Source organism: Anopheles arabiensis, chromosome 2, assembly GCF_016920715.1.
Source record: "Anopheles arabiensis isolate DONGOLA chromosome 2, AaraD3, whole genome shotgun sequence".
NCBI classification, from domain to species: Eukaryota; Metazoa; Arthropoda; class Insecta; order Diptera; family Culicidae; genus Anopheles; species Anopheles arabiensis.
In genome coordinates this window covers 29,869,364-29,941,452 of record NC_053517.1, presented here as the reverse complement: position 1 = coordinate 29,941,452, position 72,089 = coordinate 29,869,364, and the positions used below count along the sequence as shown (strand labels likewise).

Below are 72,089 nucleotides of genomic sequence, written 5' to 3'. Positions count from 1 at the left end.
CCACTAAAACAGTGACCCGACCAGTGAGTGAGGTTCTATTGTAACTGTAACCGCAAAATAACCCATGGTCAAACATTGTTATTAATCGTTACTTTTATGTTGATGGGCATAATGTAAAGCGAAAACTCATCTCGGATAGCTTTCCGTTGCAGCAGTGCAGCTAATTGACCCGCCCGGTATATCCTCCCAGCGGGACGGGAAATTAAATCTGCGTCAACTGCAATTCCCAGCAAACCCACTTGGTCGCGTGTTTATCGCGTGTCACACGTCAAATTAGCATTAACGCAACCGGGTATGCTCGCCGGTTTACTAGGAACGCTATTACTTACTGTCACCGTGAGATTATTGCCGTCAGTTCATTCTTTTCCGGCGTGTCGCAAGCGATGAATAAAAGTGCAATGTTTTTTTTAATCAAATTACTCACGAGCACCGTGACCTAACAGCTCGTGGGGTAGCTGATTGGAGGGGAGAGTATGGAAAAAGAGTAAACTGTAAGCAGCATAGCACGTAAATATATTGGCAGACACGTAATCAATATTAACATTAACGCTTGTGAGAGAGACTATGAGAAAGAAAAAAACTCATACTCTGACAAAGAGACACACTTAATCTGTTCAAGCTAAAAATGGAGCTGCTGTACAGTAATGTTTGCTCTCAATCTTCCTCGTGTTACGATGAAATACAAATTTCCCCTGAGAAACATACAATTCTCAACTGCACACACATGCTTCCTTTCCACATAAATATGAAAGACAAACTATTTTGTCCAAGCACGGTAGCTTCACCTGTAATCCCCTAAAGAACCACTAGCTTTGTAGGCTTTTGCCACCCCGTAGTGTCCCCCGGAAGTGTACGGTAGTGGCGACAGAAACAAATGAGTTTTGTAAAACACAAACACCTGCAAGAGGAGCGGTAAAGGAATCCCGCTGTACCTTGGTAACATTATGCAGCTGCTATCCCAATACATAACAGTTTCCACCTCTCTAGTTTCGTTTTTTCGAAGGGTGCAAATCTCCATCCGCCCACCGAAAGTGTCTCACATCACCGAAAGATCCACCCCGGAAGCCCGTACGCAGGACACTCTGGTCGCTCGTGAAGCAATTGCTGTAATTCATGCCCTTTTTTCCCCACCCCATAACTACGTACGACCGACCATTTGCACCGCAGGTCCCGGTCTCATTGCACCCAACGGGGAAAGCTGTCCCTAACGCTGGTTGCTATATCCCATGCAGCACCACGATGGATCAAAACCTCTCCCCCTACCTCCGAAATCCCCTTGGAGCGCGTAACCCGTTGGCCCTGTTAGCAGTTATGAAATATTCACGGAATGTTTCCCTTTTTGAGAGGCAGCAACATGCAGGAAAGAAAGCAAGAAATGAAAAGAAAGCAAAAAAACACACACACACACACAACTCCCGCTCAAAAATGCTCCGACATCGGGAGCACAACAACTGCCGTAACGCAAAAGCCAAGATACACTAGAACACGAGCGGATGAAACGCACTCGCCCCGGCTCGTGAGGGAAGCAAGGAATGCACATGGCGAAACGGTGAAAGCGTGCGATGGAACGCTAAGGATCTGTTCCTCGTCTGGCCTCGGTTTCCGGTTTTGTCTTTTGCGCTTCCTCATAGCTCCAGCCAGGCTCCAGGCACGCTTTCGGGTGGTAACGTTCAAGAAACCAGCATAAGTCGCGAACAAGGTCGCTCATCCCTCGACGGTCGTCGCTTATATCTCGCTCAGCCCGGCTATAGATCATCGGAAAACCCTACTGGGTCCTCGAGTAGTGGTGGATGGTTGCAAAATAGGGGGAAAAAACAAGAAGCCCACAAACGTTAGAACCTTCAGCTGGTACTATTTTATGCTGCCCAAAAAGTGTTCCCCTTTTTTGCACACACACACACACACAGCCATAGTCGCAGCTTTAGCCCACTTGCCTGTCTGGTAGTAAACTGAGCTTTAGCGACTGCAACAAGGGAAGATGGAGAGTAGGGAAGATGGAGCAAAAAAAACTGCAGGAAGAGAGAGAAAGAGAGAGAGAGAGGGAGAGAGAGAGAGAAAGAGAAAGAAAGAGAAAAGGAGCTACAAAGAAGCTGGCGCTGGGAAGCGGAGAGCTTTATTTCATTTTCCTGCATTCTGTTTTTTTTTTGTTCACTTTTCCCCCTATTTTTCCCGACATCATTTTTTGGCTCGTGAACTTTCCCAGTCGTTCAGTTTGACGCAATTCGGGATGCAAATATATTTTCCGGCGACCAACTAAACGGGTGAACTAAAATTTCATCGCTCCGAAACGACATTTCCGAACCGAAACTTCCGCCTGCCGGAACCGAACGGAAAAGGGTGTGAAGAAGGATAAGGGAGAGAAAGTGTGCGTGTGTGTGTGTGAGAGAGAGAGAGAGAGAGAAAATCCCCTCCCCCGTCCATACTTCTTGTGTATGAATTATGATCGTATAGGGTCGTTTCGCAGCGGGTTTTTCTTTTGTGGTTACGGGTATTTTATTAAACTTTTCGTATTTTTCGTACAACTTTTTTTTTCGTGTTGTTAGTATCACCATCACGAAACAAGAATTTATCGGCGTGCTGGTATGGTCAGCGCAGTGCATTCGTTCGGCTTCGCCACGGTTGAGAGGGATGTGAGGTGAGGAGTTTTGCATTTTTGGCTCAGAGAAACAGTCGCTGCCGCTGCATAGCCGCTGTTGTGGTCATCGGAATATTTTGATCCACTTTCACCGGACGACAGTGTCTTGCCGCGCGAAAGGCAGAGCCTGAGCTCGTTCGGAGAGGGTATAAAGTTACAGTATTCGCTAGAACCGCAAAGAATGTTGGCAATACAAAATGGTACAAACGATGGAGAAGAGGGTTCGGTGACTGTGACTGGCTACTAACATGTTGTATAATGTGTAGATTGGAAATTAGCAAAAACAAAAAAAAACAAAAATAAACGTATGAAGGTTGTTTAAACCAAGGTGGATAGATAAAACAGGCTACAGATTGGATTATGGCTATGATATAGGATGTGGATTTGTATGGAGCTTGAATATCTAGTGTGATCATGACCTACACATACTAAGGCAAACTGACTTCTTTGATGATGTGTGTGTTCCGACAGAAAACGATCAATTTGTGCAGTTATTCTTCCCTTCAAAATTCTTAAACAAGTTGTCAAATTATGTGGGACGGTTCCATCAGGAACAAGGTGGATTCAAAATATCAGGTGGTGGATTAGGGCCTTTGGGGAGTCGCCATAGTTGAGGGACTATACGTCATTTTAAAACCGTTAACCATTGGTTTCCTTAAAGCTTAAAGCTTAGTAAATAGAATAGATTTTTTTTGTAACTTTTAACTTTTACATTTTTGCATTTTTGTGTGTCTATTGATTTTATCGAAAAAATGATATATATTATCAAAATATTTGATGATTTGTATATGCACGAAATTTAAAATCATGTGAGTAAGAGTTCTAGTCTCACGTAAATTGTCCATGCGGCTCGTAGATAATGAGGAATTAATGTGAAAATTGAAAAAAAATGGTTTCTTAGTTTTTATCATCAAAAATGTCAACAATACAGTGAATTATATAATAAATTCACGGAATAACACAAAAAAACACACTTTCATCCATGTTTTATTGCTAAATAAGAACTCGAAAAGTCCAAAATATATTTTTAAAGAATATTTAATCGAAAAAATGGGGTAAATAAATTATATGAACAAATTTAACAAATGGTAAACAAAGTTTGAATCCTGGAGACCTTACGTCAAGTGACGAATTGTCAAAATACACTAGAGTCCACCACCTGATATTTTTAAATCCACCTTGATCAAGACTCCATACCCTTTTACCCTTTGACAGTAAGTAACATCCCTTGACAGTCTTTTGTTGTCTAATCGAAGCCTCCTTCCGTTGACATTTCGTTGAAATTCGGTTTTAAAATTGCACGTTAAAGTCTTTAATGTATAATGTTGCCTTTGAGTTAGGATAAATTCTTCAACTTGAAAATGAAAAAAAAAAGCATTTTATCAGTGTTTGTAGCAACATGTTGTAGAACAAATATTTATAATAGCTCTTTCATTCTCATAACTTATGATAAGTAAGAAAGTCATATAAACAATCAAATCGAAAGTACTTTTCGAAATTTACATTCCCATATACGCTAGCTCATTTTGAATCCCACATAAACGACTGTGCTTACATTGCCAAACATATCAGTGCACCTTCGTTTAAGGCATTCCCTGGTACAATTAACGTTCAGCTGCATTACAAGCCCACCCCATCTGAGGTGTAGCCATGCTATTGAAGCTTTCGTCAATATTTGCTTTCACTTCCCTAGTAGCAGTACGGTTAGTGCGTCTATCAACCAACCACACGCTGCTGCGCTAGGCAGGAGCGAATGAAAATCGAAGAAATCATACTGCTCGATTCATATGTCATCCCCGGTACCGACCACACAAGACTACACGTTTCCTTCCCATCGATCAGCCATGATAGATGCGCACACGGTATAAACTGTGCCCCAGGCAAACGCTCACTCATCGGTTCACCCTGCTCAACTAATCGGCCAACCGGCCAACCCACCAGACACTTGAGCCTTCGCAAGTCCCATGTGAGGATTCGATAGAGGGGGATATTAAAACCACTGGCAAACATGCCCGAGCCGGTTCGGGAATGTCCTGCAATCGATTCACCTTCCCCGGCCGGATGGTTCCATTCCACTTCTTGCCCCGAAAACCTGGACCAGTTCAAGTGTCTACCCCTCGAGGCCTGAACCGACTGCACGGACCGGGTAGCTAAATCGGATCTGCCAGCTGAACGGTGGGGCTGTGCAAAATGTGGTTATCAATGTCGAGCTAGTGTTTGCTTTGGTATGTCATAACGTCGACCCCGAACCGGCTCCGAGATTATTTGTGTGTAACTGGGCAGAGAGGCTTTTTGTGTGTGGTGAATTTGGAACTACCTGGCAAGTTGATCTGTTGGGAGCATTCTGCAAGTCTGTTTTGAACATTGTGGTTATATTGAAAGTATTGTCTTTTGCTTCGTTTCGTTTAATTTCAATGATTGAAAAATGAAACCCTTAAAGAAAAAAGGCACAAGATACTAAAAAAACACATAAAAGATTCCCATCCTAGCAGAACAAACAGCACCAAACCGTACGGCTTTCAAATATAGTGCCTTTCTAACCGAAAATAAGCAGTATAATGGATTTTTTTGTGCCTTTTGCCACTTTTCCATTCATTAAAACAACTGACTTTTGTGGCTAAATGAGAAATAAAAAGGAATGAAAAGGAATAAAACTAAAAACACACACACACTTTCGCTTCCAATCGCGAACAAACGGCTCGTTAGAACGTGTTCTTTTAATTTCCAAATTAAACACCCAGCTTTTCTCGTGCCGAGGTCTTTTGTCTCCGACCAACCTTTTGAGGCCCCTGATGGGAAAATTATTTTCAAGCGATGCAACTGAACGGAGAGAGAGAGAGAGAGAGAGAGAGCAGAAGAGCAACAAAAATGCTTTAAAAACTATGAAAAGAGTTAAGAGCGACAGCACTAGCGACAGCCCGGCGTGCAGCTTGTGCTGCAGTGGCAACCATTTTTTCCCATCCATTTCCATCCATCCAGCGGCTGCGGAGTTTCGGTCGAGCGCGAAATAAGCGCGCCACCCGGGCCAAGAAACTGTGGACAATAAAACAAACTTTCTGCCTCGAAACAATGAACCGGTAGAGAGGGAGAGAGAGAGCACATCACGCGGGGACACGGGCGTCAGGGGTGCGTCAAAAGTTCACCTGTTCTGCCCCCTTTCTTTTATATTCCCCCATTCATTGGGAGACTCGTATGGACGAATGTAAACCCAAACGAAGGTGAATAAAACCAACGGCAAAAAACTAATACAGAAACAAGAACACACTTAAACCTCATCTGATCCCCGAGGCCTGAAGGTCTGATAAGGCTCCACGAGTTTCGCACTGCAGATGGCCCACCCGCAAAAGGGCGATGGGTGGGTTGCAGGCGTTAGTGAAAGTCCACAACCAGATGGCTGCGTCACGGCTGTCCTTAAGGTCCCGTGAGACAAAACTGGCTCGACGAAAACAGCAACAACACGCACGCAGAATGTGTAAGGTGGCGGAACGGGGATGAAAGGGAAACGGCCAATTTCAAGTAAGTCACCAAATTTACCTTCCGTTTTGCAGGGGGTTGATCTACACCTTGGCTTGAAGCAACGTACAACGAACAACAGCATAAAATGATGCTCAAAAACGGTTTCCTGCTCGAGACAATCTGTGGAAAGCTCTGCTTAAAACCTTCCTTCATGAGCCTGTCTCAAAATGAACACATTTAGGCACCGCGGGTCCGGGGAACGTTCGGGAAAAAAAGAAGAAGAACAGACACAGCAAAACACAGTAAAAAGTGCAACAAGAAGATGGAAGATAAACCCAAACCCCTAAATACAACCGCGGTTACGGAGACGTTCACCGGGGGACATATAAAACGGGAGGTTACGTTACGAGAAGCTCCATTTCATTACGCGCTGTACCGGGGATACGATGCCCCCCCCCTCACTCATACATCCCCCAGGTTGGTTCCCTCGGTGTGTGCAATGTGTGCGCAAACATACAGCACACGCTTATCCGGGCTTTACGGTAAGACGAGTGCATTTATTTTACTTTTTTTCTTCCTTACCCTCAAACTTTCAGCTCGCTCCCAAGAACTGATGTCCTTTTCCATTAACAAATTGTATACACGCGCAGTAGTTTTTGGCATGTCATCAAATTCCGGCAAGTTTTTGCTTTACCCCTAGCACTGGGAGAAAACTTTTTGTCGGGGAAAAGTGCCAGTTCGATGAGTTCAAATTTACATGCAGAGCAGAGGGCAGAGTAATCCCATCGTTGCCCATCACCATCCCAAGCTCTAGCCTGTAGCTGCTAAGGCAGGGAGGGAAAGTTTATAAAGCAGTTGTGTCTTACTTTGAACTTTGAAAAGCGCCTAAACTTATGAAAAATATTATCAACTATCATGCAACTGGATATGTTCGGAATGGTTTTACACGGCGCAAAGTTGCGCAATGCAATGCCCTTCCACACTAGCAATCCCGCCGTTGCTGAACCGAACACATCGGACCATTCCCATACGCAAAGAGCACAAGGTACAGGCGACAACGGAACGGGGAAAAAGCGTTTGCATCCCACTGCATTCCATTCAGTGCGCGCTGCAGCAATGCTTTTCTCCGGTGCTTCTTAGCCCAAGCCCGTTTGCTTTTCGGATTTGCTGCCTTTCACGGTCATGTCCTTCGGAGCGTGTTTCTTCCACGTGTACCACGCACCGTCCCTCAACCTGTTTCAGGCAACAAACAAAAAAAGAAGCAAAGTTTCAAGTTTTATCTCTGCATTATTTACGCCTACCGGGGCAACGGGAAAGGAATGTGGTCCGACCAAGAGCCGCACTCCATAGTTGCCAAAGGTGTAGTAAGGCTTCCGGGAAGAATCCGTTACCACAAACCAGCCCTAGCTGAGAGCCAGAGAGTTTGTTTCACCGTACGCGGGACAAGTTTTGGATTTCATGGGGATGGGGAGGGACAATTTTCCCACGTAAGCTTGCCGAACGACAGTGCCGCTGCCGGTAGGCGACACGGAACCAAACTTTTACAATTGGATTAGCTTTTAATCTGCGGAATCGTAAATCAGTGGTCCGGACATTCGATGGAGTATGTTGTGCCTTCGCTGTGCAAGACGGGGTCGACCCATTACTTCCGTGCTAAAGCTGAGAGAGAGGGAGAGAGAGAGAGAGAGAGAGAGCTGTGTGGGTGGGTGAGCAGCCACCCGCAGCCACATTCGGTGGGAATGTTGTACCTTTTTGTATGCTTTTCTGATTTTCCTTGTTTTAGCACATGTTTCCCATTTTGCTTTCCTGCTGGAGTCGGGGTTTGATAATTGGTTCACCCAATTGAATGATTGCTGACGGTTCCTCAGCATGTGCCAATCGCTCCCAGCTCCAGGGTACGGGGTTGGGTCTTACCAAGAAACCGTCCCCATGTTTGGTTTCCACCATCTGCTCCATTGCTCCACCTTCAGCTAATTAATAAAAGTGAGCCACTGCCACAGCCGCCGCATTGATGTGTGAGCGCCACCGGGAGCGAACGAAGCCAGTGCGATTAATTTTCCCAAATCCCATTAAATCACATCAGACATCCACGGTCAGACAAAAGACAGGATGTGTTGTGCTCGGTCGGGCACGCGTGCTCCTTCACGGCAGGGCGTTTTTGGGACGGGTCGGGTGTTGGGGGTGGGATGAAATTCCCTTTGCCAGAGTGGCCCCGTTCCGACTGACAGTCAAGTCAAGAACGAGACAGTGACGTAAGTGAGTGGCGCTGACGGGTTGGCCAAAACAACAACAACAACAACAAAAAACACCCTCCCCCGAAAAACTGGTGTTGCTTACACTTTCCTGCCCTGGCGGAAAACCTGCTAGGAGAGAGAGAGAGAGAGCGAGAGAAAAGAAACAACCCCGAGACGCTAATGCTAGAGCTTAGTTGTAGCCGGTACGAACATCGGGCTGGCAGTTGGGCAATATTCGGTATGCAAAATGTACTGTCGACTGGTGCGTGATCAGCATGTACGAATCGAAGCAATAACCAGTCAGCCAGGCCAGCCAGGGTGCGACAGTGCTGCTGTGTATATCTGCCGCGCAAGGTGTCAAAAAGCCGACCGTTCGAGACCGGTCCGTGCTGTACGGAATCCTTTTTTCGGCACACCGGCACTCCGAGTCTCTTTGGCGTTTCCCGTTGCCGTGTGTGTGTGGTGTACCGGGGCAGAAAACGGGCCACACGAAAACGGGGAAACTCATTTTACTCCTCGCTCCTAGGGGGAGGGGGAAGCGAGAAACGCGCCAGAAATGGAACACTTCTTGCCGCAAAATGGCCATCAACGACCGTGAGTGTGGTGTTGCATGGTTATGCGCTTGGCTCTTGCTTTTGGTTCGGGGTGTACTGTACACCACCCAGGCTGCCACGAGGGACGCAACTGATGAAAGTTAATTTGGGAGGTAAATTTAACAAAGAGCTTGCGTGCCGCAAATCAACAAGCAGCTATGTTTCCTCCCCATTTCCCCGCGGAAAAGTGAAGGGATGGGGGAAACTCATCGGACGTGAAAGTCTTTCGATCGATTTGTGTTTTGCAAAGGCTTTACGATTCGAGCCTATCATCCTACGGTGTCTGTGAGTGCTGAAATACTTGCCATTTACTACCATTTACAGTGAGTCGTACGAGTGTGCTCAGAGGTTGGTCGTTTTCTACAGGAAGGATATGCAATAAGAATAACCTTTCAATTGATACATATTCTTACGGGAAACAACCAAATATTTAATTACTTTAAATTATGTTTCCACCTTCAAACAAGTGTTATTATTGTTGTATAATTTTTTTCAAAATTGGTTTAAATCCATATTTTAATTACTAATACAGACACGTAAAATGCAGGCATAGCAACATAGCAAAGATCAACTAAGGCAATTTGGCTCTCGACATCGATCGACATGTGCCCTATGCCTGTTAAACAAACAACCCTACAAGGGACCATACATTTTCTCTACCCCGCTTCCCCTTAGTCTCCCCATCACTACCCTTTGTCCACGCCCACTCCACACTTACGAGCAACCCTAGAAAACCCCCTTAACAAAAATCCAAACCATATACATGCCGCACATAACTGTCACATAATCAAATAGCAAAATTTTCTTGCTGATTGTAAACCTTACGCTGCTACCCGTTGCTGCATGGGACCTTGCTGGGGCGAACGTATTGACATTTGTGTTTGGTTTAGCTATTTTGTTTTGCTTTCTCTGCCCCCACCCAGCATGAAAATACACAAATATACAGGTTTTCGGATCGCCTGTTTTTGTTCTTCTTGTTTTGCAAAACAATTCGTTTCATCTTTTAAATAAAAACCAACGACAGCAACAGTGAAACTGGTTATTTTTTGGATTTTTTTTGTTCTCTATCTATTTTTTGTTCTACCAATATAGAAATGTTTCCACAACAAGGCTTGTGCCTTTCAACGGCCCGAGATGTTTGGGCCCGTTTGCTGTATCTGGGCACAATACAACAAGCTCTACAGTGTATTTAACATGCCTGCGCGTCTAAGTATGCTTTGCCCGACTGCCCGTCAGAATGTATTTGCACTGGTTTCATAAGCTCACACACACGGGCGCTCTCAATAAATGCTGAAAGCTCTTGGGAGCCTTTTCACAGAGTTGTTCCCTGCTTGTTGCACGTACGTAGCAAGCTGTCTGTTTTTAACCGCGGTGCGTACATCGCATTTTTTCGCGCATGTGTTTCCTCGCATCTAACCGGATCGCTAATGCGATGCCATTTTTATCGCTCCAGCGGGTCTGACAAAGCCTACTCGAAAAGAGACATACTACGTGCAACTGCAACATGCAACGGGTAGCACTGTACCAAACTGTCCCTGTATTGTAAGTGCATAAAGAGTGTTTGTGTGTGTATCTGTTTGTTTTCTGTTTGTTTGTGGAATATTTTCTACAAACTCTATTCTATTTCATTCTCCTCTTCCCAACAACGCGGGTGCACACGGACGAAGGTTGAAATATGTTCCCAAACTAAAAACTTTCATCTCAAAAACTTTGCAATCTTGAGACGAACGACAAATATGATGCACTTATCAGTCTGTTCGATATCGAGCCATTAAAAGGGGGAGGGAGGAGGATGTGGAAGCGTTTTTCTCTTTCAACTTTATTTGTGCATCGAACACTTCGCTTCGAAAAGCGGACGTACATTAGAAGTTTTTCTTCGCGAGGTGGTGCTATAGTTTCGGGGCGTCAAGTAACTCGCGCTCCTGCATTCGAAAGCGCGCGCACGTGTGTTTGTGTGTGTGTGTGTGCTGCGTGTTTGACACAATTATTGCCCCCCGAATCGCATCCGGACGCTTTTAACGTCTTTATCAAACGCACGGGGTGAGCACCACTTCCCACCACTCGCTCTGTTCGGCCCAGGCCCGGCCCTGTGGGAAACAACTGTAGGCACGTTTTCATCATTATCTTTGGATGTTTCCGGCAAATTTCATTTTCGAGCCTCATTCATTTTCCAGCGCCACCTAAGTGCTGCAGATAGTGGTTGCTACCGTTCGTGCACGTTTGGTTGCTATTGGTGGTGTTCTTTTTTTTATTTTCCTTTGGTTCCCTTTGAGACCGCTCATATAGAATGCTTTGAATGGAGAGGAAAAAACTTCCGAAAAAAAACCAAGAATTCCACCGGTTCGATCACTTTCCCGCCCGAGATCTGCTGGACCCCTGTTGGGTGCCCGATCGCGGTACAGTGTACCGCACCGCAGGATGTTCGCGTTTTATTTTCGCTAAGGTTATCGCTTCCAGCGACAATATCCCTGAATGGCAAACGAGTTTGTTGCCTTTCATTTTGTTGGGGGCACATTTGGCGCCCGTCACATTTAAACATCATCTCATCGTCAATGTGCATTTTGGGAGCGAGAGAGAGAGAGAGGGTTTCACCTAAAGCCCCGTGCAAAAAGGGCCCGCCATAGTAAGCAAAAAGAAGAGGTAGAAGAAGAAGAACAACAAAAAACACTCCCCTCCCCCGCCGCTCCCCCCATACCGCTTTTGGTGTCGATTGAAAGGTTCGAGGTTTGGTCGAATGCGCTTCGCTTTATGGCGGCGATAGTGCCGCAGGAAACGCCAAACACATTATATACAGATTTTAAGCGAAACATCCCATTTACGGTAAGAACCGTTCGGTTTCGCATTTGATACGTGCTGTGAATGAATGTGTTTTTTTTTTTTTGTTGTCCGAGTTGGAAAATGGAAAACGATACTTGAAGCTTTAATTCGTTTCGCACGCTGCACACGGGGTTGGATTGGTTTGAAAAAAGAAAGGGAACAAACAGAGCTCCACTTTAAAATTCAACAGGGCGAACGCATGAAACGAGCACTCGGCTTATCTAGAAACGCGTCCAATGGAGCTGAAAAATAGTGCAAATAGTTTTTTTGCTTTTTTTCAACATTACATTAAACACTTATCAGACCATTGTAACTGCCCAATCGGTTTGCTTTCGTGTACAGTGTGCATGTGTGAGCGTGTGGCAATTAGAGCATGATAAATACGCATTCAATTCACTACGTTTGCGAATAATTCCATTAATATCTAAATTTAATTTTACACAATTTGTTCCCCGCTGATTTACCTTCCAATAGCTTCATACCTTCTCGGACGAAATTAGATAAAACGCACGAACAAAAATACTAACACAGGCCCGATTATAATTGATAGCGTATGCCCACTTCCGGTTCCTTCTGTTATACAGCGGTTTCTGTTAAAAACGCACACGACCACCAACAAAAAAGAAAAAAAAAACACCATTTCCTCGCACCGACTAAATAAACAAAAAGAAAACAAGAAAAAACGCTCACTTCACATCCTTCGACGTGGCGCACAAGTGAAGAAGACGTTCATTCCGATTGAGGGGATGAGGAAATTATTTTTAATTAAATCCACGTCCTCCGCACTGCCCACGGCCATTCGCGATTCATTGCGCTGCGCAAGGAATGTGCCCTGGCCACGCGCCTCCTCCCTTTCTCTACATCTCCATCTCCGGTGTTACCGTGCATTTGCATTAGCAAACGAGTCGATCGTGCGCAAGAAAGCATGCGGATCGATGCGAATCAAAAATGATTTTTTGATGCATCAACACAACTCCATACATATTTTTCACTCGGAAACCAACATCAAAAATTAATTCCTTTACATCAGCACTCCGTCAATAGTTGTTTCATTTCCCGTGTTTGTCTTCGATGGGATTGATATGGGCTGTAACAAAACCGAAAAGCCACAGCAATTACCAATCACAATCCGCAATTCCATCAACCGCGCGGCATCAGCAGCAGCCAGCACACTATTACACTGGACAGGCAAAGTGCAAAGAACGCTCAAACCTCGAATCAATATTCGCCAAAACGCCATCTTTCTGCGTGCTCCCGCCTGCGGTTCTGCCCGATCGTGGAGTAGTGACGCGTATCATTCGCCTGATTACACACTCTTTTTATTATTGTACAGCTCCGGCTGCCAATATTTGTAGAGCGTGACTGAATATCCAATGATGCTATACATCCGGTGCTGGTTTTTGTTTTGCCAGCCTCTGCGCTGCTAGCAAGCGAAATGCTATGCAAATGTTTAAGTTTACGGGCAAAATCAATTTTCATTTATCAGCGGAGCGGATGAGTGAAGCCCCAGGGCGGGAGGTGGGGCAGTCAGAGACAAGTCGCTCTACTGCACGTTTAGTGTCGCCCGAGCCGGGTATAAAGTTTACCGATCGTATAACGAGCCCAATCAAAATGGGCGTTACAATTTTAAGCTCTCGCAGCGTTGACGTGCGGTTTGATTGTTACCCACTCGGTGTATGTGTTTGCGTGCGTTTGTGTGTGGTCGGTATTATTTTTCTTTCTCTTCCCCACACGAACTCCATAATTTGATTCCCAATCGCCACGATAACCGGCCGCGGTCACAGATTTGTAATGATGCAACCTAATATGCTGTTTATGGGCGGGATTTACAAGCGATTTTATTATGCGATGTGGTATCCACCCGCCTTCCAGTTTGCAATTTGATTGCGGCCGGTCATTTCGAGGGGGGGGGGGTGGGGGCGTTTGAATATGATATGGTAAGGATCGCATTACACGTATATTTCCAGCAATGCACAACGTTCGACATTCTCCACATTCCCGTGACCGTGAATATTAAGCGAAACCTCATTTAGTAGCGACCACAAATCCAATCCACGTAGGATGTGTATGTGTGTGTTTGTGTGTGTGTGTGTGTGTGGTGGGCCATGGCTGCATTTGGGCGTAAAATACATCAGCACAGAAATATTATTTCTCGATACATTCCAGTTTTGTCATTTAACGTACCATTTAACGACAGCTAAAATATGAAAGCTCTTTTATACGCCGGAGCAACCGATTGGTGAACTGAAAAGTTCACCATCTCAGGCATTCTTTGCTGTTTCGCTAAAAACCGACCGTATTTGTGTCTATTATTCTTAATAATCGTGTGCACGTGCATTGAAGTACATCGGAATGCATCGTCGAAGTAGTTATCTACGTGATAACAGCAGTGTTTTAACATATTGTGCTCTAAATTTCATTAAAATACGTATTTCATACTGTCCGGAATTCAAAATATTTTTTTTATCCCAGACAACCGACGTAAATTGTGATTAGTTGCATAAAAATATATCTTTAGACTGCGATATTAACAAGAACAAAGATAATAGTAAAGTAATAAACCAACGACATATGAAGATTGACATAACAAATGCGTTAATGGCCGTACGGGGAAGATCGTCGATTTGTACAACAGTACTGCAGTTCAATTCATCTACGAGTACAAGAGAAAAACCGCACTTAACATCCGTTGTCAATAAGACCATCGTCCTGTCGTTCCAGGAGGCCGCTGACCCTCAGATTTGGGTATTTGGACCTTAAATTAAGTTAAAATAAAAATATATGTAGTGTGCGTGTGTAAAAGTCAAGATGATTGACGAAATTTGGCTATTCGGAATTTGAATCAAAACGTCCGTAATATGAAACATGAAGACGTAACTTTTCGGAATATGAATTAAAATATCGTTGTAATTTCATGCATTTTTGCAACGTTTCGAGTAAAATTATTGAAAATCTTTTTTTTTCCTCAAATTTAGAAGGTTTGTTTTAGTTAACTGATGTAAGCAAAGCTATGGCCGATTAATTTTGAATTAGTAAGAAAATAGTAAATGCCACCAATTCAGCCACTCAAAGTGATCATCAGCTTTCAACTACAATTGCAGTAAGTATTTCAAACATTTTACTCAGATTCCACACATAATGATTTGGATAATTTGGATACTCATTGGTAGTTTTCCACTTCGTTTCGTCACAGTTGCAGACGATGAAAAGGAACCAGATGTGGTTCTGAGTTTGGTTTGAAATCAACTTCTGGTTTGAGTTCAATTCCAGGAACAATTTTTGCAACCTCAAAATACTCAAAATGAGCATTATGAGCAAATTTTAGCAAAATTTTGAACTTTATAATAGCGATATTCTAAGAAAACAATGCAAAAAATAGATAATTTTTCGCTAGTATCCAAGCAAAAACTGCTTCTTGTCCAGTCCCCTCCTCATAGTCACAAGATCCTTAACTAATCGGTTGCATTGGCTGTCTCAAGGAGCATTTGGGTGAAAGTAGACTGAAAAAAAAAACACACACACACACACACTTGCCTACAATTTCTCCTTCCCCATCGCTAAACCGTCCCTCCCCAATGGCTGACTCAATTAAATACTCATTACACGCGGGCCAGATGCAAGCCATTAATTTTCGCTACACTTTATTTACAAAAGTTTCTTCAGCGCCGTACCACCGTTTTCCTTCCGGGCTGAACTGCCCCCGCCCGAAAACAGTTCACACTTTCATCCGTCATCCGGCACACCGGCGGTACAGTCACCGGTGTGCCACCGGTTGGGCGTCAGCTGTTTGTCACATTTTAATCTGCTCGAGAAACCGTTCGCCATGCCTTGTGCGAGGCCACGATGGCCACCACGGAAAAATGGTGCAGGAAGTGTGAGTGATTTTTAACGCAACGCCACATTCTCGCCTAGCCCCGCCATGTCAAGAAACGGTCGCTTAGTAAAAGACGACGCAGTAAAAGCGTACCCTGTTTGTGGGACACATTATTGGGAAGGCGGAATCACAATCCCGCAAGAAAGTATAGCGCCCCACCGGAAACCGTTCCGGCTAGTCAAGCATCACTGCAGCCCGACATGCGAAGGTAATTGTGCATTTGATTGTGCTTGGGCAAAAGAAGACCAGCAACCGTCACCTTGAGAAAAACAACCAAAACCAACCGAACCGTTTCCGGGTTGTGCTGTTTCTTCAACCTTCCCACCCACCCCGTTCCCCGTTCTTCCGTATCGGTAAACACGTCACCCGCCGGAAGTCATTTTGCCAGTATTATGTAACACTCGCATGGTGGCTGCACTCATTTCCGACCGGCCACCGGTACCGAGCAGTCCCATACTATGCACGGTGTATGGGGCCGCCGTTCACTGACTTCATTTCATGACGCCGGCAAGCTTGACCAAAGAACCCTGCTTCCATTGCCATTCGTTTCCGCCGTTTGGCGCTCCCTTCCAGCCCAATCGGATTGAGCAAAACCGTCCCCGGGTTTGTATGTGTGGCTTTTTTTTTATGGTGTGTTTCTACAGTACGACATTTTCTAGCATTTCTATTCCAGCGACAATAAATTAACTGACGGTGACGCGCGCGCTCGATATGAAAAAGGCAAAACTCATGCCCCGCTCGCTCGTTCAGCTGCTCTCCTTCGCTCTTTCTGCATCGTTCTGCCTCGTACTTGAGCTACAGAATACGCCCGTACAACGCCCGAGCGTAGCTGGCCGAAAAAGGGCACGAAACACGTGGCAAAGCACCAGCTCGAAATAGTCAGCCCGTGGGTGGAAAGCAATGCAGCAGCGGAACGATATGGTTGGGATGGGTGGCTTACCACCAGTTTGTCCGTGATGCTGTGGCATATTTTACACGGCATAAAGAACGAAGAGAGGATGCTGCAGAAAGGAGCCAACTAAAAAAAAAACTCCCTTCCAAGAATCGCTCGCACATACCAACGTCATCGCAGCAAACCGTTTCGGTCCCCGTAGGCTAATCCAGCCATATCCCGTCCCAGTACCGCCAGTAACGATTACACACACCACGCTAAAGGACCGCTATTTTGTTTTTGCAACGAAGAGAAAGAAAAAAGAGGAAAAAAAAACTACAACGTACGTGAACGGTGAGAAAAGATGAAGCTGCAGTGAGCAGGGAAAAACTCTCCGGGTGGGAAAAACCTCACTCGCAGCCACAGCCCCAATGTGCTTGGCGTGAGTGTGAGCAAAGTCACTGTCGCCTTCGTTCCTGTCAAACCTGTTTCGGTGATGCTTCGTTGGAAAAGCTCGATTAGCTCATGCGCACTCCCGTAGACGAGCAGAGAGAGGGAGAGATAGAGAGAGTCACTGCACAGGGATGGAAAACAAAACACAAATTTCCTCTCTCACTCTCTATCTCTCGCATTTACTCTTTCTCTCTTGCTTCGTACACTGAGCACAGCATCCCTAGGCAGCAGCAACAGCCATCCGTAGCGCGCTGAAAGAGGCGAGAAAATGGTGAGAGCGCGCGCAAACCCCAACGTGTGTCTTTGTGTGTGTGTGTTTTCGCAAAGGGCGGTGGGAGCAGCGTTTTCCACGGCACGGTGGCTGTTTTTGCGCTCACACAACACCGAAGCCACAACGACGCGCAAACGACGGGCCGACTGGTGCGCCTCTAGCGGGCGACTCGGAGAGCAAAACGTCAATTGCCGAACGAAGAAAACGTCTGCGGACGTGGCCGTGCGGTCCGAATTTTTCGGGGGCCCTATTTTACCACCGAACTGGCCATATCTGGTGCTTTGACGGGGCCAATCGAGCTGGCCGAGCGTGTGTCCGACACGCACTATTCGAAACATTCAGCTGATTTGCAACTGTGCGTGCGTGTGTGTGTTGTGTGGTTATCGCACAGCATCCAGCAATCGTAGTTGGCCATACTGTGTTTGTTTCTTCGTTGCCACGAGCTGTCAAACGGTCGCATCGTGTGTGTGTGTGTCTGTGAGTGAGTGTGTGCACGCTTTTTAACCAGTCTGACAGATGAACCGACGGCAAGGAAACAGCGTTCCGACAGGCAGCAAGTGATTCCTCCGCAAAGCCATGCTACCAGTACTGCCCAGCCGGTTGTTCATCGGTGCTCGCGAGCAGCGGGTGCGTAACACGGTACGTTGTGTCTAGTGCCGACCAGTGCCACTGTATTGCCGGGTACCGACCGTTTGCAGTCCCGCCGATACCCTGGTAGAGGGAGGGGGGCATCACTAATCCACAAGCACTGAGGGACACGTGAGTGCTTACAATCAGTGTTTTCCACGCTCGTAAAAAGTAACGCTCGCAGTAGGAACGTGTGTGCGTGGTGTGTGTGCGTGTGTGCGCTAGAGAGAAAATAAAAACACAACAAAAGAACGATGGGACGATTGCCCAGCTTCCGGCGCTCCTTTGCCGACCGGTGGATGACGCTCGGCATCGTGCTGCTGTGCATGGTGATCGGCAGTGTGTGGGCCAACCCGGACGCTAAACGGCTGTACGACGATCTGCTGAGTAATTACAATCGACTGATACGGCCCGTCAGCAACAACACCGATACGGTGCTGGTAAAGCTGGGCTTACGGCTGTCACAGCTGATCGATCTGGTAAGTAGCTTTCGGTATTGGGCACGGGTGCATTAACACAATCGTCGGTGGTGTCTGGGTGTAGTCGATGATGTTAACGCGGGGAAACGGTTATTTGTTCGCATCTCACAACATTTGTGTATTAGTTAGAGGTCAACTTCATAAGCTAATCGTTTGAGTATATTTAAATCAATACATTTCACTGTAAATGAAGTATCAATTGCCATCGATTCAATTTACCTTTTAAAATTGATAATGTAAAACTATTCAAAAACATTTTTGAATTTTTATCCTTCTTTTCAAACTAAACTCTTAATCTAATTTAATAATCATAGATACGGACCGTTGATCTTTTTGCACATAAACTTGATGCGCATGCGCTAAACATTGCAAGTATCGTTGATGTTAGCTTGTTCAGACGATCGTCCAAATAACCCCGCGTACACTATAGCAGATTGTTATTTGTTTTCGCAAATAGTTTGTTTGCTGTGGCAAATTTCAAATGAACCTGAGAGCCACGTTTCAATCTCACACTCTACTTGATTGTCTGCGCTTATTGCAAGCACACATTATGCATGCTAAGCCGGGCAGGCGAAGGTATGTGCATGTGGCGCTATTTAAGCAAGGATAAAGACATTCATCATCCGCTGCGGTTCCATGCATTATGCGCCACCAACGCCATTCGGAAATGAAACAGATTCCCTGATTTGCATCATCCGGGCGGTGTTTGCACCAAACGCGGGAATGTTTTCTTTCGCCTCTTTTTTCTGACACTTTTCCCGTACTCTTCCTTCCATGTGCATCGTTCAAGCACTCACACTCATACGTACAAGACCGGTGAGAGCCTCGCTTGCATCGCTGGATCTCCATTGAGGGAGAAAATCTCAAATTTAATTTAAATCAACCATCCTCCGGCATCGCTTATCCCTGCGACGAGTGTCTCGAGCACGGTTTTTAACTAAAGATAATATCGTCCCCGCTGCGTCTGCGTTCCCTCTTTCGGATCCCGACCGTACCTACCGGTTGCTTTCACAAGCACACGGCATCGAGCACTCTCCATTGCCTGGCTCCAGCCTGATGGGAACGATCTCTGTGGCTGTACAGAACCTACCAGCATCCATACACTTCCCCACACACACACACACACAAACACGTATCGTAGCCAAGCACGGGTACGCTATCCTTCCACCGCATCAAACTCTTTCATGCGTTTGGAGGATAGCGAGGGTCTGGCGGTTAGACGAGAGGGAAATTGCTCCAGAACCGCTGATGCATAAGTAAATTCTTGTTGCCCGATTACCACACCGCGTCCCGCCCCGTGCACGCTACAACGTCAACGACGGGAAATCACCGCCACCGCCATTATGCATGCATGCACACTCGAAGCATGCACACGAACAACACGGTGCGGTGGGTGCGCGGGACACGGATCACCGCACGGGTTTTGAAATAACGAGCAGTGAAAATAACTGCATCCATGCAGCCGAAGACTTTTCTAATGCCCAAGTGCTTTCGATCGGGCAAACCATGATGGGATAAACAGATATGGGCTTCGGGGTTGTTCCACTCCACTTGTACACTCCCTGCCACTGTACCGTAGAGGCAACGGGAAATGAAATTCTATCGTAGATACGAAGCGATAGGACGAGACAGTGAGAGAAAGAGAGAGAGAGGGCAAAGGAAAACCCCACCATTTGGATGGATCTTGTAATCCAAGAGGTGCATCACATCACTGTGCATCGGTGTCGGTTCGGGCTGTCCGCTATCTTTTACAATCAAATTGAGGAAATATAATTTCAAACCGTCACCGGGTTCGCTAGATGGCCATCGTGCTCGGCAAGCGCACGGTACCACGGTGGCCACGGCACAGTTGCAGTTTCTTTTACCTCCTTCCTCGGCAGCGTGTTCGGATCAAATTTACTGCATTTCTGAGCAAAGCTGCGAGATAAAACCACAGACAAAGGTTGTGGGTGCTGCTGCCCGGCACAAAATGGATCAATTCAAGTAGCAGCGTTGACGTTTATTTCATTGCTCCCGGGAAGCATAACCGATCTACACCCCGTGCACTGTGAGGCTCGATTACGGGCTTTATCTTTAGCGCTTGATCTGCCGTACAGGGTACATCAAACGACATTTGGTGCTATTTTTTTGCGGTACAATCTTGACAGCTGCGCTGGCATTTCTCTAACGAGTTTCTCATTCCTGTTCTTTTCTTTGCAGAATTTGAAAGATCAAATCTTGACGACGAACATTTGGCTCGAACATGTAAGTAGCAAGCAGTGTTGTTTCGTTTATCTTTCTTCTCACACTATGCAAATTCACGAGCTTTTCCTTTTTTTAGTCAAACTTTAAAGACAGTATTATTTATTTAAAGTTTAAAGTTTATAATTTTTTTTAAATTAATAATTCGCCGTAAAGGCTGCATATGAGTAAGCAAGCATAGCTAAAGAACAAGTCTCATACAGTAGTTTACCGCTGAATCCACTTTAGCTACATTAACCTGGGTGTAACCGTCCATCCGTCTGTCACCTTTGGATTTCTGAAACAAGCTCCAACGGTTCACCCGGAACAGCCGTACCCGACTGATGGGTTGCCCACACTAGTTCGGTACGTCCCTGCCGAATTTTGGGTCCGTAATCACGTTCATTAAACAAATTAAAAAGGCCTGTACAAACAAACGTTCGGACCTATCCACTTTCCGTACACTTTCGAGGGTAAAATGGCCGAAGTGTTTCTTTTGCTGACATCATCACACACACACACTCGGGAAAGCCTTTTTGCTCCTTCACAGCCATTGCCGTATCCACGTTATCGTTGCGTTCTACACGATTTGTGCGAAGCTGCCAGCACCGCAAGGTGACCAAGCAGTGAAAGTACGGCTGGTTGCAAGCAAAACGACAAGAACGGTAAAAATAGCCTCAGTCCCAGGGTCCGGTGGTCCGGTGGGTCAGAAACATTGCACGCAGATTACGTCCGAAAGCCGTTGTAGCGGCAACGCATAAAGCGCTTGCAAACAAGCGTCGCGGTACGCATGGAACATACATTTCTGTAACACTCGGTACGGTGACAGAAACGACATGGACACGTAATTCCCTCCTACCATGGAGTGTAGTGGGTTTTTTTGTTGTTGTTTTGTTCTCATTCAATCCTTCGTCCAGCATCCTTTCCGGGTGTCAGAAACATGCCGAGAACCATTAACAGCGGGTGGAGAGTGCTGTGGAGAGCAAACAAAAAACACGGACACAGCCCAAAACTTAAAACGAATCCTACATTTGGTCAAAATGTTCGCACCACTTCAAGTTGACCTGTAGCCTGCATACGCACACGATAGAAATAGCAAGAACAAAAAAGCAAGGGATACTACAAATCTTCCTGATATGCACTTGACAAGCATGCCAGATCTCCTACCGGTTGTGATTTCGGTTTCGAGGGCCGTTTCCATCGGTGTCTGACGCTAATGGTTCATCTAGTGCAGGTGTGTTACAAACAGTGTGAAGCTGCTGGCCATCCACTCGCTCAAAAGCACATCTAGCGAACGTCATGTCCATACAGTATTCATTTGTAACACCTTCTGACTTGTTTCAGTGCCCGTGTGGAAAAGAATAACAACTACGACAACACCACGTGACAGTGAAGTGAATTAACATTGCGACTGAAAGATGCGTTAGTTTTTTTTGTATTTTTCGTTGAACATGTATGCATTGTTGTTTGTCTTTTTATTCATTCATTGATAAACTACCCATATTATCATTTGTTTACGATTTTTGACGCCTAATTTTGCTTTCTCTTCCATAATCATTAGGAGTGGCAAGATCACAAATTCAAATGGGATCCCGCTGAGTACGGTGGTGTCACCGAGCTGTACGTGCCTTCCGAACATATTTGGCTGCCGGACATTGTACTTTACAACAAGTAAGTAATGGAAACGTCCACAACTAAGGGTTAATAATAATAGTAGAATAATATATAGACAAGACATAAAACATTTACACCAAAATTTATATTTTCTGAAAAGATGTTTACAGTCTTTCGTTTAATGCTTTGAATGTTTAATGATTTTGAAGGTGCCCTACGCTTGTTTACTATTGTTTAACAAATAATCGAAATATTTGCAAAAGTGCAAAAAGTGTCGCATTTTAACGTGTATAACAACAACCCTGATAAACCATTCGAAAAAATTTAAAAAGGATTTTTACATTTAGTTTTATTAAATTCAAAAAAATATTTTATCGATATTTTGTTGTCATTCTGGAATGTTAGCGAATAGAAGGTCATTGGTTTACCTTTCATTTCAATTCTTTTGGTATTTTTGAGCTTTAGCTTTCAACCTCCTGGCTCCAAGTGGTTCCTTCTTATTTATTTGAAACATAAATTTAAATAACCATTGAGATTAATTGTTGTCTCAGCTTCCAAAGCTTATTCATTTTTCTGCATCTGCATTTTCTCATGCATTTTCTTGGTCACACTCTTTGCTTTTTGGACACCCGCGCACCAAACTATCTTTGTATGTTATCGAGGTTAATGCCTCAGGGGTAATCGAAATGTTACTACTCGTAGGGTATAACGACCCCAGTTTAGGTCAAAAATGACCAAATTTGGATTACAGAGATAACAATCCTCTTCATCTAAATTTGGTATTTTTTTACCTAAACTGGGGTCGTTATACACGCTAAAATACGATATATGATAACGTGTTAATATCCTTGTAATATATAAATGGAGGCGCCTAGTACCTGACGACAAAGCAATTTTGTTCACACGTTACTTCGCACATTTGTTTTACAGTTGTGATTATTGCATATCATAAAATAAAAATCAATACATTCACTTGGTTTTAAAGGCCAAATTTAAGCTATTTGATTTTTTGTGTAATAAAATGTAAGAATTTTATACCGTAATCCCTTTTCAACATCCCCATTGCGTCCACTTGATTTGTGCACTGATGTTTTTTTTCTCCCTGTTCTTCCCCACCACTGACTCCTATTGTGTGGTTTGAATGAACAAAATAACGTGGGCGTATGCTAATAACGCATTGTCATGCTGAACTCAACATGTTGCGCCCCAACATTATAGTAGCCTTAGCGGTTGCTCGTGCAAAATGGAACTTCCCTGGCCGCGTACTACCATGACGCATTAGTATCAACTGTAGCAAACGTTCATCAAACCAGCGGGATGGTAGTGATGTTATGAGCCAGCCCCCATATCCTGCCTGAGTGTGGAGGCGAAGCGGTACACCTAAATCGCCCATGTTAATGATGCTCATCTATCGAAGCAGTTTGCCCAAATGGCTTTGCATTATTTTGTTGAAATCATGACAAAGTCGCTACGAGTTCATGAAATGGAACTGACTGAACGGTAGCCATCTGCCAACGTGTTACTTAATGAGCCTGTTAGGCTGCTTTGTCCCCCATATCTTTCCCGTACCCCTTACGACGTGATGGATTGTTTAATTAGGATTAAGGGATATGGACTTTTTTGCTGGACTTTGCAGACATGGACTGATTGGTTAATTTGTATGGTTAATGACAAATGTTTCTTACCTTAGATTATGTCGTTTTTTATGACATTCAAACTGTCAATGCTGGTACACATTTTGTTGAATACTGCAAAAAACATAATCAATTTTCAATCTCACTTCATCAGAATTTTATTATTCCGATTGAAAATGGTTGTGACTAATCAATTGGCTTTTATTTGTTCTGTTCTGTGGGTTTGCTTAATTTCAACGATTGCTTGACTTATGAAGATTACGGTGTTTCCTCTTATTGTTATTGTTTTCGTTAATCCTGATTGAGCGGCTGCTGGCTACCCCAAAACGGGTGGGACCTTATGGAAATGAGCGGTCCTAAATTCAATTATAAACGCTCGCACACAGCATCGAAACATAGGCAAAGTGTTTAATGTGGAGAAAATGTTTACTGCAAACGTTGTCCCTTCGTTTGCTCGATGGAAAGCGTACACACTCAAACACACCGGAACAGACCCATACACGCACACACACACCTACACACAGACAACTGTTCCCCAATCCACAGCATGGCAGCTTGCACAAGCGAAACACGTAGTGAAGTAAATTTGACAGTCAAAGTCAAAACTAAATAAAACAGTCAACTTTTTGCGTAATAAATCAACTGTGCGCAACAAAGTCAACAAAGCACAACATCCCTCCATCTCCGCTGTGCCTGGTGGCAGATGAACTTGTTGGATTGATATTTATGTGCGTATGTGTGTTTGTTCGCGTTCTTTTCCTTTTCACCAGCCCCAACAGACCTTTATGCGCGTGCAAAGAACTTTTTGTAGTTTGCATTTTGTATTTTCAGCTCTGCTCATCTGGAGGTTGTTTCTCGTTTACGTATGGTAGAATAAAATTGAATTAAAACTCGCCTTTCTCGAAAAAAAATACTGGTTCAGTTCTTTTTTAATGCAAAAAAATAGCTTTTCTTTTTTTTCATGAATTATTACTCGCAATTCGGCATGACTTTTTGTTATAAAAATAGGATGCCTGACAATGAATGGTTCCGATGGCCTGCGTCATTTAAGGTGTATCATTTAGTGTTCCACATTACATCATTTACTGCTCGACATCATCTGTCCTAAATTTTCGTATATGTGCGTACTAAACGATATTAAACGATAAAATATATATTTAAAAAAACATTACCTTGTACAAACTTAGAGTGCGTTTACTTTACTTTTAAATGAAATCATAATAAAACACAGCGAAAGCTTTTTCGTGAGCCCCACCATTACACATTATTCTTATTATCCTTACCCCAGTTATGATAAGCCACGAATAATATTTCCGCTTTGTGTCACAGGGAAAACGACCGAATCGTAAAAAATTCTAATGCTACAGTCTTCATACCGAAAGTTTATGATGTGCTAATATGACGCCACACCGAGGGAGCGAACGTACGAAAAGGCGGGAGAAAGGTTAATTAAAATACACAACTTCGTCGCAAGCGACAGTGGGTCTGCGTGGGTCCTTTTCGCTTTTGGGCCGGTTTTATTTATTTTCGCTTCCCGGCCCGGCGAGCGGCGTCTGCCTTATCTAGATCATACCTTTACCCTCGGTAAATTATAATTAACACTTTCACGTTTGACCTGTGACGCAGAAATCAAGAGAAGTTTTAGTCGCCAGTGTGTCTTCTGTAACAATTCGTTTCGCATACCAGCAAACCAGCAATGGGCTTGTAGTATTGTATGTGGTAGAGCATGCACAATGGACTAGCAGTATGCTTAACAGTTGAACAGACAGCATGCTTAACATTACATATTAAATGTTATCTTTTAAGTCATTTGGTCAGAGCATCATTCAATATTTCATTTTAAACAAATTAAATATGTTAAAGATTCGTCCTACTCGATCCTCTGCGGGGGTAAAGGTGGGACCATCTTTATCATCGTTCAACACATTTATTGATTATGCTTTATTTTTTATCAATCGTAAATGCAGCCATTTGAGCCGGATACATGTAGAGATATATAATTTTCGAATAATAAATTCAACTACAAGCAAGCACAACATGCACGGTTCAAAAGTTCGCAACTGATTAGCGCCAACAAGTCCTTATAGCCGTCGGCATCTATCACCCAACTACCGGCAAGTGTGTTGCGAAGCACGACAACTTTAACAAGTTTAACTAACCGAGACGAACGACGAATGGAAAGGGAAGGTGGAGCCTGGCCAATGGCGTTCCCGGTTGGATGGTTTGTCGTTGGCTTGTTAGATTGCATATCGGACGAGCAGATTCTGTTGCTGTCCCATGCAACCGTTGCTGCCTCCAATCGGGCTTTCCAGTCTCCCCTTTGTGACCTCCTGGTGTCCCTTTGCCGATCATCGAACCGTGTGGAGCATGTGGTCAGGTCAACGGGACCTCCCTCCTCCAGCCTTATAAATCTCGTACGCTATACATACACACACACATGGCAACATCTTCCCGTGTATGCTTCGGTTCCGGTGAATCGTTCGGCGAGCATTAAGTTAATTGCGGGAAAAAGTTTAAATTAGTTTCGAAAACTGTTCATCCAGCTTCGTGCGCATCGGTGCCTTCGCTCAAGGCGCACAGCCGTTTTTTTGCGAGCCATGGTTACCGTACCGCCGGCCGACGCTTCACAACATCGACTGGCGCACCGCATACCGGTTTTTGGATATTTTTCGGCACTACACTCTCGATCGTAGGCAAGCATTAGTTTTCGTGTGTGCCACCCATAAACCGAGCGCCATCATTACCAATCTTGCTAAGTGTATGTTTGGAAGTGTGCGTGTGTTCTGTTACAAACTAGTGCCGGGAGACGAAAAGTGTCAATTAAACGATAGTAACTTAATTCACTTCAAACGGGTTGCCCGGTAATTTTATAGGGTTCGAAAACGGAAGGTTCAAACAAATCGGAATCAAGATTTCCGGGCAGGCCCAGGGTAGATTCAAAGGGCAGACCGGAAAAGTTATCCCGAACAAAAAAAAAAAAAAACAGGACCAAACCACAACGACGGCCTGTCAGAAACATTATGTCAGGCACCACCTAACGTGGCCGTTACATTTGCTCATTTAAATCGAGCGAAGGAGGAGGAATGTCATTCATTTGACGAACTTTTGGCTCCCCTGTTCATCCACCTCCCCCGTTCACTCCGCCACCAATATGTTGCTTCTGGGCAGTGCTTTGGTGCGAAAGAAAATTTAATTTATTTGCTAATGTATGCTAATGGGTGTATTAATGCTGTCGAAACAGAGTTACGCGGAACGACCACGTTGTTGTTTTCCGTCGACCAGCGCTAAATGGCGGTGTTGTTTTGTTTTGCATTTCATTTGACCCATATCAGACCCGAACGAGCGTACGTAGAGGGTTGAGGCCACGAGCAAAGGCATGAACAGTTAATTAAGGTATTTGATAGTACGATAATTATGACACAGCATTTATTTTAGTAACTGAATAATTTCTTGTTTTTTTTCTTTCTGATAAATAAGAGCTTTGAAAGCTTTTACGATGTATTAGGAAACATAATGTTCACTAGAGTGAGAGTTCTCACATTTAGTATGTTATTTGCTCTTTGCAGTATACCGATAAAGAATGCTCAAAAGATACGCGATTTTTGCTCCTATCTTTCAGCATGAGAAGTTTTACCATACTTAGAATCACTCTCAAACCTACAAAAAAGTTTTATTTAAATTTCAAAACCAAATGACAGCAGCTTTCACCACGTAATTCAATCAGAAAATACCTTTCGACAGGAATTTGTTGCACATTTCTTGTGCCTAGTTGGCTCCCGTAGGCGTAGCAATAGTTTTTTTTCTTCTCTCATCTGCTTATGTCAATCTTTTTCGACCGATAAGAAAGTTTATATCGGTTTGCCTTCTATTGAATGGATTTTCAAATTGCAATTCAAACGACAGAGCTGGATATCACGTTTGAAGATTCTTTCGGCAAAACTTTTTCCATTAGCTCGCGCTTGGTCGGCTGCAAAAATATGTTTTGATTTGTTTGCCAAAGCAATTAAAATCAATTTACAAAAAAAACCTCAAAGAGTTTTTCCTCTATACTTTTAAATTCATCCAGCAAACGTACATGTTCTTTGTTCAATAGATCTGCAATTTGCGTATGATTCGCTTTTCAATGCAACACAAAACACAGAATTTCAAGCGTTCATACCCATTCATACTCATTTACCGTCGAGCACCCGGGAGAGCTTGTGCATGCAATGCTTTGCATGCGTAGAGATGCATATTATCGCCAAAACATTAATCGTGGAAAAGCCTTTGCAACTCATTGACACAGCCTTCCTGGTAGTTGATGATTTTCATTTCCTTTGCAAACAAATTTCTGCCCTACTCAAGTTGGGTACATGAATGGAGTATGAATAGAAGAAAATGTTCAATGTTGTCGAAAATAAAAAAAATAAATAAAAAACATACACACACAAACAAACACACACAAACTATGAGATTCCACGCCAATGCTTATGTTTGCGCCACGTTTCCTGTGCTGGAGCTGCCCCGCATTTATCGGATCGACATCGGAGAAGACTAAGCCTAAAAAACCAGACCGCCCGGAAGCGGCATATAATTTATCACTATCGATTATACCCAATACACGCTGCAGGAACCAATCATCCCTTTCCCAGCATGCCTCCAGCGTGCGTCCTGTGCGCCTGCCGAAAACCTTTTTCATGATCTTCATTTACAAATGGAATGAAACCGACCAACACCACATGGGACGGGCTCAGCAGGATCAAACGCATCCAGAGCGCCAGAGCAAATATCGTTTACAGAAACAAGCGCACACACACACACATGTAGTGTGTGTAACGCAGTGAACTATGACTCACAAACGTATGTTCAGCCTTCCCCTCTTCCCACACTTCGTTTCTGTGCAGGTTTCTTTTTCATTGCATTTTATCCCGAACGTTACATGATTTCAATCCTTCACTGCGATAAAGTGTGTGCGCAAAGATCGTGATTTATTTTGTTCCCAATCACCGACATCCCCCCCCCCCTGGCTTTCTGCTTAGCTTCGGTACGTAGCGAATGGTTTCATTGGTTTGATGTGCAAATCGATTTATTGCCGATTTGCAAGCAAACAGATTTGCATTCATCTGCCGTCACACATCATTGCTAAAAGGGACTAAAAGCGGGGGATAGCTCGACAAAAACACGACACCATTTCATTCGTCGCCGTTGAACGGGAATTGATATATTTTGTCACCAAATTAATTTATGTATGGAATGCTAATCAACTGTAATAAATATGCAAGCAAAACCTGTCCTCCCCCTCCGAACTTCAGACCCACGCGCTGATTTTCGACTCATCCTGTGGCAATCCGTTTCATTAATCACATGGCAAAAGTAAGCAAACACAGCTTCGCTCGATTCAGCTTTGAGCGTAAGCGTGTGAACAGTGGTGGTAGGAAGGCAACTCATTAATTCAGTTCAATCGCCTTCTAGTGCAGCGGTGAGAACGGATGAGAAACACAGCAGCAAAGGCACGTGGTTAAAAAGGAAATTTATTTCCGTCCCAGTGGCAGCTTGGAAGTGTCATTAAAGAGTTAATTAATGCATTTGAAGATGCGTTCAACACGAAAGTTCAGTAGCCTGCTTTGGGTTCCGTCCGTGGGCGGTGCTATAAAACTGATCGAAAAAGAGATAATTGGCTTTAAAGTAAGATGAAAATAGCGAAAACATAGAGCATACAAATGTACACATTTACATGACTTTACCTTCCGTCGGCCTGTATGAGGTTATTCCTCCTTATTCCGCCTGAAAGCTTATCACACTATTCCAGCTTCCGATCTCCCGTTCCAACTTTCCCGGGCTCTACCTAATTCCATTGCACAAAGAGGTCATGTTTGCAAGGGCCCATAAACCGTCCTTATACTCAAGGGCGCACGTTTCCCATCACGAATGAATGAGCGTCCATTTGTAGGAGAATTAACAGCCTGTCGGAGTGCCGACACGACGATCTTTTCCGCGCAGTGTATGCACACCATATGTGCCTTTATTTCCCCTCCCACCGCTTGTCGAATCGTAGTGCATAAAAGTCAGAATCACACATAATTTCATCGCTTAATGTGCGACACAATAGCACCATGGCTACGGGGAGGAGTGTTTCCAATCAACAAATGGCAATTCCATTCGGGACCGACAACAGTTAAGGCCGGGCTTCCCGGGTTTAACAAGCGGGTTAAGCAAAACGATAGTTCAATACTTTCATTTCATTCAGAGCCATTTGATATGCCGTAATTATATTAATCGGGGCTCTTTTTTTCCTTTCGTTCTCATCGTTGGCCTTGGCTGGTGTACTTCCCGTTGCATAATCGATGCACACAAGAAACGGATGCTTTCGATTAAAATGTCATTAAAAACCGGGCAGCGTTTGGCAAAATGGTGCGCGAATAATTTAATATGATAAACCCTTGAGAGTTTAATGACACTGCTGCGTGGTGGCAGTGCGATGGCAAGCGCTATCGATGCTCATCCGTCTTTTAATCGTGTTAAGACCCATTTAAATAAATGGATCTATCTTCGGAAATTTATTGGCTTTGATAATTTAATTTTCGTTTCAATCAAACCAAAACAATCAAACTCTGACGCCAATTCCCACTTGGCTGACGACAAACCAGCATTAGTGTACAAACGAACACAATTCCTATTTCCCTCGCTTGCCTCCATTAAAGCCGCTCGAGTATAATCTTACACCAACTTAGTCGGTGGAAGTTAGTGCTGTCGATTACAGGGTAGATAGATGTTTGGTTCGTTACAACGATTTTTAAGTATAGTTCCATTGGACGTCAATAAAATTAAACCAAAAAGTTCTGGGAAATGCCCAAAAATCGATTGAACGCACCAAAAATTACGCGAAATTACCAACAGTTGTCGTGAAACAACAAAAAAAACCTTGCAAACCCTGTATCTCTGCATAGTAAAATTCACGCACCGAACTGTCTAAAAAATGCAGGCTTTTCGGGTCATCAGCAAAACCATACCGAGTACAGTGCCATGCATCCAGGATCAACGAAACGACCTAAGAGTGCATGCGATTTTCATGGCGGGGAAATGCTTCTTCTACAGTGACCGGTTGTGTAGCAGTATGCGAATGTGTCGCACAATGGACATTTATTGCCGCATGTAGATTATTGATTGAGGGTAAGAGGTACGGTAGATACGAGTTTTTGACAGTTTTTTTTTCTTTCCCCCGTATTTTCATGCTTCCACATGGTGTTAGGTTTTTGTGTACTTATCGCTACCACCGCCACTGGGTTGGTCAGTTTTTAGTCGATTCCTCCTTTTGGTGCACTTTGCGCCGTCGATTGTTTATGTGTTTGCCAGTATCAGCCCTTGTTCCATTATCCGCCTTTTTCATGCTACGCTGTAGCGGGCAACTGCCGTCACTGGCTGCTGATGGAAGCGAAACGAATGACGCGAATGTGCTGTTGTTGTTGTTTTATAATTCCTGTTATCTCGTTATTTTTTTCTATTTTCCACATACACCCAGCGCTGATGGAGAGTACGTGGTAACAACGCTCACGAAAGCCATCCTGCATTACACCGGAAAGGTCATCTGGACACCGCCCGCCATTTTCAAATCATCGTGCGAGATCGATGTTCGATACTTTCCGTTCGATCAGCAGACGTGCTTCATGAAGTTTGGCTCGTGGACGTACGACGGCAACCAGGTAAGTGACTAATCTGCCAAAATGCTGGGCGGCTAGGGCTTAAAAGTTTCGTTCACAATCGTGCGAGAATGTACTTGCTTCTTTCCATATATTTTCACGGTCTTTGCGAGGAAATGGGATCTTCACCCCACAACCCACAGCGATAAGTCTCCCAAACTGCTACCGAGCACGTGTAACAAGTGAAGATCCTAATCGGAACTGTCAGTTTAATTATGGTTTCCATATTTAATGCCCTAATCCACTGTGACCAAACAAAAACTAATGTGAAATGAAAAGAGAGTGACATGATGGATAACAACCATCGGAGGCACGGAGCCAGTTTAAGCTTTCGTTGGTCGGGGTTTGCTTTACGAACGAAGCTTAAGCAGCACATTCATTATGCAGTTTTCGTTTGCTGTATTTCGGTCATCTGTTATGCTTTCTTTCTGGACAGCTCATGCAAGACGCAAGATCTGCTAGGATGTTTAAATTGTGTTGTTAAGATTGTGTTTCAGATGGCAATACAATGACGGCAGAAATTATCTCTTTTACTTAAGAAAATGAATCGATTGTGCAATCGGCTTTCTTGGGGAGATTGACTCAAAAAGTGATTCAAACGATAAGCATGCAAACTCTTCCTACAAGCCAAACGATTGTGCCCATTGCCGAAATTTGTCTATCAATTGCCTCGCCCCAGTACCAAGCCGAATGATTATTTCTCCATTTCGGCAGCGTTGAGTAGCGAAATAAAAACACTCAACAGAAGCGTGCGAAACAAACTTTCTCGCAGTAATCCATACTGAAAAAAAAAAAACAGTATGCCTCCACCCTTCTTAACAGTAACCAGCAGCTGTCCTAATCCATAAACTTTGCCTCCTGATAGAAACATTCTCCCCATTCATACCTCGTTCGTTTCGCGCTGACTGGCCGACCCCAGCCTACCAGGAAAACAGTGCTGGCTGATGAAAGCGATGCGATAAAAGTGATAGCAAGAAAACATAAGCAGCATCAGCACAAAGAAGAAAAAGACAACAAAAAAAAGCTGACGATGACGATGATGAACTAGGTCGCTGTCAACGAGCCAATGAGTTTTGTCAGGGGACATTTCCGTTCCTCCTCAGCGTTGGCTTGATGGATGGTACGAAAGTTAGCGACCGGGGAAACGCCCAGTCTCTCCGGCCAAAAGGGGAGAGTGAATGAAAATGGAGCGTGGTCGTTCCAGGACGCCTGTTTAAGCCCTTCGCCGCGGCACATAATTTGTCCGTCGAGCTGCCCGCGTGGACCTGGCAAAAAGGTTATTTCAGCATTTGCTTACGCTCTGCCCTGCCCAGCAGTGCCCAGTTTTGGTTGTACGCTTCTACCCATTTCCAGGCAGGCAGGAGATTGATTTTTTGTTGTTGCTTTGTTGTTGCGCTCACTTTTCTTAGCCGTGTGTTTTTTTGTTTGTTGTAAAGTTCCCTCGCGCGCGCGTTCGCACCGCCACGTGCGCCCGGATGTGCCTGCGGGCCAAAGTGCGGGATGGAAAATTAATAACGGTGCTAAAAGCAAAAATAAACTTCTTATTTTGTCAAACAATCATCGCACTCTGTAGCGAAGTGGAACGGAAAAGTTGATCTCCCTGGTGGCGGGAATATTGACAAGCTGCTTTTGCTGCTGCTGCTGCTGCTGCTGCTTGTTGGCAGTTAATTTTCTTCGCTAACCAAGCGAACCAACACCGCACCGCACGTTCCATTAGAGCGCGAAGGAAGTATTCCCCTCCCCCTCCCCCTCCTACTGCTCCAGGATGTTGGCCAGAAGTTGCCGAAGCTCGATGAATGGTTGAATTGATTGGTGAAATGATTGCGATGAGCGAGCAATCGATTTGTACACCGGGCAGAGTGCAAACGGAGCGCTCACCATTAACCATCAGGCAGCTGTGAGTTCTTGGGCGATCGGCGGTAGCGGTGCCCCTCCCGGGTGGCCGTTTGCCTTCCAGTTAAAAGCACAAGCATCCCCGTGAAAGTGTTTTCCACCCGTACCCTTGCGTCGCTGCAAACCCCCGCCGCCGGCCCGCTGGTAATGTGCGTCTTCGGCTTTTCTGTGGCTACGGAATGAAAATATTTGCCATTTCCCATTCCGTTCGATTTTCCCTTCCGTGAGCGCAGCAACCGCAGCCACCGCTTCCGCCGGCTTCTGGTGCCTTTTATCCTTTTGCGCTTAACACACTGGCAAACGAAGCGGTGGCTGCGTATTTTGCGCTGCTGGCAACCAGAACAACCCGGTCCGTGGGGTTGCCTCCAACACATCGTATGGCCAAACTCGTAAGGTTAAAAGGCTTTTGACGTACACACAAAACCGGGTGACAAATGAGGACATTGTGCAGGAACTTGGCGGTGCTGGGCGTTGATTTGATTCAACGTCTGTTCGACGCAACACAACAACAAACAGACATAATTCGGGACCGGGTGTATACATAGGCGTGTGTGGCGCGGCGCGCAATGTTTCGCTGGTTGAATGTGAATTGCTTCAAATGTCATGTTTGTTTTTCTACCAGGTTTCGTGGCACCATATTCATATGGATTTGTGCTGCTGTCAAAGTTATTCCACCCCAGTGTGTGGTGCAGCGCTTGTCGGCGTGTTATCGATTGAGCATTGAGCAATTTCGGCCGAAAGCGCTTTAGAAGCAATTACGTTGGAGTTAGGCAGCGAGGAATAGGATTTGACTTTTTTATTATTAATGTTTTGAAATCTTAAGTGTAAAAAAATGGTTATATCGATTTTCTGAACAACGTGGAAATTAACGATACCAGTTGGTATTTTTGTCATAAGGTGTTTGACATTTGGCAGCAGACATTTTACTCACACTGCTAATAATTAAATTTAATACAAATTCACTTATCAAACATCTAATAACATTTAAAAGCAACTGAAATATCAAATAAAATATCAAACAGCACTGTTATTTATAATTAAAAGTGGTGTTGGGTAAAGCATTCGATTTTATTACATTTACAAATGTTGTACCTTCCCCTCGGCTACATGTAACCGATAAAAGAACCGAAAGAAATATACAACAAATTTGCTCCGATCCGCTGCGGCCCGTTTTCAGGTGGGCAATTTCGTTCAAATATGAAATAAATACCTTTCAAGTGTGAAAGACAAAATTGACCAGTCACCTGAACAGAAAGCCATTTCAAGTAGCATCGCTAGCCCGCCAGCCAACGACGGTTAAAAAGGGAAAAGATGAGTATTTTCCACGTACTTTTTTTTTATTTATTTTTTTCATTCATCTTCCATTTGGCCAGTGGAACGGGACGGCAACACTCAGCAACAAAGGCAAGGACATTCAACCATCACGCCACGCGGTTGGCGTTCGGTGGCGAATGAGACAAATTGACGAAAATATGATTTTTATGCTGCTTCCGTTTACCTTCGCCTTCCCTGAACATTGCACGATAGTGGCAAAGGGTGAGGGGGGAGGGAGGGAAGGGGAGGACACCTCATAAAAATGGAACCGAAAGAGGGAGGGGTATCGTAAAACGATGCTAGACGATAAAGAAAACCACCTCCCAGCCACGAGCCACCGCGTCAAGTCAGAAATGCCCGAGTGGCAGAAAAAGTGTTTCCCGGTTGAGTTCTATTGATGGGACCAACAAAAAAAAAACAAAACCAAACTTTGCAACCTTTTCTTGGCGGAAGCCCCAAGGAACATCAGCTCGCCAGCGTCGACTTGTTTCTGTTTGAAGCATTTATTTTTTTTTTCTTTACGTTTATCACCACTTGCTTTGCAGGCTACTTTTTCAACAACAATTTTGTCCTTTCTCCGTCGCATGCTTGTTTTATGTATTTTAATTTTGTTCGCTTTCGTCACTTGTCCCACCCTTGGGGGGTGGCGGGAGTTGGCAATAAAAGTGGTGTACCCGGAACCGTAGTGAAAATGTATCATCGACAATGCCAACTGACTTTGGGGTAGTGCAGGAGGGAAATGTCTTCTTCTGCAAGCAAAAGCAAACACAAAAAAAATGCTTAAAAAATGCACGATCGCAAGCTTACGGCATCGCGTAGGAAGTGCTTTTATTTTCACCCGATCGCTTCCAGCGCCAGGGTCGGTTACGCGAGGGTTTGTTTTTTGCGCAATAAATGCGCACACCATACCGCCATTAGCATAACCGCCCGCATCGTCGGTTGATCGTAATGGATGAGAAAAGTGGATTTGTTGGTTGGTGTGTCGCTGTCGGTACTTTGCAGTGCAGATTCAAATCAATTTCGCTGTAAGGTAAGGGGACATAAAACATAATTCCCGGTGAAATGTAAATCAATTCACATACCGTGAATTTCCATACCCGTCGGTTAGGTGAAACCGTGCGTTTCACATAGCATTGAATCTTAAATGTTAATGTACCTGAGATAAAGGGTTTGATAGGTAAATCGTTCAACTGTTATATGGCGCGTGGCCACGGACCTGAAAAAATGTTGAAAATTTTTTCAACTTTGTCAAAATTGCTTGTCAACTGCAAAAAAGAGCTTTTCTCGTGGCCGCACCAAAAACATACACAAGAGCGACAAAAAGCTCCAACATCTGAATATCATCGATATTTTGTTTAAGAAGTACTAAATAGGTACATAAATCAATTAGAATCATGCATTTTAGCATTATTATCATAACAATGGGTCACAACTGCGCCAAATAGCTGTTTGTTTACGCTTTTTCACGAACGTCAACTTTTGTCAACTTTTTTTCCTGGCTGCTCCAGGTTACAAAATTTTGACAAAAGCTCACATTTTGAAAAATTTGTCAGCATTTTGTCACTCCCATGGCCTTTCGCTTATACAGTGTAACAGTGTGGTATGGTGCTGTTGCAAAGAAATGAAAAATATATTGAAAAAAAAAAACACTCAATGTTCAGTTCAAGCTCTTGCACCATAATGGAACTTCTGTAATACTGTCATAATTTAGAACAAAGACCAAATAAAATTAACAAAACATTCAAAAACCCCAACGTTTAACTAAAATAGTAAACAAACAACAAAACATTTTTCGTGTAGAGCTTTTGCATCATTTTGGTCCAGAAATTCTCGATAGGGCACAACTGAGAAATGAGGGACCGGTTCGCTGACCAGGTTGTCACATCGAACGTTAGCTGTTCCGTGCCCGAAAAAAGTCACTGTGAGTGTCATTCAGCTTCCTTTGGAGCCTCAAGTCACTCGGAGGCGTTGGACGTTCGAAAACGAGCTTTCTAATGGTGTCAAGATATTGTAGATGCCGGAACGGGCGTATATGACGTCCGCAAACTACCACACGGTGTCTGTTTTCTATGCTATTGGGTGCTGTTGTTTGATCGCGAAAGTTTCTGAATGAAGTTGCTTCACTTTTTTTATCTTCACGATCAGAGTTCAACTGATAGAGCTATCAAATTTGATTTGCTGACTCATGTGAAACTATTATTGAAGATGTAATTAATGTTTCATGAGTGCGGGTGATGAAAAATCGACATTTTTTGTCCATGTTTTAATGCAAAAGCTCTTAAGCATTAATAAATTATTTTGCCAACGTTTAACTATCAGTCAGTTTTATGACACTACCGTGATCATTCGCCTTTTATATTCATTGTTTATGAACTTGTATGTATCACGTAATTAGGCGCAGTGCTCACACCTGGAGTATATTTAACTCCAACAATATGTTCTTGGAATTTTACACAATCGTTACAACATTATTGCTGATAAACCATGTATGTCGATAGTATTTTTCCCCCATTTCGCAAGACTTTCATCTATCAACAGCTTCACCAAGCTCATCTGCAGACAGTTTTCCGTTTTCATGAGTTAATTATGTTGCTTATCGTGACCAATCGCTTCATGATCGGACCATTACGAAAAGCCGGCTTCTTCACAACGAAACAAAAAAAAAACACCAAAATGCTACACGGTCCAGTAACACTGTGCATGCTTCCTTAAATACAAACAATGCCTATCGTACAAAAGTTCAACCCCTCTAACCTCTCCCTCCACCCAAGGATCAATGCTTCAAATTAGCACTGACCGGAACCGGCAGCACAACTATGAAGCAAAGACGGTTGTTTTGGGTCGGTGTGTTGTGTTCTCTGTTTGCTGTTTTTCGCTATCTTAAATCCGGTTTCATCTGCCGTTTCTCGCTCTCCCGCTGAACAGAACGCCTTCTGCCGACCGGGACCAAGAGTCGCGTTTGCGCTTATCAGGGGGAAAACTCCAGCGTCATAATTTAATAAGTTTCTTTGCGGCACATTAGTTTCCATCCCACCGGGGAGACGTCTTCTGTTGCGGTGCTTAAAACAGCGAATTTAGTTGTGGTTTTACGGGCTTAGCTTGTTCTGCGGCATACAAAAAATACCCCGCAACATACACACACACACACACCAACACCAGTGTGATAAGTAAAAAGTTGATGATGGTGGGTAATTTGTACCCAAAATGGTGACCTCTCCACGCTGCTCGCTTCCACTGGTGCTGCCGCCCCGTTGGAGCGGTAAAAGCAATGGTATACTGCCGAGGTTGTAATTTCTCGCGCACATACTCACGTTTTTAGCGGTGGCCCGCTCCCGGCTGCGGACAGTGTTAGTTCTTCAGGGGAAAAAAAAAACTGTCCTCGCCGTGCGATTCGCTCCAGTTCACTGGAGTTAAGTACTTTGACCATTTATCGCGCGTATCTGATGATCCGCCTGTTTTGGACTGGCAACTTCAGCCATTCGCGTGGCCCCACAACGGACATGGCTGGGTACTTCATGGTACAGGGGCGCGCCACCGATTCAGCGGCTCTTATCGTGTCACATCTTGCCGTATAGCATATTTTGGCGTATGGTTTTAGTTGCTCGTGTTCGGATGAACTTTTTCCTTGTTTCTCTCCTTGCATTCTCCTTATCTGCTCGCGTGTGCTGGAGTCTTTTGCTGCCTTCACCAAACATCCATCCTAGCGTATCGTTCATCTTGGAGCTTGGGATTTTTTTGTTTGCCTTCTTCTACTGCTGCAGTAACCCCCCTCCGGTCGAGAATGTTATCCCTAGAACGCTGCGCAGAGATTGTCTGAGATTGAATGCTGTGCCGGAATGGTCGATGGCGAGGAAAAAATATTTGGCCACCCATTCGGAGCAAGAACGCACCGAAACCGTGATCCCCAATGCGACGTTCCGTCGGGCTCGATAGTATCACATCGCACGAAGCCTCCCTTTCTGCGCCACGATCAAAGCCTCCGGAATTCCGGAACGCATGAACAGAGAAAGCCGTTGTCCTGCAGGTCGATGCAGCATCGCGCCCCGGCCCTGGCTGTTTAGAACAACATCCGGAAAGAACAGAACAAAGTACCTAGCCAGTCAGACAGCGAACTCCGTTCGGTTCGCTTTTGAATCTTTCCCACCAGTTCCGCAGTTCGTTTGGCAGTGGCAAGGAACAAGCCAACGCCAACGGGGGAGCACAAGAAAGAAACACATCCGTCCGTACAGCTGCCTTCCGTGTCGGCAAAGGGAAACGCGCTTTTGCGCGTGCTTTACGCTGCTCGAACCCTCCGCTCTGTGGTGGTACCAGTGGCGGCAGCATTATTTATGCGTTCGTGTTATCATTAAATTGCATCTTTCCGTGTAATTCAATTCACTGCTGGAGCCACCCGGAACAGCTTCCCAGGACCAGACATTCGGTGGGGGGGTTTACCGCGTAAAAAGAATTGTCCATAAAAGGAGCTGCCGAAACGAACCGAACGGGGGCGACCTTACACATTGTTACTGCGTCGTCTGTGGGCCACGAACAGTGGAACCACCCGAGCCCGCACTGTCCGAGGAAAAAAGGGAAAATGCTTTGTCTCGGTTTGTCTGCGCGACGACACCCGTCCAAGCACTCAAGCAGCTGCCCGGGTAGTTCGGTGTGTGCAGTTTTGTGCATGCAAGTAAGTGCTCAAAGTTTGCCAACTCCCAAGGCGACACGTGGCGGCGAAGAACAGAGCGTACACAAGCTGTAGCAGCACTCTATCGACGCTGACCGGGCTACACCTCGGGCAACATGTAATATGCAAATGGTGCCACATTAGGTATATTGAACTTTTATTGAACAACACAACACAAGGGCACGGGCAGCTGCTCGAAAGATATCGGCAGATACAGTCTTAAATTGAATTTCACCCTCCCGTGCTGCTGCTGCTGCTGCCGGAACTGTTCTAATATTAATGCAATAAAATGGAGGCTCATGCACCCGCGCGTGGCCTCGTTGGAGTGGTGGCGCATTATGTTTCTGTTTTTTTTTTCGCTTCAAAATAAAGGTCCTACTGCTGGTGTGTGTGTGTGTGTGTGTTTACCCAGCACAGAAAATAAACTAACCCACCGCCATCGCCCTCTCCCCGCAAGAATGTAAACGAATTCAAATGCTCGCCCGGGCCAAATCCCGGCAAACCGAAGCACTATCACGCTCCGGGTCCCACTACACTGTTAATCAAATGAAACGTACTTTACCGTACGGCGATTGCAGCATAAAACTGAGGCAGAAACTTTCATTTTGCCACACACGAGCGCGCGCGCGCGATGCAAGATGCGGAACACGAAGGTAAAATGGAAAAGGACGGCCGGGTAGGTCTTGAGCATAAAACAACACTAAACTCCACCGACCATCCGTCGACGCTCCGAAACAACCCCGTAGCTCCCCGCGTCCTAAGGGAAGGGGTGGGGGGCAGGGTTAGCCACAATCGCTTCATTTATCAGCGTTAATAAATTATTGTGAAATTTTATTACAACATTCGGCGCTAAACTGCAGTTTTATGTACCACACAAGTACACTTTATTACGCGACGTGCGGGCGAAGAAAGGGAGACGGGCGTGAAACTTATTCCATTCGGCGTCTTGAAGGATGTACATCATAAAAAGCCGGTCCACTATCGTTGTGTTTACCGGTTCCTTGGCTTGGCTCACACTTTCGGTAAATGGCTGTAGTGTCTCCGTGTCGTACTCTCTCTCTGTCTCTCTCGGTCGTTCGAAACGGCTATCCACCGAACAGTAATCCGGACACTTTGTTAATGGGCACGACATTACCCACCACTTTGCTCACCGAGCCGAGCCCCTCGCCCAGGAACGAGCAGGAAAGTGACTTCAGTGCCTCGAGCTGCGCCCCCCAGATGGACAGTTGACAGAATCTGTAATCGTATTAAGCGAGCGCTTCCATTACCGTGCCGGGCTCATTCGTGTCATTCAGCGGTCCGCCGACCGCGATCGACCCTCACCTGAAGTCGTTGTCCACCGCAATCTTTTCGCCGACCCGCACGAACGGGGTGCCCTTGCTGGAGAAGCTCTTGAACACATTGTCCTGGTGCATGCTGCTCGTGTTGAGGTACGCAAACTTGGCGATGAACGAGGCGAACGCTTTCCGTGCGTTCAGATCCTTCGCGGACTTGACCGTGGCCGACGCGATCGGATTGCCGTACACGTCGTGCGTGTCGAACAGCAGGCCCAGCTCGTCACCGTGGCCAACGAGTCGGCCGTCGGCTCCGTTGGTGCCGGTTTTCGCCACGATCGGCAGGCCGGCCAGAAAGTCACGACCCTTGGTGCTGTCCGACCGGTGCTCGAAGCTGTAGATGAAGGCCTTGGAGCTTTTGCTCCAGGTCTGGGCGGACACGACGGCGGGCAGGTTGAAGACGGCGTCCGTCGTGGCCTCCACGAGCTTGCTGAAGATTTGCGTCACATCCCAGCCGGCCGGGATTTCCAGGTACTTGTCCAGCTGCAGTATGCCGCCCACGGTGTCCAGTGCCTGCACCTGCTTCTCCACATTCAGGAAGCCCTCCAGCCCAACGAGTGAGCTCGTTTTCTTCAGGAAGTTCGTAGCTCCCTTAAACGTGGACTGAATCTCTTTCACTGAAACGGAAGCACGATTGTGAGCGAGCACGAAACACTGTTCGCACCGTTTCGCACCCTACTTACCATCGATCGCATTAGCCGTCTCGTCCTTGGTCACACCGATCAGCAGCGGAATCTTGGGAAAGTCGCCCGCCTGCAGCGACACCTCCGGCTTGTCTGTCAGCAGGCCCAACAGGCCCCGCCCATCGTCCTTCTCCTCCACGACCGGATTAAGCCCGGCCTGTGGTGTCACCCCGTTCACGAGCTTCTCGCCACGGAACCGCTCCGCCTGCAGCTCCGTATCCATCTGCACAATCTCCTCCGTCGACTTGTCGCGCAAACACTTCACCACCTCCGTTTCGTTCCCAGCCGCGCACCGGTGACGCAACGTGGCCTCGCGGTACGCCCCGACCGGCTCCATTTCGTACGCGTTCGGCTGCAGCGACGAGCCGGACATGGCCACCACACCGGTCACCGAGCTGCGGGCCATCGTAGCCGACGCCAGTACCATCGCGGCCGTCGCACCCGACCCATGCCCGACCAGCTTGATCTGGGCCGGATCGCCCCCGAACCAGGCGATGTAGTCGCGCACCCAGCGCACAGCCGTCGCCATGTCGAGCAGCGCCAAATTGCCCGACAGATCGCGACTGCCGTCGCCGATCATGCCGAACGAGCCGAGCCGGTACTGGATCGGTACGAAGATCACACCGTTCGAGGTCAGCGGTTCCGCACCGTACTGGGAGGCGGAGCCGTACCGGTAGCCACCGCCGTGGATCCACACCACCACCGGCAGCCCGGTCGTTTCGTCCGGCATCTGGGGCGTGAAGATGTTCAGCAGCAGGCAATCCTCGTGCCCGATCACGCGGTACGGATTGGACGGTTCCGGCTGCGGGCAGGGTGGCCCGTTGCTCGTCGCATTCACGTCTCCGCTCAGATGACGGTACTGGGGACGGGCGAATCGGTTCTGCCCGGTCGGAGATTCCGCGTAGTGAATGCCACGGAACGAGTACTGGCCGGTGTTGCGATTACGCAGTCCCTCGACGCGTGCCGCACGGCCTCCGACGCGCACAAACACGACCGGATCGTCGATCGGTGGCGTGGCGGATCGGATGCCACCAACGATCGCTTCACCCGGTGCGGCTAGCAGGGCCAGCAGCGTTGGCACACAGAATGCAACCGCATGCCGGAGGAATAGCTTCTTCCGCAACATGTTTATTTATGCTTGAGATCGTGCGCAGCTCTCAAAGCCAACTGAATGGAGCAAAAGTGGACGCGAGCGAGTGGTGCATTGCCATTATCAGTACGCCTTCGACCATTGATATGGCGGCGAGCGGGTGAAGTGAAAAGTTCCCTAAAGAGCCTTTACTATTGAGATAAAGTGTAGAAATCTTGAATCATTTCGAAAGCTTTTTACTGAGTCAAAACACAACTTCATAGTTTTAAAGTTGCAATTCATATTCAAAATAATGCTTTATCCAACCTCAGCTGAGGTAACATTTGTATTCCACTATCACGATCGCCACTACCGTCGCCTTGAACTGTTGCTCCGTTTTTGTGTAGTGACATTCTCAGTGGCAGTTTGTGATAAACGGAACAACATTACTTGTAGAAGTGTGCCAAGACTAGTGATGTGTTCATTGGAGCACACCCACGACTCCGATGCGGCTATTGTTAGTCCGATCCCGACGCCGGCAATATTCGAATCACTAGTTCCGTCTGGAGTCGTTCGGAGTCGCCCGGAATCTACCAGAGTCGTTTGGAGTCGGGGTCGTCTGGAGTCGTCCAAAGTCATCTGAATTCGTCCGGAGTCGAACGAAGTCGTCCGGAGTCAACCGCAATCGACCAGAGTCAATCGAAATCGGAGTAGGTTGGAGTCGTCCGGAATTTACCAGGGTTGTTTTTAGAACCGGAGTCGCCTGAAGTCGACCGAAGTCATCTGGATTCATCCGGAGTCGTTTTAAGTCTTCCAGAGTCAATTGCAGTCGACCAGAGTCGATCGGAATCGGAGTAGATCGGAGTCAAAAAGAGCCGTCCGGTGCAATGTACTTGTGATCAGGCATTTTATTTCGATGTGTTTAGCGTGTGCACTTTGTATACAAACCATTGTTTCGAAGGCCGACTATGGACGACTCTGACTTCAACCGATTGCGAACAACTCCGACGACTTTGAGAATCCCGAACGACTCCGAACGACTGCGGACGACTCCGGATGACTCCGATTGACTCCGGCCGACTTTGGACGACTTCGGACAACACCGGACAGTTCCGAACGTATCTGAACGACTCCGGATAAGCCTAGGCGGACCTACCTTCTGGAGTCGGTTCCAAAATTATCGGGGTCGGATCGGAGTCGACTCCTGCTAACATTACCCATCACTAGCCGTTCGGTCTTGGCTAGTTAAGTTTCCAAATTTAACATTTGCGGGTTGCATTTCGCTGTCGTAGGTTTCAGCTTTAATCAGCACCCTTCACCCACTAACCATTCCGTTCCAATCTCAACAGCGCCGACTCCACTGACGCGCCTCATCGTACCTTCAGTAAATTGAACTACAACTACAACGACTACGTGCCCGTGAATCTGCCCGCAGTGCACCGTTTGCACCGCGAGAATGCAAAACATAAATTGAACGCAATAAATATCAAGCAGAGCGTTCGTATAAAACTGCCCCATTACCCCGTCTCAGCGAGCAATCTTGTGTTTTATTTACCTTGGTAGTTAGTGTTGGTTCGCACCGGGAGCCGGGGTTTTTCCCTCCACCCAAGGCAAAAGCGCTTTTGCCGAAAATCTCTCTGACCAAACTATTGCACTAACCGGTTCGGAGCCGGTCTCGGCCGGCCGGTACTGCCTACCCTTTTTTATCCACCGAGCTGCTCCCGACAACTTCGTCGTAAGTAGCGTGTGGATGGGAGGGTCTGTTTTACGAGTTGGCGGCTGCTACTGCCGGCCTTCTTTGGTCAAACTTTTATTGCCCAATTCTCGGCCCGAGCCAGACCAGACCTAGAAGTAAGGGGCATGCCGCCATCGCAACAACACGATCACTACCATCCCGGAGATTCGCATGGCATCGCCAGGCAAGTCAGATCCAGATTCCGGTTTATCACGAGAGACAGGACAAGATTGTATGTTCTGCGCACACCATACGTTAGGGGACATAGTTTTATTTTATTGTTATTATTGAAACCTCGGCTCTGTCTTCGTCTTCGCCGAACGCCCCAAAGGCGCACAGCATGCTTCCGACACTGTTTGGGCAGTTTTACTATGGAATATTTTACTTCCCATTCTCCATCAGGTCGGTGGTGCTGGTGGTGATGCTGGAAAAGGGTTTCAGTAGCATAAACTACAACGACAAGGAATAGTGATAACAAAAACAACAACAACAACAACAACAAAAAACACACACACCAAAGAACCAGACGAAGATAAGCGGTCTTATTTTTGCAGACTTCTTCGATAAGCAGCTCGCTCGAGTGCTCGTGTGGCTCTTGGGATGGGTTGGGATCACAATTTATGGTGTAATCAGATAGTGCAATAAATACAGAATTAGAAGGCACATAAATAAAACTGCCAACCATTGGGAACGAAATAAAACGCTCTGCGCCTATGGAAACTTTTCTTTCGCCGTGTGTCTCAAGTGTCACTTTAATTAACGCTACGATTGAATCGGGAAGCGTTAAAGTGATCTTAAAAGTGGATTTCCAGTTTCATTAAAGTAAAAATTGCATTCTAAAGCACAGCATAGGTAGGGTGAAGAAAACCCCCATTTCCCACTGAAAGCAGCTCGTTGAAACGGGATTCAATCTCAAGCCGTCTTGCATAAGTAACGTCAAAATGCCTAGTGAGTGCGGGTGTGTCTTATTTGATCGAATTTAACGATACTCTCTTCCCAAACGCAGACCAGACCTTCATCGATCTTGTCGCTCTTGTCTGTGTGAGTGTGTTTCACGACACGTTTTCGGCTCCCATCCGTGTTGTTCGCTCTGTTAATAATTCATCCCATCCGTTAAACCTTAGCTAAAGGACCGACGCACGCGCGCGCGCATCCCAAAACAACGCCCCAAGCGAAAGCGACAACCGTTTGGAATGTGTCACAAAACCCGGACACCGATCCGGCATGGATTATTGGAAATCATTCCAAATCCAATTTGCCAGCTGAGTACTTCTGGCTTCCCTCAAAACCTCGAACCCCACGCGATTTGTCTTGATTTGTTAGAATGCGAAATGCGAATCGAACCCCCACGGTCCAACAGCCTGACCGGCCGGCCGGCCGGCCCATCGGTGATCGTTGTTATCAGAGCCCACTGGGCGAGACGGGACCACGAGCCTGGTGGCTTCACCCATTCCAAGCAGCATCACATTCGCAGCAGTGTGTTGACACACCCATGCACCCTTATCGCTCGCACAAACCGCGCACGAGACGCGCCGAAACATAACTTGCCGGGGCCCGGGCGTGCCATTCCAGCGTGCTGCGATGCCGTTGATGGCCGATATGGCAGTGTGGGAGAGGGGAGGGGCGTAGTGGCAAGCTGCTAAGATAAAGGCGCCGTTTCATATTCATGAAACTTTATGATTTCCGGATCTCCACCCTCACGTCAGCAGAGAGCCCCGCTCGCTACGCTCTCTTCCCCGGCAAAGGGCCAGTGCCCAAAATTGTGTAACGTTCTCTTGCTCACACTCCTCCCCCCTCCCCCCCCCCCCCCTCTAGCCGACACACCAGCGGAATGTGATCTCATTGCTGAATGCTCGAATTCCTTCGTGCAAGCGTTCGTATGCGTGCCTTTCCCAACAGTGCGCGCGCTCACTCTCTTTCTCTCTCTATCTTTCTGTCTCTGCTTCGCTTTCCCGTTTTGGCCATCCTACCACAGTATAGGGCGGATATTGTTTGGTGGTGGTGACGGCGATTTTCATAATTTCATATTTGTATGCATGGAAATTGGTTCCCATTCGGTGTGTGAAAGAGTCCAGAGATTGGAGCGGGAAGCGCGTCGCTGCTGAGGAATGCCAAAGGTCATTCCCGGGGATGAAGGGGAGTAGGGGTGAGGCCGGGTGGCACGCAACGGTGCCGAAAGCTATGCCCCCCCCCCCCCCCGGGCTCGTTTGCAATGGCATGGCTAGAAGGAAAGTTATGCCATCGCTTCCCTTCGCTCAGGGATGGAAAGCATACGGTACCCGAACACAATATACATTTATGGCCGTCCCTTCAAAAACCCGCCCCGCAAAGGTGCTCGGACGGTGTTGGCAGCATCTTATAACCGCCCGCTGCCAATGGAATGGAAGGCAGGTTTGCCGATTTGTTTGGTTACCCGCGCCAGGTACGGAGGGGACGGTTTCTCCTCCTGAGCACAATCCGCCCGAGCGCGATCGAACCAAAACACATTCGAAATCGCACAGTTTATCGCGCAAGCCAAAGCGTCGTGCCCGATATTTGGCACACGCGGCGGCACCCTTTTGTGTAACTATTTGTGCAAACAAATCACTTCCCTGCTGCTCGTTCCCTTCTTTCCCCTTGGTCTGTGTTTTGTGAGGAAGGTGGCATAATGCTGAAAGAAAATCCACCCCCCCCCCCCCCAATATAAACCCCTTTTCCTTTGGCAGTTTCCAGCACCAAGGGAATCGTTCATGCTCTTTCATAGGAGTGCAGCTAAACAACAGCAACAACAACAACAAAAAAGTCAATCAATCGAAAAACATGTCATCATCAATTTGTATCAATCGCACGCAGCAGCAGCAGAACACGTGGCCATTGCGATAAATCCCACCACAAAGCAATATTAATGACAGCCACGGGTGCACAAATAATGAAAAGTGTCATACTACGTGGTTGTTAGAAAATTGAATATCCTTTTTTGTTTATTTGCTTGGATTGCTTTTGGTCCCTCGGCGCACCAGGTTCCCGGGCACGGAACAACAAATGCAACCGCACAAGCGACACGCAAGAGCCCCAATAATCTGCTAGCTGGCTTAAAAGCGATAAAATATTCCCGCAATCCATCACACTCTGTCACACACGCGCGCACACACACACGGGTAACGGAAAGCTCACATCCAAAAGCATGGTCCAGACAAGATAACGGATTGAAAAATGATACACAAAAATAAAGGACGCAAGAAGTTGTTGTCCGATAATGCTGCACAACACCAGGGCGGGGTGAATGTGAAAATAAAAATCACACACACACACACACACACACACACACACACACACACACACACACTTTCTCATCAACATAAACATGGCCGGTGATACGACCTCCCAAACTCGGGCCGGTTCCCAATGGCCGGCGAACGTATCATTGACAACTTGACAACGATAAGAATGACCTCCGTTGGGGCCGAAATTTCTCAAACGCCCCCCTTCAACAACCCCACACCGAACCGACAGCACAGTGACATCGAAATCGGACGAGCGCAAAACCCTCGCACGCATAATTTCACAATCCTTTGCCCCGGGAGGTACAAAGCACGTGTGTGTGTGCGTGTGTGTGTGTGTGAGCGTGTGTGAGAATCAAAGGGAACGGTCCTTTCCCTTTTTTTGTTACTTAATTCCGGAGATTTTTCTGTACTCTTCTCCTGTTCCTGTTTGTTTTTTTTTTCGCTCCAATCCCCACATACTTCCTTTTCCGCAGTTTCCTCCCCCAGCTCTCCCTCTCCCCCATTTCCACCACCCAACCTCAAGTGGTGGAAAGCTGTGAGAAAAAAGGGATGCACGCTTTTGAGCGTGGTGGTTGGTCGTAAAGTGTGCGCGCAAGAAAAACACAATGTCCTTTCAGCCGAATCCTGCTGCCCCTGTGAAAAACCTCGCACCGCACTAATGTGCCTCAAAAGCCCTCGAAAATGGATGGGAAGAGCAGGAGCAGAGAATGAGGATCACACATACACACACAGCACACTATATACACAGCGCAGCGGACAGCGTATCGCTTTTCGAAAGGTCTAAAACACTGCAACAGTGTAAAACTGTTTAGTGTGAAATAGAGTTGAGCGCGCGTGTGTGTGTGTTTGTGTGTGTGTGCGGGGCAGACAGTGAGTGCCCTTTTTAAGAGTTATTGAGAAGGAACTGAACCGAACCCCCGGTGAACAAAATGGTGCGAGAGAAGGGGTTGGGAAGCACCGAAATCCCACATTCTTTTCGAACGCTTTTCTGCCACCCAAGCCCCATTCCCAGCCCTGGGCGAAAGCTCGCTCTGTTGTGCATCATTTTATTTCCTTTTTTTTTGAAGGGAAAGATTGGATAGCGATTCTCTTGATTTTTAGATTTTTTCACTGTGTTTTTGCTTGCCTTCCTAAGGTTCTTTTAGGATGTTTCCTTTTTTACCGGCATATCCTTTCTTTCCTACGGGAAGCTTCTTAGCCTTTCGATGAAACGACGGCGGCGCTTGAGAGCGCTTAGTTGCGCAAAGGAAGGGGATGATGCTCAAAACCGAACCTACTGCCATGTCCCTGGGAAGTCAGTTAAAGAATGGAAACCCCCATTCCTAGAACGTAGGACTTATGGCCTAAGATAGGACACACAAACACACACACATATACGACCGGTTCGATTTCTTTATGTTGCGTTTATTCGCAACCTGACCAGCATTACCCCCTAGCATGGCTGTATTTGGGGTATTTTGCTTCTTTTTGTGTGTGTAAAAGCCTTTCTCTCCTTCGTAACGAAACCAAGAGGCAGACACAAGAAGCGCCCACTTTCTCGTTCACTTCCGTTGCCTGCTTTCTTTCTCTCTCTTTGATTGGGGAGAGATTGAAACGCGCGCTCCTCCTCAACCGAACCGAAACCGGCTGGAGCGGAAGGCAGCGATGCTGCTCGCCCGAAAAAAGGCCATGCCCTTGCCTCACAACCTCACAAGATTGGACCATGTAAAACAAATAAAAGTGAAGATGAAATGGAACATAAAAATTTACGACACTCGGTAAATTGAATATAAATTCGAAGCTAACTGTGCTGATGGTGCTGCTGCTGCCCCTGCAAGGCACCCACAAGGTGGCAAATGGCACACTGTCTGTGGACCGGCTTGGCATACAATGCCACTTTCCCGGTTTTTTTCGGGCACAGAGAGAGAGAGAGAGAGAGCGGGATAGAGTGTAGATAAAATAAATTGCAGCTCAAGATATCCCTTTTGGATGATCCGTTTTGGGCACGATGAACACGCCACCTCGAGTGTCCCGAGCAGCAGCATCAGTAGCAGCAGCAGTCATCAGCACACTTGACGAGTGGAGTTGGTGAAAAAAAAAACCCCTCCACTGGTAAGCCTTCTTGAGCAGCAGCAGCACCGAACGGCCACACAACTCCTCGTTGGCCCACCAAAGGTTCGCTTTTTCATCGATCAATCACCTCGGTCGGTGTGTGGTAGTGATTGCTTTCACTTCACTTCATCTCCTTGCTTCCACTATCCCGTCGGGGAAGCTCGTTTGGGGGGAGGGGGGGGGGGTGTAAAGGTGAAGCCGAACCGATTCCCGGGACGTTTATTGATTCGATGGGAATCTCGAGCAGAGATGAAGGTTAATGCTACTCACTAACCTTTCGCTAACGTGCGGCCACACAGTTGACAGTTGATTGAGTGCAATCGTTTGCGATCGAATGTTTGTCTTGCGTATGTCATCGTACGGAACGGCAGAGCACCCGGTGAGTGCCGTTCACCGGGATGGCCAATCAGCAGGAGCTGCAGTCAATTACGATAAGATGCGCTCGGCGGCTCGGCACGGCACTGCCACATGCACATGTGTTTGCACCTTGCCAGTGGCAGTGGCAGTGGCAGCGTGTATTTGTTTTACGTAGCACTCGACGCCGAACCTGGCGGCAATGTACACACATTGAGCAAACAGTGCTACATGTTAGAGAGCTTCGTACCAGCTTTATACCAGCTGCAGCTGCCAACGTTGAAGTGCAGCGAGATGCACGGATAAGTGATGGATACAGTGCGGAATGTTCGGTACTACAAGTTGACGCTGATGTATTGCTTTTAATAAACTAATTTCTGGAATGGGAAGCTGTTCTTGAGCTTTTCTTAGTTCCTGTGCTATTGGAAATTGATGGAGAAGTTTAGCGCAATAGCGAAGGATGATACGCAAATTTGTGGTTAAACATGCAGCTGCATGCTTTGAATGCTGTTTGGTAGTCAATGCAATGCAACATTCAAGTTTTATTACATTTGCTTTGCTTATGTGATGTAATGAAACGAACAACCTGCTCTTGCTTTTTCATGATTGACAAAAGTAATTAAAAGTTTAGATCACTTCAATGCGTTCTTTTTTGCCATAATTGTGGAAGTACAATAATGTTTTATTCGTTACACTGTCAGCATTGGATTGATCGCATTGGCTGATGAACAAAAAAAAAGATTTTATGTTTAAATTAATGTGATAGTAAATCTATCTCATCGAGAATATGACCGTAAAGATTATCATTAAGCTTATTTCACACCTCTTTTGAGGAATATTCCAGCATAATTGAAAATGATCTTATAAATATATTAAAGTAATGTGTTTGAAGGGTGTAAAACAGGTTATTTTAACATTATTAACTAAAAAAAACTTAATCGGTAAGGTAATTTTACCTTTATTACAAAAAAAAAACACATGATAGTGCAGTGTACACACGAATTAGCTACACTGTTTTGTAATACTCATTTCCTGTGAAAGCGTTACCAAGACAGTTGTTGAGCGTGAACTTAAAAAAGTATATTGTTCGACTAATTTAAAATATTCACACTTTTTTACAAATCTGCAACTTGTCCCTTTGGTGGATTTTCTGCTTCTGGTTACATGCCCTTATTTGGTTAGGAATCAGCGCGCGCTGTCCCGATTCCCGATCTTCGATCGATGACCTGGCGCGCGAACCCTAACCGCTCCGAACATTTCTTTTATCTCTGTTTCTCTCTCTAACTCTGTTCGGTGTTTAATGGCACCGTCGATCAGTTTATCGTTTTAATCGATAAGCGTACCTGCCTTTATCATTATCTCGCACTTGTTATCACTCTTATGTCAACATACAGACGTGTCAACATTTCCGTTATTCCGTCTTTTTATATGAATACGAGCGTCATCTCCATGATTGAATGTATTAAAGTATTCAATCATAAAATCATAGTAAACCAAAGAGGCTCGAACAAAAAATAGCAGATGCTTCGATTAGAATTTCTATAAATTGAAAAAAAATGGCAAGGGCTTGATTGCATCATATTATAAAAGTCTCATACAGATTACTGCTTTTAATGCGTCAATAACTTTACCAAATAAATAACAGCATAATTCACATGCTGTAAAAATACATGTTTTTATTTAATTTTACAATCACATGATTTCATAAAAAATAGCTACTTTTCTATGAAAACTAGGAAATTGTTATTCAACCTAATTTCCCCAACTGTCTAACTCGCTGTGTCACTCTGAATAAACTGCTTTAACAGCTTAAAGTTATCCCCTACCTGAAATGTGCAAAGTGTTGTAATGGTACTGAACACTTTAAACACTTCTTTACAAACAAAACAAAAACCAACCTTCTCTAGCAGCGCTAGAAGCACAGAAGCAAGGTTCTAAATCGTTAACACACCGCACCGCATGGCGGTTGGCAGCAAACGGCAGCTACGTGCTACACCTTACATACACACCCGTAGCCATTATTTTATCGTTTCGTCCCGTCGGTACAATCAAGTGATTGGTAGCGCACTGAAATTGTCATTGCATTGTTCGGCTGCGCCCACCGCTCGCCCACCGATGGACCGCAAAGCCAATGCGGCAAGCGTGCAGCTTCCGATTCAGGCAGCGCCCATAAATCTGCAATGTTACTCATGTCCAAGTGTTTCCTCTTTTTCTCTCTCTCTCTCTCTCTCTCCCTATTTCTCTTTTTTACCTCCGATTGGTACCGTTACCGGGGGGCACAGATTGACCTGAAGCATAAAAATCAACTGAACAACAGCGACAACATGGTGAAGATTGGAATCGATTTACGCGAGTACTATCCGAGCGTGGAATGGGACATACTTGGCGTGCCAGCCGAGCGCCACGAGAAGTACTATCCCTGCTGTGCCGAACCGTACCCGGGTAAGTGAAGCCACACACACACACACACACAAAAAAACCTCCCCATCGTGACCAGAACAATGGCGGGGACAAAGCCATACCGTTAGTTAAGGTTCAGCACCCGGACCCATCCCATGCGACCATCACCCGCTAACTATTTTCTTCATCAAATTGTCGTCTCGCTCGACCGGACGCATTTAGCTGCACATTCTGTCACCGTGTGTGGGTGGTATTTTTTATCGTCTTCTTTGCCTTCTTTTCTACTGCCCATACTGCACCTGTAAAATGGCACACCGATGTCAGGTTCGGTGCAAGCAATAACCATCGATCGAATCCATGTCGCGCCGCACCGTATCTTACCTTGCCACACATTGCACAGACCGGTGTGGTGCAGCAGAATGTCCCCAGTGTCCCCATAAATGCTGCCCATTGACTGGCCATAGATTGGGCACGACCTTTCACACACACACAAACACACACAGACTTTTGAGTTGAGCAGTTTTTGTTCACTCTTCTTTTCCGCTTTTCGCCAGATATATTCTTCAACATCACATTACGACGCAAGACGCTGTTCTACACGGTGAACCTGATCATCCCGTGTGTCGGCATCTCGTACCTGTCCGTGCTGGTGTTCTATCTGCCGGCCGATTCGGGCGAAAAAATTGCATTATGCATCAGCATCCTGCTATCGCAGACCATGTTCTTTCTGCTGATATCGGAAATCATCCCGTCGACCTCGCTCGCCCTGCCCCTGCTCGGCAAATACCTGCTGTTCACGATGATACTGGTCGGGCTGAGCGTCGTGATCACCATCATTATCCTTAACATACACTACCGGAAGCCGAGCACACACAAGATGGCACCCTGGGTCCGGAAGTTCTTTATATTGCGCCTGCCCAAGCTGCTGCTGATGCGAGTGCCGAACGATTTGCTCAAGGTGAGTGCACACGCGCTGGGGGGAGGGGGGCGATCTGCTAGGTCTGTGGCGTATCGGGGGGCATGCGGTTATACATTCCTAATTACATACCGTTTTTTCTAGCTCTTTTTCAATCGGTTGCCTTTAAAACACTTTCATTTTTAGTGATTATCCCGTTTTGTTCGTTTTCGTCTTCTTCACACTATGAGCTGGGATGGAAAGATTTAATGCAATCGATTGAGGGTTAATCGTTGTGTTATCGCATTAAGGTTCTTTTAGTGATCCTGTTGATTTTGTTTTTAATAAAGGACAGATTTTGTTTTTGTAAAGATTCAGACATTTGTGTGTCAAAAAGGATAGAATGTTGCCATTCTCCACAATTTAGATGAGCTGTACGTTCGGCTATTCGTTGGTGTGTGGATGTAACGCGCGAACGACGAAATCATACGATGTAGTGATGTATTTTACAAAACCTTATAAATAGTTGCGGAATAGAGTATTTTTTCATCTCGTATCTTAATGGACCTGCAAGAAGTAATTATGAGTTGCTTGAAAGAAATAATGAATTTTGTTTTTTTTTTAATTATATCTATGTTTGTCCGACTTGTAAGCATCCTACGATGGGCAATAGTATTTCACCCCAAGATGCATCTTCATTTTCTATTTGGCTTAACGTCCTACGTGGACATGCCGGCCTGAACGGGCTTTCGATACTTCATTCATTACCACGTAGCCGGATAGTTAATCCTTGCTACGGGGGGTCGGTCCATTCTGGGCTTGAACCCATGACGGACATGCTATTGAGTCGTTCGAGTTCACGACTGAACCACGGGACCGCCCCCAAGATGCATATAAGTTCCAAATAGAGAATAGAATAGGGTTTCAAATACATTTTATCATTATCAAGTTTGGATTTTAAACTGAAGATGGTTCAATAAGTTTTTGGAGCTCCTGTTTTCATATGAAATAATTAATTAATTAATTAATTAATTAATTAATTAATTAGGTAATATAAATTCATTTTTTCCATTTCATCGCACGTTGTTTGCTGCAGAATAGCATTGTGGGAGAATAGCATAGCCACAGCAAATGTTGTCAAAGACCTATTGAAATGAGTATACCCAGTAAGCAATATCAAAGATATTTATCGCCCCTCAAAAACAACGTTGGGAGAGTTAAATTTGAAAATTAATTATAATAATGAATATGAGTTTGGTGTAGACTTTATATGTTGATTTATGTATTTGTCGGCTCATTCTAGTCCATGTACAAATGCTATGCTTTAGTCGCTTTGTTACGTTTCAACATAAATATTTCTTGTGGTAAAATATTTTACCTTTGATTAGATTATTTACTTAAATAACTTTCGACCATCTTTCCCTTTACTGCCACTACCACATCCTTCACCTCGACAGGAGCTAGCAGCGAACAAAATCAACTACGGCATCAAAATTAGCAAGAGCAAGTTCGGCGCTGCCCTAGCCGCCCACTCGCAGATGCAGCCGAATTCCGGCGGCTCCAGCCCGGACTCGATTCGGCACATGCAGGGCCGGCCGGGCGGTTGCAACGGGCTGCACTCAACCACCGCCACTAATCGGTACGTATTTTTGCACGACCAGCCACGACAAGACAAGCATGATGATTGCTTCTACTCCGCACTGCTGTAATCCCGGGCGGATTATTCGATGAGAACGAATAGCGGAAGCGAAGGATATATTGTTATACTAGTGAGATTAAAGATTGCTTTTAATACCGGTGTTGAAACGGAACCTGGTCATATACCTGTTCGTGTCCAAGACTTATCATACTGCCCTGAACAGAACATTTTGCACGCTACAGTGGTGAGCTCGGTGAACAATACATATCAGCCACCGGGGTGTACACCAGGGTGCGGAACAAAATCCGACAAAGCTCTCTCTTTCTCTCTCTTTTTCCTTCATCGACCCCATAGTCATTCCGTTCCGTTTTGTACCATCGATGGGAATGCTTCTCCAGTTCCGATCTTTCGAGATATCGACACAATTGCCACTAACGCGATAATTAATCCTTGGCCATATTTTCATCCATGCCCACTACCCATGGACCATCCCACCCAAGAGCGCCTCAAGAATGAATTGAGATATCCTCTTACGCTGCCATTGTGTAGCGAAGTTGTAGGGCAATCCCGTCGTAACAGCAAAAGAAATGGGAATGGAAGGGAGCCTCAATAAAAGAACACGCCATATCGATGGCAATTACTCTTTTATTCCCCCTACGGGACGGGTAGGAGAACCGTTCAGCGTGCAAGAATACTTAGAACCCTTGCGTCCCAGTGCGAAGATTATGATCAATACCGAGGCGCAAGCGAAATGGGGAGTTTCCTCGTTTTCCATGGCTGTGGAGTTCCTTTCCTTTAATTAGTCAATCGCAATATCGACTCTCTTTCACTCTCTCTCTCTCTCTCTCTCTCTTTCTATCTCTGTCTCTCTCTCTCTCTTTCGCTCGCTTCAGGTTCAGTGGGCTAGTTGGTGCGCTGGGCGGTGGGCTGAGCGGGCTGGGCGGCTACAATGGGCTGCCCTCGGTGATGTCGGGCCTGGACGAGTCGCTCAGCGATGTGGCGCCGAGAAAGAAGTACCCGTTCGAGCTGGAGAAGGCGATCCACAACGTGATGTTCATCCAGCACCATATGCAGCGGCAGGACGAGTTCAATGCGGTGGGTATACCCTTATTCCGTTCCGTGTCAAGTGTCATTAAACCGGGGTTTTAACGACGTGCAAAATGGAGGGAGATGGAGTGTATTTAATTTACTTTTGGTTGGTTCATTTCAATGGAAATTTTACAAAAAAATACAAAATTAGTTTTGAACGGATGAGCCAGAAATTAAGAAATTTAGTGTTAACGGGAGGCTTTCTTAATTAAATTGAAATGCATCAATTGTGGTTTATATGCTGTCTCTCCGGTCTCAAAATCATATGTTTTACCATCGACGTTTCTTTCAATTCTTGAATTCTTTTAAAGGCAAAACAGATCACTCCCTCCCCTCAAACACGCATCAGAGCCCGCACACGCAAACCACACTGACCACAAATGACAGATTTCAATCAGGCTGAAATCGAACCACTAATTGTCTTTGCTTTGCTTCCCTCACACGATTATGCTCTTTTTGCGTAAAACCACAAATAGGCGTATAATCACACGCTAGCAGAGCAGCGGCACCACCGTCCAATATTGGGCATTGCCGGCAAACCCTGCCACCCAACCAGTCAAGAGCAAATCTGACCATCTTGCCATCTTGAAAGTGTAACGGCCTCCCACATCACCCCCTCCTCATCGACAAAAACCAAAAAAAAACTTCAGTTTTGGAGAATCAACTTCACTAATCCTTGGGGCTTTCGAGCTCCCATGCCCTATCGATGCTGCGCAAATGTTCGTTGTGTTTTTCCTGTCCCACAGTCTGCTCTTGCACTTCTTTGTATTTCGTCGCTGTTCCCTTCCTACTGGCAAATGTACAAAAAAAAAAACAAAAAAACATTACACATTCTTTCCGGTCTTTCTATTGCGAGTCCATTATCGGGAGAAAATTTATATCCACCCATTCATTTACCGCCACCATCGTTAGTGTCATTGAATTTTGCACAAGGGCACCCGTAGAAGCTGCCCGTAAGCTTTTCCCACTGACCACTGACGTAGCAAAGCCCTTCTGCTTGAAAGGCATGGGGATGGGAGAGGGATGGGATCAAAACCTTCGGGAAAAAGCGTTACATTTTACTTTGTTGCCTTACTCCGTCCGGCGTATACCAATGCTAATGATGATTGTTTTTTTCTCCTTCTCTCTCACACACTATTTCTCTCTCTCTCTCTCACACACACACACAATCTTTCTCTAATACCATTCTTCTTCTAACTGCTGCCATTGTTTCGGCTCCCTGCAACATTCGGCCGTGGAATTCGAATAATGGAATTTCGAAAATCACCACTATATCGGTAAACGAAAATAAAACTCACCAACTGACCGGACTGGACCGGATCTTGGCTTACCGGGCGGTACCGGAACACAACTTTTGACCACAAAACCCACCAAACCCTGACCGGCGTCTGGCGGACTGGGAATGCCGCAACACCACTACTTAACAACCGGCAACCAAACTCCTCGGTCTCAAATCGTTACAACAAAAAATAACAATAATTTTGTTGCGACGCTACAAAACAACTTTCTTAACTACTTTTGGTCTTTTGGCTGGGATAAATGATGGTTGTTGTTTTTTTTTTGTGTTTTGGTGTCTGATCGTCTTTTGCACCGTCACCGCACGCGCCCGCTATTCAACGTGTGTTAATAATACGCCCGTTTCGGTTCACCCACACGAAACTAAACCAAACTAAACCGACAAAAAAACGTCACCCCGACCGCCGGCAAACGACAACAGGAAGACCAAGACTGGGGCTTTGTGGCGATGGTTTTGGATCGTTTGTTTTTATGGTTATTCACGATAGCGTCGTTATTCGGCACATTTGCGATCCTGTGCGAGGCCCCATCGCTCTACGACGACACCAAACCGATTGACATCGAGTACTCCATTATCGCCCAGAAGCTGTTCAATCTTACCGTCAAGGATACGCGCTCCTAAAGCCGTAACGCCACCCCCCTCCGGGACAGCGGAACGTAAAGCGGAAGCGACAGGCCAGGCGGAGACACACACCGGAAGCCGTGCTGGCGGGCGAAGGTTAACGGGCGATTGATTTTAATTTTTAAAACTTCTTTTTTTTCCCTCACTTTGTGTTAGAGAAATTGAGAAACCGTACCGTAACTGTATTGAATGGGGAAGCCAATTGCGTGCTCCGTTCTTTGTCACCTTGCTCCTTGTTTTTTTGTTTCTCATCATAAAATCATCACCACCGACGCTAATCGGGTCTAAAGGTCGCGTCGCGAAACTCTTCCAGCTTGTGGTTTCTGCACGATTCCCTTTATGTTTTTTTTGCCTTCATTTCGTTGTAATTTAACGGTATAGTTGCATTTTAGTGAGCAGTTTTCTGGTTTCCCGTTTTCTTTTGACCAACCCCAAACGTCAATCAGTCCCCTCTTTCTCTTCCTCAGCTCCTAGTATCCAGAGGCGCAGAGCCACCCTACGCGCGATTAACACATTTAAGGAGTTTTTACCGTAGGCTAGGCGTACAGGCACGCGTGGAAGTAACGCGTGGAAGTAACAAAGTTATGCATTTTCCCAAGAGCTAGCAATGGCACAAGGGACAACTTTTGGAAGGTAGGTGGGTGCCAAACACATGCCAAATTAGAAGCAGTAGCAGCACTAGCGATCAAAGGATTGATTAAAAGCAAGTTTAATTGATTGTCAAAATTCTCACCAAAGAGACTTATTTTCGTGACCAAAAAAGGTTAGTGAACGAACACGGGGGCAGAAAATTGTTTTTTATAGGAATGAATTCGTTACAAATTTGAAACACTTTCAACACAATTTTCGGTATCAAAACAAACACGTAAAGCAGATCCTCCTTCTTTCACTTCATCAACCACAGTTTAAAGACACTGCTCAATGCAGCAGCTTTAGAGAGACAACTGCATTAGCAACACTAGATCAAACTGTATTTTTCTATTACGCGTTTAGAGTCTTGTCTGGTTGGAGGGGTATATTACACTAATGCTTCCAGACTAAAAAAAACCCTTCCCAACAAACCAAATACCAGAACTCCTTTAGCAATTCTGGTATTACGCAAAATATAATACAGAGAGGAAAAATAGAACAACAAGCCCTTAAAAAAAGGAAAGGACAGTTAAGATGAAAAGTACCATCGAAATTAATCCCTTTCCCAAACAACCAAAGTGAAGACTTTATGTTATGTTAAGAAAACAGCGGTAAAGTGTGTCAAACAACAGGAGCTAAACATTGTAGCAAAAACAAAAATTAACCTTTTACTAAAACCCAAAAAACAACAAAACAACATTCATACATAAAATGTAAGCAAAAAGTAGCATTACGAAACTCATCCGGAGTAAATGAACGCTGTGGCCGCAATGTACTGCACCTGTGTCGCCAGGTGGCTCGGTAGCATTTCCCAACCGTGCCGAACTTCCAAAACAAGCGACAAGTATCGGGGTTAATGATGCATGGAAATTGATTTCAGCGCATAAAGTGAAGAGTGTAAAGTGTCAATAAAAGTGTTGCCACGGGGAGGTATCAGCACGGTCGAGAGCAGCACGGCAGAGTATGGGAAATGAGAAGAACAAAGTAACCAGGTGGTAAATTGTATCTCTACCCTCACTGTCATGGATACGTTTTAACGCCGCAACACACACACACAGGCAAGGAAATTGCGTCAAGCGTCTACAGACACTCACACAAACGCGAGCAAGGTGCGAGCACGCACATACAATTCCAAAACTAGTGTAGAACGAGAGAGTTTTTTTGTTCTATTTCCTGTATTGTATCCGTTCATTTTTTATTTGTTTCCTCAGCCACACTAGTATCACATAAACATAAGGGAAACCAGGAGAAGGGAAAGGGATAAAAAATGTTAAGGTAAATAAAAATAAAGATCGCACACTTCAGGAGAAGGGAAAAGAGAATAAAAATAAACAACAAATACAGGCCATCTTGCACCAAAACAAAGACAAATCCTTTTGTGTGTTTCAATTTCTCCTTACGTTTTCTTTCCACCGTTGCATTGTTTGTTTGGATGCCGAGAAAGCAACATGTCCTTTGTGTGGTGGTGAATCGTGCGCCCTTTTCACTCTCCCCACCCCGGAAAGGCGAAGACACGTGTGTAGCGGGGTAACGTGAACACGCTACCCGGCCAAAAACAAGGTTAAGTGTCAAATGATCTAGTTCGGTATGATGGGTATAGCGTGAAGGTGAAATTTAACGCCTGCCCTTATTTGCCATCACCCCGTTGTATGACGCGACCACCATACACATAAACACAGCATGCGTTGACTGCTGCGTGAGCAAATTGCCACTCGACTCGAACTGCTGCACACCCGCTTTGCACCTTCGTTTGTGCCTCGTTCACGCGCGCGCGCCTGTGTGTGTCCCGATTGGCTGTACAAGTGGGGTATCGTTTTTCTACTAGCCTACTAGTCGAGAATTGTGTTGGTGGCAAATCAGGTGAAATATAACGACAGTGCCGCATGCGATTCGCACTCAACTACCGGCAGCATGGTAGGACAAACGGGGAATGCTGGTGTATTGAAGAATAGAAACATCCCCCACAACCCCTCCAACTACAAAACAGGAAGACGGAAACCGAGAAAGCCATCAGCATGAAATGAACTTGTCGATTATGGCACATCACAGGCTCGTTAGCTCGAGCACGGGTACTCCCCCACAAACCGGTGCTCGGGCGGGAAATGTGGAACCTAAATTGACATTTGGCAAAAAACGATAACGTCCCTACCGCGGGAGACCGATTAAAGGGGGCACATCCCCGGGCACCCCTGCCGTGCAGTGCCGGATGCCACCCGTTTCCTGCTGGCGGGTGATTAGATACTCTCCACTCTTATTGGTGTCGTTGTTTGTCGTGGGAGCAATTAGAGGTGCGTTCAATTTTTCCAACCATCGGTTAATGTCCCATCCGGTAGCTTACGAAAACAGTGTTACCCAAAACCCATACCACTCTGTTTGCGCACACAAGGGAGCAATCTGTACCGATTGCTTTCAGCAGTGCAGATGTTACTGATTGTGTCATAAAGAAGATGACAAGATGGTGGAGAGGATACATTTATGCAAATTATGTTGCATCAAACCAGTGCTCATTGAACCGATTCCATTTCCGAAATTAGTTTCGTTTAACGCATAGAACAGGTAAGTATGTCGCAAATTGGCTTGTTAAAATACTAATCTACTTTTTATGTAACACAGTTTTTTGAACTGTGTCACCTCTTCTTCTGGTTTTTATATGCCTGTTTAGCAGTGGGATTGACATTAGATTAGTTTGAAATGCTGAAAAAAATACTTACTTCCTTACACTAAACTACACTACACTACACTTACACTACTTCCTGAAGGATTGTCCAACTCCACTCACAGCATTGCGCCTTCGCCTGCCATATGGCATATTTGCTACAGTCCCAGAACTCACTGGTTGAACTTCGATTCCCTGCCAACTATTGAATATGTGCTTTTTAATTGGCACATTTTACCAAAGTGTATGAAGACCAGGTGGTCTCAAAGACGGGTTTTTATGACCAAATTTGAACGTCACTTTTTCAAAACTTTTCCCCAAACAAGCTTTCTAGTGACTTGCCGAATACACAATCAATCTTAGAATCTTCATGAATGCACTAAAATACCTTTAAAAACACACAAAATATTTCTTATTGTGAGCTAAACCAAATCTGAACTAATTAAAATCCATTTTTGGATCAAAATAACGCCGTCGATGAGGACACCAATGTGTACTACGTATGTGCTGCTGAGAACAAAGCGAACGGTTCCTATGGAAATTCACTTCACCCATTCTGTCAAAAGGAGATTTTTTTGATTTCGAAATTAGTTGTCAATTTGTATGGGACGAGACCACCTGGTCTTCATAAACTTTGCGTTTTACCATACAAATGAATTTTTTCTCAGCAGGCATGAGATTTTTGTGAATTTTTCGAAAAACCGGTTTTTACATACAAACGCATGCTTTTTAATTGAACTGTCAGCCAACTATCGAGCGGTCAACTAAAAAGCATGCCAACTAAAAAGCTTTCCACTATTAAATTCTGACTGTACCTGGAACAAATAAACAAAGCAAGCGCGACTGCAGCAAAGTAGACAAACAGAGCAACGCATAGCAACGCATTTACCCTAAAAGCGAAGCGTGGTCGCAGATCGATAAGTGCATCCATACTTCGCCAACAACGCTAAAAGTGCAGTACAGGCACATATCGAAAAACACCTCACAATACAGTCTATAGATTTTCACACGACATCAATAACCTTTCATTGGGACAAACACACATTCCCACAAAACCAAATTTACCAAACCTATTACTTCTTTTGTGTACAAATGAAACCACCTCAAAGCATGGCATCGGTGTGTCAAGATAGGGCATTCATAGGACCCTTCAATCGATTTCTAATTTTTGAATATTTTCCTCTTACCCAAAGCCCAAGTCTCCAGTAAGGGAACCCCATCCAAGGTTTCTATTATCGCCTGGACAATCAAGTGTCTACAATTCCGCTTAAAGCAAGTTTTCTTCAACCTCGGCTCATGCGTCCAAGACTTTTGCTAATAAAATGAGAATAAATTTATTACAATCAAATTACACAAAACACGATATTATAGAAATAATTTTCACTATTCCCATCCCATGATTTGTTTATTTATTTATAGCATATTGCCTAATGCATATCTGATATCATATGTACACTATTTCAACAAAAAGACAACCATTTATTACGTAAAATAATAAAGTGTTTTTCTAGGTAAAATAAAATATCCAGTTATGATGGATTTGCCTTTTATTTCAACAATGCTGTGAAGGTTTACTTTTATAATTTGTAATAGCACACACCATAAAACATTTCATCTGTTAGAAGCTGCCGTTCTAACTCGGAAAAATTGAATAAAATGAATTTCTTAGGTTGGCACTACAGGTGCACCAAACAATTATTTATTTCATATATAAACCGACGGACCATCGTGTCTAATCGGCAACCTTATAATTAAATTAAGGAGCATATAAATAAACATCTAGTTATAAGCAAACATTACATGTGACGTAGACGCAATTTCTCCTTGAACGTGGAAGTAGACATACTAAAATCGAACAAATCTAACACTTCATTGAACTCGAGGGACATACGTATAATAGGGTGTCCCTGGCTATGGTTGTTGCGGGTACGCGGTACACGGAGATGGAAATTGGATCTAAGAATCCGACAGGGAGCGAACAAATTGATGCTGGCTAGTAATGCCGGGGAATCGATCTCTCCGTTAAGGAGCCGAAATATGAAAAGGCATTGGGCGTTTTTACGTCGAGAGCAGAGTGGTTCAAGTCCGAGAAGCAGACACCGCTGATGGTAGGTGGGCCGAGCGTGGTGGGATTGCCATGGAAGGAGTCGAACCGCGTACCTGGTGAGTCTCCGTTGAATGGCTTCGAGGCGATTGATTAGTTTACTTTTATTCTTGCTATTGCTTATTCACTTTTGGATATTTTCTTGTTATTGTCCCCGTTTATGTGATTTCCTTGCCTTTTTATCTCTTTTCGCGCGCACAAAACATCGCCTTGGCTGACAGTCCGTTGGAACCTTATAACAGTTTCCAACATCATCTTTACCAATGCATTGGCCAAGCATATTGATTGTTGTGTTCAAAATGTGCTACATTCTAGCTGCAATGGCCACAAGCACATCCGATACGCAGCCCTTTACAATGTGGCCATACCATGGGCTTCACTAAGCGACTGACGGATCGCTTCTCTTCCTCATCGTCATAACAAATTCTGGCACCCCCCAACACACAAGTGAAGCACACACACACACACACACACACACACACACATTGCCAGCGCTCTGCCAAGTTTAGTAAGCCTCAACCTCATTACGACCTCATGCACCTCATAAAACAATCCAAAAGTCACGAGCAATTACAAGAGGCATCCATAAAACATCGCTTCCATTGCTACCATCGCTTCCAGGGCAATCGCTACATCATCATCATCACCCTCGGTCTGCATCTGCAAATGTTGCCAACACACGAAGTGAGCCGTTCGTTCGTTCAGCCAAAGTAATTACAAAAGTTGTTGCCCAAGAAGAAGAACACTCACAGTGCTCCGTGCGATCATAGTTAGCTGGGGCGATGGGCGGTTGCCAGCCACGTCGCCGCGACACACTGACACCAGTGAAACGATCATCGCCCGTAACAGTGCGACTTTGTTGTCTCGGGGCAATATCTACAACCCTCATAATCCCCCAATCGATAGCTGGTTAATAGCTGGGTGAGGGAAGTTTTGTGCGTACTCGCCATTCTGACGGCCATTCTGACGCACCCCCCCCCCCCCCCCCGTTACTCCCAGATCAGATTGAAGAAAATGCAAGTGCAAATGAATGGTATCCCTTAAGGGCGACGGAATCTTCGGAAGATGCCAAGCAAAACGTGGGCAAAACATTCGAGCCGATTCAAGTCGGCAGCCAGGTGCGGGTAAGATAAGTGGTATAACTTTTCTAATCAGCAGGTGAGACGATAAAGAGCTGGAAACCAACGATGGAAACCGGCCAGATGCAGTTTCAAATATTAACCAGCAGCAGCATCGTTTTGCCGCAGTCTTCATTCGCTACCGAGCTCACCGTCGTCACCGGTTGTTACTGTGCACTGTGCGGGAGGGCCAAAAGGACTACGGCCGCATTCCTAATTTTCTATTCAACGTTCACGCTTCTTCTGTGAGGGCAGCAGAAGGAAACTACTTGCTTGCTGCTACCTCGAACGAACAACAACACCAAACTCATGCTCATATATTTATAATAGATTTCAGAAATGGTCTTTAAATTTTGCATGAACCTGTTTTCTCCGGCGCCAGGCGCTGGATGCGCCCAGTGCGGCAATAGCTTTGCCGTTTTCAACAAAAACACATTGATGTGTGCTTTTTCGTTGTTGTTGTTGCACAACTGTTTATCGGTGCTACTACCTACCCACAAAGTTCTTGTTATTCGGCAGAGAGATATTAAATTCCTTCAGCCAAAGCCGTGCTCATAAAATATGAGCAAAAAAGACTTACGGGGAAAACACTGGAACTTTACGAGCTTTTGGTGTAATATGTTAAGCCAACCTACGCCAGGTTTTATTGTAAAACTAGTGCTGCGAAATGTTGTTTGTTGCAGCAGCACGGGTCTTATTTGAGAAACGTTTACCATACTGTGCATACAAAGCTCCATATTTGGAGTCATGCCATCCATTGGCTATTTATAGTTTGGCGTTAGAATTGATAGCCGTCTACCTGCAGGAGTTGCTTTATTTTATCCAACAAGCTACCAAACAAATAGACCTTTCATCTCGGCGCTCACTTCAGCGTCCCACAGCCCCATCTTCAATTCCGGTTGATTGATGCCATCGAGTTGTACATCAATCCATTCCGGAACTCGAACACGGATCAAAAGCAACATCCGCCATTTCCGGTTGAGTCATCTCGAAGGGGGGGGGGAGGATTTTTCGATCCACACCACACCACCCCAAGACGGTCACCACTAGTGGGCACATAAATCAATCACACTGAGGAAAGAAAGCCACCGAAACGTGAAGGTACAACAGCCCTCCCAAAAGCTGTACCGCCGTTCATTCAAAATGCACACCACATTGGATTGCATCCCGTGATCGGTGGGTAAATGTGCAATACCATGTGCAGACTTCATTCCGATCCACCCCATGCTGAAGAACCGTTGCAGAAACTGCAGCCAAACCGGAAGCTCCCGCGAAAGCCGGTGAGAGTGTTTAGTTACGCTTCGCTTCATCCATCGTTACGCAGTCACACACTAAACACCGTAACTCGTCGGTTCTACTGCTGCTCAGTGCACAGGATAGTATTCACACGAAAAATGACATCAACTGTGTGTGTGTGTGTGAGAGAGAGAGAGAGAGAAAAAAAACACTTCACTTCCAAAAAACCGTCCCCTCAGGCCGTTGGACATGGGCCTCGTAAATAGTACACCCCCCCCCGGGTCCCATAGTACATAGCGTTACGCGAGCGTTACGTGGAAAGGTATGCGCCTGGCGCCCTCTATGGTAATATTTCAACATTAATAATGCATTGCGCCTCCCGTTTTGCACAGCGCAACACATCTGCGCCGAGCGGAAGGGCCACTTTGTGTGAATGGGTTGCTTGGATATGCGGCTCAAAGTGAATGCTGCATCACGATTCACGATGTAGCATGTGCATGTGTCTGTGTATGTGCAATCAACGCTGGAAATTGCAGCAACAGCGGCAGAAATGGGAACTGTTGGAAAAATGGTGAAAATATTTTAAATATTCCAACTCATTCACACATGCAGCATAATATGGTGCAAATGCCGCAAGAAATGAATTTGAAAACATTATCATCCAACAGGCTGCGGTACTGCAGTTCGTTACTGTACTTTCTTCCCAAAGCTCCAGTAGCACCTGCATATTTATAACTTTCTTCATTTAATGTTTGTTTATGCTTGATCTACCTCCTTGCCACCTTCGAAGCTAAAAATTGTATCAAACACAAAATAGTACCAAAAGAGCAAATGACGCACCTACCGAAACGACTTTAACATCATTTAAAGCTTCAACCTGTGGCTGTTTGGTTATGCATTTATGACGCAAAATGTCTTACCAGCCTCCCAGGAGGAAATCGCTCACTACTGTATGCATCATTATACTTTCGCAACACACACACACACTTTCCAACAAACACCAGCCCGCAGCATACCTCCGGTCCGGTTACAGGTTACACCGCCATGTTCAGTTCCCTTCGGCACAGATCCGCAACAAACCATTATCTTCATAAATTATCTTAACGATTCCCGACACCCCCCTGTTCCCGAGACCCAGCCCAGCCCCGTACCAACTCCCAACGGCGGCCCCGTGACAGCGGGAGAGGGTGTATATGGAAGGGAAACTTTTTACGCTTGATTATCTCTCGGATGCTCCGTAGCGCGCAAGGCGAGCGCTCGAGCATTACGTTTTTGTGCCACTGCACTCAAGTCATTTGAGTCGCTTCGTGTGTGTGTGTGTGTGTTTGTGCAAAATGCAAAAGGTGCACACTCGGTAAACATTATGATGAAAAGAACGGTAAAACAAACTCTCAATCCCGCTGTTTATCTCTCTTTGTGTCTCGTCTATTTCATCCCCGCGCATTCGCACATTCCAAGAAACACGTTTGAAATAAGCAATGGGAGCTGTGTGTGAGTGTGTGTGTGTGTCTGCGGGGGAGGCAAAAATTAACAATTTAATTGCATTGCGCTACGGAACTACGGTACGGCACTACTGGCTAATTTATATTTATTTCATTCTTCTTCCCAGCGTCACCGTGCTCCTTCCCTCACCTGCCACCTGCTCCGCCCCATGGTCAGGCAGGTGAGTGAGCGTGGCCTACCATTACGAGCAGCAGTAACAGCAGCAGCAGCAGCGGTGCGATTAAGATTAAAGTAACAATTAAGCCGGTGTCAGGTGGCAGCGCTTCGGGGTTCGAGGTTGCCAAGGGCGACGCCGGAATGCACGCGAAGGAATAGTCACATGCCGGATGCCATAAAATAACACCTCGTTAAATTTCATCCATCCTGAGCACGTGTATGTGTCTGGGTGTGTGTGTGTGTGTGTGTGTGAGAGAGAGAATTACGGACGAAAGGGTTTTATCCGATCCGTTATCTTCATCGTGTCGGATGTGAAAAGTTTCTGGAGCAAAAGTTAAAATCTTCATTAGATGCAGCTTCAATCCCTCCCCCCTTAGTCTGGCCCCGTTTGGCCCTCTGGCGCGTGCATCGAGCACCGGGGAACTTTACTTAACCTTCGATGTTATATTGCTTTATCTAGTTTCTCGCCGTCGTCGTCGTTCTAGTTGTCGTGACGTCGTCGTGTACGTGACAGAACGAATGGTTTCCGCTTTCTTTCTCGGCCCTGCTTCTGGGCCCCTTTCGGGTGGCTAGCTCTGTTCCTAGCTCTTTGGTAAGGATGCACTTCGTAAGTTAGGATGCTTTTGCACTATCGTGTGGGTGGCAGCTTTCGATAACGCTTTACTGTATAAAAGTTCAAAGGAATGTTGATGCATTCTATACTGCTCACGAGTTTTCTTACGAGAACGTTGCCCGGCGAAGATAATTGGGCGGGCTAAAGTAACGATTATTAGCTCCACTTTAGATATCTCAAGATAGCAATTGGGGAACAGTTGCACTACAGCTTAGTGTGTGTTAGGTAAATTCCAAAGCGCTGCTACATACTTAAACGAGATTTTATACGTTACAGGGTGTTCCAGGAGTTATCATAGCTATGGGACACCTTATTGACGCTTAGGCGTCATCCTTCAATTACGTAACGCAAAAATTGCAAATTTTAGACGATACCCCCTCCCAACCATACATAATTGATGGATAACGCCTTTCTTACGTGCCATGAACTTAATGTAACGCCCTTGTTAGACAAATCTAATTGGAATGTCCTAGGAGCCTGCTCAAAAAGAGTGTCATATTGGACTAAATATCCATCATATGAATTTCACTTCCCATAAGCCAAAGAAGTGTCCCACAGCTATGAAAACCCCTGGAAAATCCTAAAAATATAAGCTCACTGTAAAAAAAAAATATAAATTCATAGCGTACGTTAAAGCTTAAAATGTAATCCCCTTCAAAAGCAAAAACAAAATGCAGTTTTTACATGCAGCTAGAAAATAAAACAGCAAACCGTAGTCGATTTAACTAATTACTGAGCTTGTGTAGCCAACCCCTTCCCCCCCCCCTCCTTTCTGCTGTTTGCTTTTGCCCTAACGAAATGAAAGCTTGTTAACGAAAACAAGCCACCGAGCAACCATGTTTTCCCGTGCAAACAGCAAAAACGGCTCGCCCAGGAGTGGAAAACAACTTTTAACAGCGCACCATTCATCGCTCTGCTCGCTTCCACCATTAAACATTCATTCGAAAGGCGAAGAAAGCCGTACCAAAACCACGGCACGAATGAAAAGAGGGTGACCATGGTTTTGGGAGGACCTGTGCCGAGGGGATAGGAGGAGGCCTGCGTCAAAAAGTTTGGGTCAATCTTGTGCTAGGCTAGGTGGTTTACAGTTTCTTTATTAAACTCGGCCCAACTGGTGGTCAGAGTTTCTGCCACAAAGGCCCCCGCGGAAGCAGCGGATCGGCCAATGGATCGGCCCGTTAGATGTGGCTTAGCGTTACCAATGCACACATCTACTCGAAGGGAGGAAATATTCTACGAAAATAACTCATCTTCCTTACTTACTCGTGGAAGGTGCCTTATTGCAGCCCATCATTTCACCCTTCGTTAAACATTCAAACCGGGAAATGAAACGTTCATTCCTGGTCCTGGGGTACACAGGCTTAAACACATGTTTGTGCGAGAGATTCGGGCACATACGGGTGCTAAGACACTCGCAGTGGTTGATTGCACCGGCCACAGCAAAGCCACTCTGTTGCATTGCTGCTGTAAACTGTTGGCTAAGAAAATTCCTTCTCGTGTGTGTGGCCAGCAAGTCAGATGCTGTCAGGATTTTGCATTCAGCTTTGCACAATTCACCGCTTCTTCACTCGCCAGGATTTATAACTTGCTGTCCGAACTTACCACTTGAGAGTGTGTGTGTGGCCAAGGCCCACACCCATCATACCGACGGTTGAGCCAAAAAAAAGGGGGGAGAGAGCGGCATCCTACCACGAAGGGTCCAGCATAGTTGGACCAAGTTTTGCATTCATTGGAAAAGTTTTGCTTTCGCTTCCACGCGCCTTGCATACTTGGGCGCGGTTGCGCGAGTAGCCAAAACCACTTTCTCCCTCCTGCTCCATAAAAGCTTAACCGGTATTTTGAACGCCGAAGAGAGGACGAGTGATAGGGGACTGCCAGCAACGATTCGAGCAACAAAATAGGCCAACAATTTTTCATCCACACCGTTAGGCTGGGCCAGAGCTTTGGGCGTCCGGGTTTGTGTACAAACTTCTACCGCACGGAATACCTGCGAGCCCGGGGGCCGCTGTAGTAGGAACGCGACAGACCCACGTGCCCCTAGAAACGTGACAAGAAGCTTCAGTGGCGGGTGGAAAGATGGTTGTTTCGCTTCGCCGCTTACCCAGTGAATGCTGGTGGCCCGATTGGATGACGGAGCAAGAGACTCCCGGTGCAGGACGGAGTAGGCAAAACTAACCCGAAACAATTCCGGTCCAATCAATCAATCGTTGCTAATGAATGGGAATTAGTTGGCGAGTTGTTGTGTGCCCTTGGCCGGTGTATCGAAGCACTGGGAGTGGGCAGTGTATCGGTCGTACCGTACCATATGTTGCCGCAAAGCAAACAGGCAGAAGTAATGACAGAGTACGGGTGACCTTTTAGGTTCTTTCGGAGAACATGGAGGAATGGCGGGATAAGCGTGCTATCGCTCACAACACATGTTTGCAATCGGAGCTTACTGTCTTCTATCTTCTTCTATCTCCCCCCTCCCTCTCTCTCTCTCTCCCTGTCTACCTCTAGGGACGTTGTTTCAATCAATTGCAACGTTAATGTATAACAAAACTGAAGTTTGTGATGCAAGATAGCGGTAAGATTGATATGCTAAGGGTCGGGAATATGTCTGACAGATTCCGTTGCGCAAGATTGTGTAGATTAGGTTTGCAAATGGGAGTGTTAGTTTGAGTTTCCTGCCTTGGTGGTGAAGCAAGTTATATTGAATTCTGTCAGCTGTATGAGTAGGGTACTGGATTGAAACAAAACTTTCGGGCAATTCGTTATGCGTTTTGTCATCTGTTGGAATTGAAAAGTTTCGTAAAAGATAGAGAAAATGGATTCAAAAGATGTTGCATAAATAAACTTCTTTAAAATCATGCACTGATTAATATCAAAATTCGCAGTAGATTTCATGCTTAGGTAAATTAACATCAATTACTTTTATATTATTCGCCAAATTTTATTATTCTTATTATAATCATCTTCGGGCCGGTCTGGTGGTACAATTGTCAACTCGTACGACGTAACAACATGCCCGTCATGGGTTCAAGTCCCGAATAGACCGTGCCCCCATATGTAGGACTGACTATCCTGCTATGGTAACAATAAGTCACTGAAAACCAAGCTCACTTCACTAGTGGGTACAGGCAGGCCTTGACCGACAGCGGTTGTTGTGCCAAAGAAGAAGAAGAATCATCTTCACAAACATGCATCTGACCAGTTTGATTCTAGGGAAATTAGGATAAAGTTCCCTAAAGATAAAAATCCCTATATGTAAGCACAAAGAAGCGCGTAGAGGGCGTTTTTTAGTTCACTTTTAATTCATTTTATTCTCACTGCAAAGAAACGGAGTGATAACAATAAGATAACTTCCTTTTCGGCCTCTCAAACACTCACCCACACACGCGTCCACACGGGTTCGCCCGATCGTTTCTTCGCTCGCTGCACCTTAAGGCGAAATTTCGCCCGTGGTGCCATTGGCCCGGTATGCTAGATACCGTTGCAGGGCTCTTCTAGGTTCTTTTCGCAAAGGGCGGCGAAAATTGTCCGCACTCGCTAGAGTAATTTTTATTTTCACTATGGCATCTGGTATAGTGATGGGAAAAATTAAATCTCAAAAGGGATTCGAATCTTCGAATCCCAATCCTGGATGAGATTCGAATCTTTGAATCTCTGTCCCAATCCCAATCCCAATGTGGTATAGCGTTTTATTATAGTTTATAGCGGGGGGGGGGGGGAGGGGATTAGTGAAAGCTAGAATTAGAGGTCATTCTGTTTTGCTCCTAATTATTTATCTTTGTAGTACTTACAACATAATTAGTACAGGTAGTCGCTGAGATACGTGGACTTTCATTCAATATCAAATCAAATAATTCATTTAGTGACTATAACTTTTCATTAAATGTTACATTACACGAAAATTTGCTATACTTCCGAAATTAAAGATACGTGGTTTCTCTCGTCCCCCATTATGAACGTGTCTCGGGAACAGCCTGTAATTTAAATCGCAATCCTAATCCCGGTAATCACAATCAGAATCCCAATCGCCCTCAGAATCCCAATCGCAATCAGAATCCCAATCGCAATCAGAATCGTAATCGATACGCAATCCAAATCCCAATCAGAATCAAAATCGAATCCCAAACGAATCCCAATCGAATCTCAAACGAATCCCAATCCCAATCGAATCTCAATCACTCCCAATCGCAAAGGAATCTTTTAGGGATTCAAATCTTACAAACGGGATCCGATCCGATCGAATCTTTCTAGGGATCGAATCTTCCGAATCCTGAATCTCCCAACACTA

The 72,089-nt window shown here is 45.4% G+C and overlaps 2 protein-coding genes across 3 annotated transcripts; one reads left to right on the top strand and one right to left on the bottom strand.

Moving 5' to 3' along the window:
* The first annotated feature begins 17,292 nt into the window (after positions 1-17,292).
* Positions 17,293-59,787, top strand: LOC120893190 (acetylcholine receptor subunit alpha-like 2). Of its 2 annotated transcripts, XR_005738110.1 has the most exons (10): positions 17,293-18,310; positions 20,510-20,554; positions 22,092-22,201; positions 31,277-31,457; positions 52,136-52,295; positions 52,808-53,211; positions 54,606-54,787; positions 55,681-55,882; positions 57,594-57,890; positions 58,262-59,787. XR_005738110.1 is itself a non-coding variant. In XM_040294922.1 (9 exons), the coding sequence occupies exons 1-9, from the start codon at positions 18,086-18,088 to the stop codon at positions 57,792-57,794; spliced, it is 1,710 nt and encodes a 569-aa protein (XP_040150856.1). In that variant the 5' UTR covers positions 17,293-18,085; the 3' UTR covers positions 57,795-59,787. The 2 variants fall into 2 exon arrangements, 1 of the variants encoding a protein (XP_040150856.1); XM_040294922.1 differs by having other exon boundaries at positions 57,594-59,787.
* Positions 40,125-42,524, bottom strand: LOC120893189 (carboxylesterase 5A). Its single transcript, XM_040294921.1, has 3 exons — positions 41,342-42,524; positions 40,648-41,275; positions 40,125-40,560 (listed from the first exon to the last, which is right to left on the bottom strand). The coding sequence occupies exons 1-3, from the start codon at positions 42,465-42,467 to the stop codon at positions 40,410-40,412; spliced, it is 1,905 nt and encodes a 634-aa protein (XP_040150855.1). The 5' UTR covers positions 42,468-42,524; the 3' UTR covers positions 40,125-40,409.
* Positions 59,788-72,089: the final 12,302 nt, after the last annotated feature.

Bases quoted from the DNA above. Each gene is read 5' to 3' on its own strand.
- LOC120893190 (XM_040294922.1), top strand. From the start codon at position 18,086: ATGGGACGATTGCCCAGCTTCCGGCGCTCCTTTGCCGACCGGTGGATG. The intron at 18,311-20,509 runs GTAAGTAGCTTT...TTTTCTTTGCAG, and splicing joins TGTCACAGCTGATCGATCTG to AATTTGAAAGATCAAATCTT. The intron at 55,883-57,593 runs GTGGGTATACCC...AAACGACAACAG, and splicing joins GGCAGGACGAGTTCAATGCG to GAAGACCAAGACTGGGGCTT.
- LOC120893189 (XM_040294921.1), bottom strand. From the start codon at position 42,467: ATGTTGCGGAAGAAGCTATTCCTCCGGCATGCGGTTGCATTCTGTGTG. The intron at 41,276-41,341 runs GTAAGTAGGGTG...CTTCCGTTTCAG, and splicing joins GACGGCTAATGCGATCGATG to TGAAAGAGATTCAGTCCACG. The intron at 40,561-40,647 runs GTGAGGGTCGAT...ATACGATTACAG, and splicing joins GCGGTGGACAACGACTTCAG to ATTCTGTCAACTGTCCATCT.